Source organism: Mobula hypostoma, chromosome 12 (assembly GCF_963921235.1).
Source record: "Mobula hypostoma chromosome 12, sMobHyp1.1, whole genome shotgun sequence".
Lineage (NCBI taxonomy): Eukaryota > Metazoa > Chordata > Chondrichthyes > Myliobatiformes > Myliobatidae > Mobula > Mobula hypostoma.
Window position 1 is genome coordinate 111,091,363 of NC_086108.1, and position 72,089 is coordinate 111,163,451.

The 72,089-nt window shown below is 45.7% G+C and overlaps 1 protein-coding gene across 1 annotated transcript; it reads left to right on the forward strand.

Moving 5' to 3' along the window:
* The first annotated feature begins 16,326 nt into the window (after positions 1 to 16,326).
* LOC134355270 (lysophosphatidic acid receptor 3-like) lies at positions 16,327 to 57,752 on the forward strand. The gene is made up of 3 exons (XM_063065065.1): positions 16,327 to 16,545; positions 27,223 to 27,972; positions 55,935 to 57,752. The coding sequence occupies exons 1-3, from the start codon at positions 16,347 to 16,349 to the stop codon at positions 56,306 to 56,308; spliced, it is 1,323 nt and encodes a 440-aa protein (XP_062921135.1). The 5' UTR covers positions 16,327 to 16,346; the 3' UTR covers positions 56,309 to 57,752.
* Positions 57,753 to 72,089: the final 14,337 nt, after the last annotated feature.

Sequence of the window (72,089 nt, forward strand, 5' to 3'; positions counted from 1 at the left end):
AGCGTCTGTTGTGGCTGTAGAGGCCCACACAGGAGTGACAGTCTCGGCTGCAGCGACTGCACTTGAAGGCGCTGACCTCCAGTGTTGTCTTGGTGCTGTTTTTCTGACGAGTGCGCTTTTCTTCAGCAGCAAGCCTCAGCTTCTCTTCTCCTCTTTTTAGACCTCTGCGTAGTTCCAGCCTCCAGTGAGAGCGATCGCTTGCGATGTCCTCCCACCTCTCGACGTTCATTTTCAGTGACTTCATGTCTCTCTTGCAAACGTCTTTGAAATGAAGATGGGGCTGCCCTTGTGCTCTCTTGCCGGAGGCCAGTTCCCCGTACAGCAGGTCTTTCGGGATCCTCCCGTCTGACATGCGGTGTATGTGGCCCAGCCAACGGAGACGGCCTTGTTGGAGCAGGATGAAGAGGCTGGGTATCTGGGCGTGGGCCAGGATCTCATTGTTGGTGACTCAGTCAGTCCACGTGATGTCCAGGATGCGTCTCAGGCTGCGAAGGTGGAAGGCGTTGAGACGCCGCTCTTGTCTGTAGTAGAGGCTCCAGGTCTCGCTGCCGTAAAGCAGTGTGCTGATGACGCAGGCCCTGTAGACTGCAACTTTGGTGTGCGTCATCAGCTTTCTGTTCTCCCAGACTCTCTTTGTCAGTTGGTTCCAAGGTTGTCAACTGTCATATGGTTATAAGAAACGGAGTAGGGATAGCCCAAGAAATTATAGGCCAGTGAGTCTTAATTCAGTGGTTGGTAATTTGATGGATAAGATCATGGGAGGCAGGTTTATGAACATTTGGAGAGGTATGATGATTAGGAATAGTCAGCATGGCTTTGTCAAGGTCAGGTCGTGCCTTATGAGCCTGACTGGATTTTTTAAGGATGTGACTAAACACATTGATGAAGGTAGAGCAGTAGATGTAGTGTATATGGATTTCAGCAAGACACTTGATAAGGTACCCCATGCAAGGCTTACTGAGAAAGTAAGGAGGCATGGGATCCTAGGGGACATTGCTTTGTGGATCCAGAACTGGCTTGCCCACAGAAGGCAAAGAGTAGTTGTAGACAGGTCATATTCTGCACAGAGGCCAGTGACTAGTGGTGTGCCTCAGGGATCTGTTCTGGGACCCCTAATCTTTGTCATTTTTTATAAATGACCTGAATGAGGAAGTGGAGGGATGGGTTCATAAATTTGCTGATGACATAAAGGTTGGGGGTGTTGTTTTAGTGTGGAGGGCTGTTAGAGGTTACAACGGGACATCGTGTCACAATGGGGATGCTGGTAGCGGACCCAAGTGCAAGATACAGACACTGAAGTACAAGGAACAGGACTTGACCAGAGTAGGGACGTGACAGGATTCAGGCAAGGAGCAGGGACAAGAACACAGACTTGGGTTAGGATATGGACTAGACAGGGAACCCAGACAAGGATCTATGAACTAGGAGCCTGAGCTTGGGCTCTGAGCCAGAGACTGGACAAGGACCCAGAACTTGGGTCTTGCCTCGGGCTCAGGCCCCAGAACCAGGCAAGGACAGGACGTGGCTGGGGTCTTGGCACTTGAGATGCAGAGGTTGATAATTCAGAGGCTGGAACTCTGGGAACTGTACATCAACATAGAGCCAGGACTCTTCTTCAAAAAGCTGGGACTCATCTTTAACATGACACTAATACGAGACTGGACAGTACATAGACTAGCTGGGACTCATCCTTCAACAAGCAGGGACTCATCTTTATCTCCACACCAAGGTGAGACAGGTACACCTGTTGGGTAACAGCAGAACAGCCAGACTACCCAACAGAGGCAAAGACAAGACAGATCCCCCCACAGGACAGCAGCAGAACAACCTGACTTACCCCACAGAGGCAAGGACAAGACAAGACAGATCCCCCCACAGGGCAATAGCAGAATAGCCTGACTTACCCCACAGAGGCAAGGACAAGAAGAGACAAACATCAAGAACAACAGACAGTTCCATCTCTGCTTCAGGGTTGCTCCAAGTCATAGTTTAGCCAGCAACCTTGGCTGGCTACAGAAACAGCCAGATCCCTACAGCTGGATCCAGAAACCACACAGCAGCCACACAGCTGGCCTGGGAAACAGCCAAATCCAAACCGCACAGACAATTCCAACTACTGACAGCAAGGCTCCATGAGAGGATGGTTCCCCAACACAGCCTGAAGATGGCAAGTGGCCACTCTAGCCTTCCACCAGCAAGTTGTTCCCAGGGGATCTTGACAAGACAAACCAGCAGCCCACACTCACCCCCAAGACTACTTATATTCCAAGCCCCAAGATGGGAATCAGGTGCCAATGATTAACTCAACCAAAACAAGGGACAGCTGGAAGCCCTGGAGTCCTGAGTCCACGGACCGGACCGTGAACTGGAATGCGGACTTTACGGACCGGACCATGACACATTGATAGGATGCAAAACTGGGCTGAGAAGTGGCAGATGGAGTTCAACCCAGATAAGTGTGAGGTGGTTCATTTTGGTAAGTCAAATATGATGGCAGAATATGGCATTAATGGTAAGACTCTTGGCAGCGTGGAGGATCAGAGGGATCTTGGGGTCTGAGTCCATAGGACACTCAAAGCTGCTACGTAGGTTGACTCTGTTGTTAGGAAGGCATACGATGCATTGGCCTTCATCAATCGTGGGATTGAGTTTAAGAGCTGAGAGGTAATGTTGCAGCTATATAGGACCCTGGTCAGACCCCACTTGGAGTACTGTGCTCAGTCCTGGTTGCCTCACTACAGGAAGGACGTGGAAACCATAGAAAGGGTGCAGAGGAGATCTACGAGGATATTGCCTGGATTGGGGAGCATGCCTTATGAGAATAGGTTGAGTGAACTTGGCCTTATCTCCTTGGAGAGACGGAGGATGAGAGGTGACCTGTTAGAGGTGTACAAGATAATGAAAGGCATTGATTGTGTGGATACTTACAGGCTTTTTCCCAGGGCTGAAATGGCTAGCACAAGAGGACGTAGTTTTAAGGTGATTGGAAGTAGGTACAGAGGAGATGTCGGGGTAAGTTTTTTACGTAGAGAGTTGAGACTGTGTGGAATGGGCTGCCAGTGGCAGTGTTCGAAGCAGAAACGTTAGGGTCTTTTAAGAGACTCCTGGATGGCTACATGGAGCTTAGAAAAATAGAGGGCTATGGGTAAAGCCTAGGTAGTTCTAAGGTAGGGACATGTTCGGCACAGCTTTGTGGGCCGAAGGGCCTGTATTGTGCTGTAGGTTTTGCTATTTTTTTTCTTTGTACATATATGCCACCATGTACAATCCTGAGATTCATTTTCTTGTGGGCATTCACAGTAAATACAAAGAAACACAAGAGAATTAATGAACGATCTCACCCAATAGGATGGACAAACAACCAATGTGTGAAAGACAATGAACTGTGCAAATACAAAAATAATAACAATAATAAATACATAACTAATTAATAGAGAACATGAGATGAAGAGGCCTTGAAAGTGAGTTCATAGGCTGTGGGAGCAGTTCAGTGTTGGGGAGAGTGAAGTTGAGTGAAGTTATCCCTCTGCTCAACAGCCTGGTGGTTGAGGGTTCCTGAACCTTGTGATGTGGGTCCTAAGGCTCCTGTATCTCCTTTCTGATGGCAGCAGTGAGAAGAGAGCAGGTCCTGGGTGGTGGGATACCTGATGATAGATGCTGTTTCAAAAGTGAACAACATCCTCATTCTGCCCCAGAAATAACTGCAGGAAAAGTAAAACAAATTCAGTTGTTCATGAGTGCAAAATTAGGTTTATTTTCCTGCATTGAATAACATGCCCACAATATAGTTCCTTGAAGGATGAATTAGTTTCGTTGTCATTCAAAGTTCAAAGTAAATTTATTGTCTAAGTATGTACTGTATGTGTCACCATATACACCCCAGAGCTTCTGTTGGCATTTCTGAGGTTGGAGGCTATCCAGATGGAATATGAGTTGTTGCTCCTCCAACCAGACTGCAGTCTTGTCCTGCCAGTAGAGGAGACCATGAACAGTTAGCTAAGTTCACATATTGCTAAGGAAATAGGTCATATTTATCTGTACTTGTTACAGATTGGGTTGGGCTTCATCATTTAACCACCATGAAAGAGTACTATAATGTGCATCAAGGTGTTAATTTCTATGGTAGCTGTAAATATAAAAAATATGCGGGCCCTGGGATTTAAGGGTTCCACACTAGTTCTGTGGGTTCAAAGTTCAAAGTAAATTTATTATTCAAGTACATATACGTAACTAAAACACTGGTGAGATTCGGCGTATTGTGTGAAGTTTTGGTCATCTACCTACAGGAAAGATGTAAACAAGGTTGACAAAATACAGGGAAAATTTATAAGGATGTTGCTGGGTCCAGAGGTCCTGAGTTTAAGGAAAGATTGAGTAGGTTAGGACTGTATTCTTTAGAACATAGAAGATTGAGAGGAGATTTGATGAAGGTATACAGAATTATGAGGGTATAGATAGGGTAAATGCAAGCAGGCTTTTTCCACTGAGGTTGGATGGGACTGCAACCAGAGGTTATGTGTTAAGGGTGAAAGGTGAAAAGTTTAAGGGGAATATGAGGGGAAACCTCTTCACTCAGAGGGTCATAATAGTGTGGAACGAGCTGCCATCACAGGTCGTACAATGAGCTTAACTTCAGTGTTTAAGAGAAGTTTGGATAGGTACCTGGGTAGTAGGGGTATGGAGGGCCAGTCAGTACAGGTCTAGAACCATCAAACACTCCTCATATTTTAACCTTTACGTTCCTGGAATCATTCTGGTGAACCTCCTCTAGACCTTCTCCAGTGCCAGAACTGAACACAATACTCCTTTGTAATTGTCTCGGCTGCATTAAAGTCATTAGAATTCCCTCCTGAAGAGAGTTCTGAAGACTCAGTCACTGATCAAGATGGGGATTTGTTGACTCTGAGGGAATAGAGGGAGATGGGGTTAATGAAGGAATGTGGAGCAGGGGTTAAAGGTCAGCGATGAGCTTAATGAATGGCAGAGCAGGAGGAGAGGTGGAAAATGTGTTTCTGCTCCCTCTGCTGTTCAACATCATTATCACCATACTGTTGCACGGAGTGTATAGTTATTTTCAAGTTCAATTTATTGTCATTCAGCTCTATACACGTTTACCACCAAATGAAACAGCGTTCCTCCAGACCAAGGTGCACAACACAGTATATATACAGTATTGTGCAGAAGTCTTAGACGCATAGCTGGGCCGCCTAACACTTTTGTACAGGACTGTATTTATCAATGAGGAGCGGAGAGCAAGTTTGTAAATCTGGCAGGAGCAAAGGATGCTGGAAATGTTGAGGGTGAAATACCACAGGAGGGGTGTGGATCAGCCGGCAGAGAAGAAGTGCTGGGGCAGGGAGCGGGGGTGTGGTGCGGCTGCAGACATACCCAGCCCTGAGACACCAGGCAGGGTCACTTGTTTCTGAACAATTGGTTTATTGATCATTACCGGATGTCTCTCTGGTGCTTCCCACTCACTCCACTCCCCCTTCCCCTTTTCTCAACTGTGATTCCCCTCTCCCTGCCCCCTTCCCACTCTCAGCGCACAATAGAGACCCAGATCAGAATCAGGTTTATCATCACTCACATATATCATGAAATTAGTTTGTTTGTGTCTGGCAGCAATAGAGCTACTAGGACTTGATGTTTCAATCCCTATGGTAAGTCGGCACTCTCGATGTTGGCAATGGGTTTGGAGTGGTGACAAGGAGGAAGGGTAGGTATGTCATCGGGATCATCAGGTGGGCACCCTCCTTCTTTGATGTTTCGTTGATAAGCCCACGACGTCTCCAGAGAGCACAACAGTGCTACCTGGCGTCCCAGATACACCCCCTCAGTTCCATACCCTCCTGTCTTCATCTTGCAGCCCAGTTGTTGTCTTTCCTTTTAATCCAAATCCAATTGCTGCTTTCTTCTGCTGCATTTGACAAGGACTTGATTGCTTGTTGGAGGGAGTGACCCCTCACCCCCATCTTCTTCAATAGACTGGTCGTAGATGTAGCAACGAGTCCCCTGCATCCCACTTCTGCAGGGAAAATCTTGGTCTTCCAGCCATTCTGGGCAGCTTCAGTTGCCAGTTCAGAGTACTTGGTCTTTTTCCTCTCATAAGCTTCTTTGACACCATCTTCCCATGGTACTGTCAATTCCACAACGTACGCCAGCATACACCAGGACCATGCCTGGCCGGAGTGTTGTAACCACAAAGTCTGGGGGAAACACAGTACAGTGCAATACATAAAATTACTACAGTACTGTGCAAAAGTCTTAAGCCCCTTAGCTATATATATGTACCTCAGAGTTTTGCACTGTACTGTAACTCACCAATACAACACAGGAAGTAATATTACCACAAATAAATTAGCAAATAATAAGGTGCATTTATGAAACAAGTTAAAAAGTAAACAGTATAACTCTGCTGGTGCTTCATACCTGTACATGGTGAGACCTGAGTGGTTGTCAGGGAGCTCAGTAGTCTCACAGCCTGGGAGAAGAAGCTGCTTCTCATCCTAGTGGTCTTTGTTCTAACGCGACAGTACCTCCTGCCTGATGGTGGGGGGTGAAAGAGACTGTTGAACGGATGAGTGGAATCATTGAAAATGCTAAGCACCCTGTGCAAGCAGTGCTCCTGATAATTATCTCCGATGGGAGGAGGAAACACCCCAAGGATCCTCACCACCTTTTCTTGTAGCTTAACTCTAGAACGAGGGGTCACAGTTTGAGGATAGAGGGGAAGCCTTTTAGGACCGAGGTTAGGAAAAACTTCTTCACACAGAGAGTGGTGAATCTGTGGAATTCTCTGCCACAGCAAACTGTTGAGGCCAGTTCATTAGCTATGTTTAAAAGGAAGTTAGATATGGCCCTTGTGGCTACGGGGATCAGGGGGTATGGAGGGAAGGCTGGGTTCTGAGCTGGATGATCATCCATGATCATAATAAATGGCGGTGCAGGCTCGAAGGGCCGAATGGCCTACTCCTGCACCTATTTTCTATGTTTCTATGTTTCTATGTTTCTATAAACATCAAAGGTTCAAAGGTCGAATTTAATGTCAGAGAAATATACAATATACATCTTGAAGTGCTTTTTCTTTGCAAGCATCCAGCAGAAGAACTGCCGGGGCAGGAGGTGGGGGTGTGGTGCGGCTGCAGACATACCCAGCCCTGAGACACCAGGCAGGGTCATTTGTTTCAGACTGGTCAAAGAACACTGAGGCTGTCTACAAGAAGGGTCAGAGCCGTCTATTTCCTGAGGAGACTGAGGTCCTTTAACATCTGCCGGACGATGCTGAGGATGTTCTACGAGTCTGTGGTGGCCAGTGCTATCGTGTGCTGGGGCAGCAGGCTGAGGGTAGCAGACGCCAACAGAATCAACAAACTCATTCGTAAGGCCAGTGATGTGGGGATGGAACTGGACTTTCTGCGAATATCGCCACTTTCTGTTCAATCCCTGCCACCTTGATACCTTTTACGATTTTGCTCTGTCTTATTAGTTGGGCAAGCGGTTCAATATATAGCGCAAAAAGGAGAGGAGAAATTGGGCATCCCTGTCTAGTGCCTCTCTCTAAGATGAAGGAGTCAGAGAGGTCCCCATTTATCTTAATTCGGGCTGTAGGGCTGTCATATAGAGTCTGAATTACTTCAATAAAATTTTCTTGAAAGCCGACTCTTCCTAACACTCTGTATAGGATTGCCCAACTAACCGAATCAAAAGCTTTCTCAGCGTCCAATCCTACTACCATTGTCTCTGTCTCGTACTTATTAACCTGTTCTAATATGTGCAGAGTTCTCCTTATGTTGTCCTGTGTTTGTCTTTGTTGAATAAATCCAGTCTGGTCTAAATGGATTAGGCCAGGTAAAAGCTTTTCCAATCTGCCCGCTAATATAGATGTAAATAGTTTGTAATCTAAATTAAGAACACTAATTGGCCGATAATTGCCACATTCTAGTTTATCTTTACCCTCTTTAGGAATAACTGAAATAATCGCTTCTCTCCAGGAAGGTGGAGTTTCTCCTCTCTGCAAGATCCAATTAAAGGTGTTAAGTAGTAATGGGGCTAACTGAGTCTTCAGGGACTTGTACCACTCTGAGTGAATTCAAAAAGAAAAATTTTATCAAATCTGGAATAAATGGATTGAATATATAACCCCAATGCGAGCAGACTTTAGATGACTCTCCTAATGATTTATACTGCCCTTCTCATCAACACAGTAATATTGCTAACATAAGCACCCCTAGTCTAAATGTCTTTTTTTTTTGGTTTCTTTTGGAAAACAGAGAATTAACACAAGTAAAGGGAAAGATTTGGGAAAGGGAAAGATTTGGGAAAGGGATAAAAAATGAAAAAATTAAGTAAATAAGTACATGGGGATTGGATAATTATGTCTGGGGGTGGGAGCAAGCATGAACAAGTTGGGATATAAACACCTACAATGGTTGTTACATGGGCTTATATACAACATTTTGGACCAGTGGAAATGGTCCAGAAGAGTTATATGGAAACTATTATTACCATTTTTCTTAACAACTAATACCATTACTTAGCCTAATAGATTAGAATTACCACAGTACATAATTATCTATTTAAGTGTCTAATTTCCTTTTATATCATCTCAATGTGTACTTAAGAATGTGTAAATAATTATAGTTTTATACATATAAAAAATGGAAAAGGTTATATGTGTGAAAAAAGTACATGATATTTGTGAATTCCTTATCCAAATAAAAATAAAATGTAAAAAAAAAGGAACTGGACTCTCTGACGGTGGTGTCTGAAAAGAGGATACTGTCCAAGTTGCATGCCATCTTGGACAATGTTTCCCATCCACTATATAATGTACTGGGTGGGCACAGGAGTACATTCAGCCAGAGACTCATTCCACCGAGATGCAACACAGAGCGTCATAGGAAGTCATTCCTGCCTGTGGCCATCAAACTTTACAACTCCTCCCTTGGCGGGTCAGACACCTTGAGCCAATAGGCTGGTCCTGGACTTATTTCATAATTTACTGGCATAATTTACATATTACTATTTAACTATTTATGGTTCTATTACTATATTATTTATGGTGCAACTGTAACGAAAACCAATTTCCCCCGGGATCAATAAAGTATGACTATGACTATGAAAACAGAGAAGTGCCCCAAAGAATGAATGACAGTTAAACTTGAGAACCCCAAAGAAGTTTGTCAAAGTTTTAGATAACCTGTCAAATCTACACAACTTCTAAGAAAGTTGAGACACTATCATAGAAACATAGAAACATAGAAAATAGGTGCAGGAGTAGGCCATTCGGCCCTTCGAGCCTGCACCACTATTCAGTATGATCATGGCTGATCATCCAACTCAGAACCCTGTACCAGCCTTCCCTTCATACCCCAGATCCCTTTAGCCACAAGGGTCATATCTAACTCCCTCCTAAATATAGCTAATGAACTGGCCTCAACTGTTTCCTGTGGCAGAGAATTCCACAGATTCACCACTCTCTGTGTGAAGAAGTTTTTCCTAATGTCGGTCCTAAAAGGCTTCCCCTTTATCCTCAAACTGTGACCCCTCATTCTGGACTTCCCCAACATCGGGAACAATCTTCCTGCATCTAGCCTGTCCAATCCCTTTAGGATTTTATACGTTTCAATAAGATCCCCCCTCAATCTTCCAAATTCCAACAAGTATAAGCCTAGTTGATCCAGTCTTTCATCATATGAAAGTCCTGCCATCCCAGGAATCAATCTGGTAATGTATCATAAGGAATCAATTTGTCATGTCTTCTTTGTGCCACTTGCATGTTGGTCCCAGGACAGATCCTCTGATACGATAACGCCCAAAGAATTTAAGGTTACTGACCCTGTCCAGCTCCAATCCCCTAATGAGGAGTGGCTCATGGACCCCCAGCTTCTTCTTCCTGCCTTCAAGCTCTTTGCTTTTGCTGACGTTGAGTGAGAGGTTGTTGTTGTGGCATCATTCAACCCGATTTTCAATCTCCCTCCTATATGTCAATTCATCACAGACAAGTCCAAAGGAAATGGAGAGGATAAGAACTTTGTCTCTGATCCTTCCATGACATTTCTTCAGTGCTGGAGAAGAAAAGTGGACAATGGCCCACAGGTCCTGAAGGTGCTGCCTCTCAGATGTCACAATGTCAGTAAACATTAGAGTCAGCTTTTCATTGCAGGAAGATTCATCTCATGTTCTGCCTGAGCAGTCCACAACACAGCAGCGTTAACATTGAATTACAAAGTCATAAAACAGTACAGCATAGGTATAGGCCCTTTGGCCCATCCAGTCCATACTGACCACAGTGCCCACCCAGTTAGACCCAATTTCCCGAATTCAGCCCATATCTCCCTAAACCAGGAATTCCCAACCTTTTTATGCCATGGATCCCTGCCATTAACTGAGGGGCCTGTGGATTCCAGGTGCGGGAATCCTTGCTCTAAGCCATATACCTATCCAAGTGTTTCTTAAATGATATGATTGTACCTGCTTCAGCCACTTCCTCTGACAGCTTGCTCTGTATTCACACCACCCAGTGCATGGAAATGTTGCACCTCATGTCCCTTTTAAAATCTACCCCTCTTACCTAACACTCCCAAGTTTTGGTCTCCCCTACCCCAGGAAAAAGACTGTTATTGTCCACCTTATCTGTGCCTCTCATAATATTAGACACTTCTATAAAATTGCCCCCCATTTTCCCACATTCCAAGGAATAAAGGCCTAAACTAACCAACCTCTGCCAATAACTCAGGACCTTAAGTCCAGACAACATCCTCATAAACCTTTTCTACACTCTTTCCAGATTAACCAGGTCTTTCCTATAACAGGGCAATCAAAAGAGTACACAGTACTCCAAGTGCAATCTCAACTGTTGCATCATGTCCCTTCTCCTGTACTCACACTGATGGAGACCAGCATGTTAGTCACCTCTTTCATCACCCTGTCTATTTGTGACGCTGCTTCCAACAAACTATGTACCTATACTTCCAAGTCCCTCTGTTCCATCACACTCCCTATAGCCCTACCATTCACAATATGTCCTACACTGGTTTGATGCGATGGGCTAAACAGCCCAATTCTGCTCCTATATTTTATGGTCTTATGGCCTTATGGACTTCCAGCAGTGCATCGTCTCACATTTATTTTCCAATTTTCCAATTTCAGGTTGGCCAAACCCCCTCTGTTCCTTTCTTTCTCCTTCTGATCTATCCGGATCGTCCCACACACACCCATCTTTCCAAGTCCGCTCCCCCCAGCCCCATTACCCAGCTTCTCTGAGATTCATTACCTTGTCATGATGGAGAGGCTTGTGAGTTCCAAGAGTGAAGCTGTCTGGAATTTAGCTCCTGGTAGGGTCACCCATGGTGGCAAGGTCTAGGGGGATGTTTCAGACAAAGAACAATCCAACCAAGACCTCAACAGTGAAGCTGGTGGACGATGATGACACATCTCAACAGCAGCGAAGGGGGAGAAAGGCTGCAACAGTGAAGGGTCCCCAGTCATCTTCCATTCCATGTCACTGGACCCTGACCCTGATCTGTCCCATGCATCATACTCCTTTCATTAAACAATGTCACACACAAGCATTCTCTATTAAAGGAATCCACCCTAACATCCCAGTTATGTGGATCCCAGATCGGCCTCTCCAGCCACCTGAAGACCCAGCAATAGACAACCCCTCAGGAGAACAGCATGCATGACTTGAGTGATTGCACTATTCTGACCCAGCTTCCCCACGTGTTGCATCTACCATCTCCCCTACCTGTCACCCAGTCAGCCCATCGATCCCCTACCATCCCTCTCTCATTTAGTTTCATTCTCTACCTATCACCTCACAGCCTTTGTTACACCCCACCCCTCTATCTCCCACCTGACTCCATCCCCCAGTCAACACCTTCGCACCTGGATCCACCTATCAGCTGCCAGCTCCTACCCCACCCTCATGCTCTCTACACTCACTATCCTCCCTCTGTCTCTCAGGCCAGATGAAGTCCAAAGTTCAAAGTGAGTTTATTACCGAAGTGTGTAAATATATATCACCCTTGTTACATACCTCAAGGAGATCTTGTGACTTTCTTGTGAGAATGATGTAATGGTCTTTTGGAGGTCACCTGATGTAATTTTCCCGCTGATGTGAGGTCACGTGATGACATGTTCACCATGGGTATAAAAGGGAAGACCTCTGGTGATGCAGTTATTTTCCAGCTAGAAGTTCGTCAGTGTCTCCGTTCTGTTGCGTATTTGTTTTATGACGCAGTTTCATTTTTAAAACGGACTGTTACATTCTGTTGCAAGGTACAATAGTGCTGGACTGGCAACCTCTGCTAGATTTGTTGATGTACCATTTCAGTAGTATTGGAGAGTGAAGACTTTATCTAAGTACAGGACCTGAAGGATTAAGAAAAGTTGGTATCGTTCGGCAGTTTAATAAAGGATCGACCTTATTGAGTCTTCGTTGAAGAAGTGGCAACCTGCATCGGAGATAACTTCTTCCGAAAGAGCAAGGGAGTTCACGCAGGATTTGCTCTCTAGAAATTAAGATCAGTTTTTTAAGCCGTTTATTTCCTTCCTCGTGAATCCTTTGGACAGAACCAGCAGGGAAGTCGCGTCTATGAAGAAATCCTTCTCCAGAGAAGTCTCTCCCAATTGAACCTATAAATCTGTTGGACTTTCGAATTTACTATTTTAAGAACTGTATTTGACTTTACCGCTTTAAGAACTGTTTTCGCATTTATCGCTTTAAGAACCAGTACCGAGTGATTATTTGTTGAACGGCCGCATAGCGGTTAACTTCCAGTTAAGGTTTTCGTTTGTTTTTTATTGTTTATCCATGTTTAATAAATGTTTGGTTGTTTTTATATAACCTGACTCGATTGATATTCATTGTTGCTGGTTATGTAACACCCTATTCTACCTTGAGATTCATTTTTCTGCAGGTATTTACATGAAAATAAAGAAACATAATAGATTGTATGTAAGACTTTACATGAACAAGGAGTGACCAACAAGCAATGCACAAAGAGACAAACTTATCAAATACACAAATGTACTGAGGAGCGGGGAAACAGTTTCTTCCCTCAGGTCATTAGGTATCTGAACTCCTTCCCACATCACATTCAAAGTGTCACCGATTAATCTGTTCTGTACTATACAATATTTAATTTATGCACTTTACTTTGTTTATCAATTCATTTGTCGATTTAATTCATACTTTCCTAAGTTATTGCGTGTTATATGTCTGTTAGGTGTTCGACTGTACTTTACACCCTGGTGTACATGTATATAGTCAAGTGAATATAAACTTGACTTGAACATGACTCTGTATTCTGTTATTGCTATTTAAAAGGCCTGAACAGATTAGATATGGCAAAGTTATTTCCCATGGTAGGGGATCCTAGGACAAGAGGGCATGACTTCAGGATTGAAGGACGTCCTTTTAGAACTGAGATGCAGAGAAATTACTTCAGTCAGAGGATGGTAAATCTGTGGAATTTGTTGCCACGAGCGGCTGTGGAGCCCATGACATTGGGTGTATTTAAGGCAAAGCTAGATAGGTTCTTGATTAGCCAGGGTATCAAAGGGTATGGGGTGAAGGCAGGGGAGTTGGGATGACTGGAAGAATTGGATCAGCCCATAATTGAATGGTGGAACAGACTCGATGGGCTGAATGGCCTACTTCTGCTCCCTTATCTTATGGTCTTATGGTCTGTAACACTCTGTTTAATTCACTCTTTTTGTAAGTATGCTAAATCCTTGTAATTCCCAAGTGATGGGGGATGGTGGTACATGAACATCTCATTGGGTAACAGAAACTGTGGACTGAACAGTCTGATGGAGGAACTCAGCAGGTGTGGTGGCGAAGTGGGGGAAGGAACCAACAATGTTTTGGTTGAAACCTTGCTAACAACTCAATGACAGTCAGTGCCGACTCTCCACGGATGGAACAAATTTAATGTGCTGGCAGCTCCATCGTCTGCATTTGCCTGCCCGCCATCAAGGATATCTTCAAAGGGCCATGAATCAAGAAGGTGACATCCATCATTAAGGACCCATATCACCCGGGACATGCCCTCAGTTATTACCCCTCAACCATCAGGCTCTTGAACCAAAGGTGAAAACGTCACTCAGCTCTAGTTGCCCCATCACCGAATAGCACACACAAAATGCTGGAGGAACCTAGCAGGTCAGGCAGCATCTATGGGAAAAAGTACAGTCTACATTTTGGGCCAAAACCCTTCGGCAGGACTGGAGACAAAAAGCTGAGGAGTAGATTTTAAAGGTGTGTGTGGGGGGGGGGTGGGGGGAGAGAAACACCAGGAGGGGGAGGGATGAAGTAAAGATCTGGGAAGTTGATTAGTGAAAGAGACAGAAAGCCAGGCCATGGAACTGCCCCATCACTGAACTGCTCCCACACCTATGAACTCACTCTCAAGGGCTCTTCATCTCACGTTCTCAATATTTATTGCTTATTTATTTATTACTATTATTATTATTTCTTTTTTTCTCTTTCTTTTTGTATTTGAAAAGTTTGTTTTTTTTTGCACGTTGGAGATTGTCCACCATTTTGTAAATGGTCTTTCATTGATTCTACTGTGTTCCTTGTATTTACTATGAATGCCTGCAAGGAAACAAATCTCAAGGTTGTTTATGATGACATATATGTACTTAGATAATAATTTTACTTTGAACCTTGAAGTCTTCTCATTACTACCATCAGGGATGGTATTGTATTTATTTATTTTTAATATATTCTTGTTGTAATATATTGTATTTTTAATGTTTTATCCATATGCCAGTGATATTAAACCTGATTCTGACTCTGATCTTGGGCTCCATATCCACAGCCTCCTGAATGTGTCACAGTGAGCACTGGCAATGACTGATCCCAGGTGCGGAGGAACGACAATCTCCCATGTAGAGACGGAAACGAGTTTATTCATAGGAATTCAAACAGAACTCCAGTGGCTTGACTGAGCAACACTGTGAGAGGAATCATTCTCAAAGCACAAAGACCCCGTGATAAGTGCTAATCAGGAGTCCATTTTAAATAATCACAGTGCGCAGAAAATCCATGCCAGTCAAAATAAACTTGACAAGATTAAACAGAAACCATAAGGGCTGGATAAGATAACAATTAACAACCAGCCCCACAGGGCTCATGACAGATTGGGTCTGAAAATTTATTGCTGACAGTCAGCAGGCTGGTAAAGAAGGCATATCATACTTGTCTTCATCATTCAGGGCCATTGAGTATAAGACTAAGGTAATAATATTACAACTGAATAAAACTTTGGTTAGGCCACAGTTGGAATATTGTGTGCAGTTCTGGTCCCCCTCCCATTACTGGAAGGACGTGGAGGCTTTGGAGAGGGTGCAGAAGAGATTCACTAAGATGTTGCCTGGATTAGAGGAAATGAACTACAAGCACAAGAGATTGTTCAGAAGTCGGAAATCCAGAGTAACACAATGGAGGAACTCAGGAGTCAGACGTCCATGAAGAGGAATAAAGGGTCAACATTTCGAGCCAAGACCCTTCGGCAGGACTGGAAAGGAAGGGGGAGAAGCCAGGATTAGAATGTAGGGGGTTGGACAAACGAAAGTTGTTTTACCTGCGCGGAGACCTGAGAGAAGTTTATAACGTTATGACAGTCCTTTTCCCAGGGTGGATATGTCAAATACTGGAGAGCATGGCTTTAAAGCGGGGAAAAGGGAATGCTATCGAGCATTGATTTGAACAGAGAGGGGTGGATGCTTGGACCGTGCTGCCAGCTGGGCTGATGAAGCCAGATATAACAGCAACATTCTCAGAGTCATTCAGACAGACTTATAACAAAGACAGAGAAGCCAGGAGAAACATCATTTTAGGCATGGAGACGCCACGCCTCCGCTCAAAGAAAATTCAGCAACACCATGATCACAGATGACAGGGAGGAGGCTACATAGTATTGACGCCAGGACCACCAGACTAGAAAAAACAGTTACTTTCCCCAAGCAGTAAGGCGCATCAATATCCCCACCCACTAACCCACCCCCCACACCCCCGACCACCACTATCAGCCAGTCACCCCTGTGCCTACTGTCACTCCATGGACCTACGATCAATCTATGTATATACGCTATCATATGTATTTATATTTATTGTGTTTTATTATTATTACGCTATTCACCTTAGTGTGTGTCTCTGTGGTGCTGCATCGGATGCTGAGTAACAATGATTTCATTCTTTACACTTGTGCACTGGAAATGACATTAAACAATATCGAACTAACCGGTGTCAGAACTCGGTTTTTCACTGTACCCGCACCTCATCCTTAGTGCTCATGACGAACAAATTCTGACTTCATTGGCTTCCCGCACTGATGCAAGTTCGCGAGGGCGAGCCTTTTAATTCTGTTCCCGGCGCACATTTCCTCAAATGCGAGAACTCACCCTGTCTCGCCTTGGCACTGCGCCAGAGCACTTGTCTCCAGAGATCTCGCAGCACGGCCGTCGCGCTTCCCGCAGCCCTCGACCCGACCCAAGGTGAGCGGGAGAAGGAAGGAACTGCCCCGTCTCCAGGTGAGAAGTTCCCCTCACTTCACTTTGACCCTCAGTTGCTTCGCCCAGCGGGATCCGTAGCGTCCGCGCCTCTCAGCGAAGTGTCCTGGGAATTGCGAGTAAACCAAAGTCTTGTAAGTTGCAACGTCCCAACTGTAACTTCAACCTTGTATCTTGTACTCCCTCCTCTCCCCACTTTCTTATTCTGGCTCCCCCCGCCCCCCACCCCACCATCCTTTCCAGTCCTGGTGAAGGGTCTCGGCTAGGAACGCCGACTGTTTATTCATTTCCATAGATGCCGTCCGACCTGCTGAGTTCTTCCAGCATTTTGAGTGTGTTGCTCTGGATTTCCGGCATTAGCAGAATACCTTCAGTTTGTAACAATCACCTGATATGTAGTGATTCTTTGGACAGGAATCGTATCGTGTTTCTCCGCGGCAGGTGAGATTTATCCGGACTGTTCTGATAGTATTATCCATAGCTTCACAGCTGAGCCGGCTGAGGTCACTGTGAGTCCTATTCTGGGGCGAAGCAGAGAGGGTAGCAGGCAACTGATGCACAGCACAATCCCAGAGACATCTCGGGTCAAAGCAGAGAGGGGGTGAGCGGCGGGGGTGTGTGGGGTGTGGGAGAACAACGTTGCCTATCTTGGGCAACGTACTGGGAACACTCTATCTTGAGAAGTATTTGAAGATTAACTTGTCAGGTATAACACGCAATGAAATGTGTCTTTTGTGTCAACGACTAACACAGTGGGAGGATGTGCTGGGAACGGCCTGCAAGTGTTGCCTTGCTTCCTGCATCCAGATGGCACGCCCACAACTTACTGACCCTAACCCGTATGTCTTTGAAATGTGTGGGGAGACTAGAACAGCTGGAGAAAATCCACACAGTCAGGGGCAGAATGTACAGACTCCTTACAGACGGCAGCGGGAAGTGAACCTGGGTCATTAGAGCTGTAAAGGGCTACGCTAACCAGCACACTATCATGCTGCCTTCCAATGTCCCTCAGGAGGAAGGGAGCTCAGGTCGTCCAATTCACACCAGGGGTGCAGATGCTGGCATCTGGAGCACCTCACCATCCGCTGAAGGAACTCGGTGGGTCGAGCAGCATTTGTGTGTGTGTGGGGGAGAGATTAATCTCAAATCAATGTGGACAATGACTCTCCCCCATGAATGCTACCAGAGTTTTCACAGCAGATTGCTTTCTGTCGCTGTCGAGAAACTACAGAGTGTTATGGACACAGCTCAGTGCATTGTGGAAACCACGGACTCTGTCTACACCTTTCACTGCCTCGGTAAAACAGCCAGCATAATCAAAGACATCCCGCCCACCCCAGACAGTCTCCCTTCCCCACCCCCCCACCAGGCAGAAGATACAAAAACCTGAAAGCACACAACGCGACAAGGCCCAATAGTAGCCACCGCCCCTCTACTGTAAGGTTATTAAATAGTTCCCTGCAGAGCAGATGGACTCCTGGCCTCACAATCTACCTTATCACGTTCTTGGACCTTCTTGTTCCTGCACTGCCCTTTCTCTGTAGGTCCAACACTTTATTCTGCTCTCTGTTGTTATTTTACATGGTTCTACCTCAGTCCTCTATGTGTATGAACAGTAGGCAAGACAAGATTTCCTCTCCTGCCACAATGGGGTCACTCTCAGGTGGAGGATCAAAACCGAATATTTCTTCTTCTTAGCTTCCACCCTGACGGCATGAACAACAATTTCTCCAGCTTTCAGTTCTCCAACCCCCTTCCTCTTCCCTCTTCTTCCATTCCCCACCCTGACCTCTTATCACTTTTCCTCACCTGCCTATAATCTCCTCCTGGGTCCCCTCCTCCTTTCTTTCTCTCATGGTCCACTCTCCCCTCATATCAGATTCCTTCTTCTCCAGCGTTTCGCTTTTTCCACCCATCACCCCCCAGCTTTTTACTTCACCCTTCTTCCCTTATCTTCTTATTCTGGCAACTTCCCTCCTTCCTTTCCAGACCTGATGAAGGATCTTGACATGAAAAGTCGACTGTTTATGCATTTCTGTAGATGCTTCCTGACCTGCTGATTTTGTCCAGCATTTTGCGCATCTTCTGCTGGATTTCCAGCGTCTGCAGAATCTCTTGTGTTTATGATTTACAACACCTTGTGACCCTGCTGGTGCCAAGGCAGCTGCTGGAGAAAGGTGAATGGTCACAGCTTTTCCCCAAGGGTGAAGGTAAGAGGGGACCTGAGGGACATCTTTTTCACAGAGTGTGGTATCTATGTGGAATGACCTGAAAGATTATACATGAGCTGAAAGAGATACATTAATAACACTTAAAAAACCTTTGGATAAGTACACAAATAAGACAGGTTTAGAGGGATATGGGCAAAATGTGGTCAAATGGCTTTGTTGGATGTCTGAGTCAAAGTCAAAGTAAATTTATTATCAAAGTACATATATATCACCATGAGATTCATTTTCTTGCAGGCATTTATAGGAAGATTAAAAACCACAATAGAATTTATGAAAAACTATACATAAACTATACATTTTTACTCAGAGAGTGGTTGGTGTGTGGAATGCACTGCCTGAGTCAGTGGTGGAGGCAGATACACTAGTGAAGTTTAAGTGACTACTAGACAGGTATATGGAGGAATTTAAGGTGGGGGGGGGTTTATGGGAGGCAGAGTTTGAGGGTCGGCACAACATTGTGGGCTGAAGGGCCTGTACTGTGCTGTACTATTCTATGTTCTATGTAAATAAACACCAACAGTCAATGTGCAAAGACAAATTGTGCAAATACGAAAATAAAGCAATAAAAAACATGAGTTGTAGCATCCTCGAGAGTGAGTTTATAGGTTGTGGAAGTAGCTCAGAGTTGGGGTGAGTGAAGTTATCCACACTGGTTCAGGAGCCTGGTGGCTGAGGGGTTATAACTGTTCCTGAACCTGGCTGTGTGGGACCTAAGGCTCCTGTACCTCCTGCCGGAATAGTAGTAGTGAGAAGAGAGCATGGTCTGGATGGTGGGGTTCTGTCATGAGGGCTGCTGCTTTTCTTAGAGTCATGGAGCTATAGAAAAGTGCAGCACAGAAGCAGGCCCTTCAGCCCATCTAGCCCCTTGCTGAGCCATTTAAACAGCCTACTGCCATAGACCAGCACCCACAACATTGAACTTTGAGCTTGCATGCACCACTTGCGCTGGCAGCACGTTTCACCTTCTGAATGAAGAACTTTCCCTTCATGTTCCCCTTAAACCTTTCACCTTTCACCCTTAACCGATGACCTCAGTGAAATCCCACACAACCTCTGTGGAAACAGCCTACTTGCATTTACCCTATCTATATCCATCAAAATTCTGAATACCGCTGTCACATCTGCTCTCATTCTGAGGAGTAAAGTCCTAGCTCGTGGCAGCATACTTTATAGAGGTGCTCAATGGTGGGGAGGGCTTTTCCTGTGATGGGCTGGACTGCATCCACCATATCTGTAGTCTTTTCCATTCCTTGGCAAGGAAAGGGGCTGTTTTGCTGTCGTTGATGATGCTCGTGCTGTTCTGCTGAACACGGAGGGCCTGCTATGCAATGGTTGGTGCGGGCTGCCTCCAGCACATACTTGAGTTGTGTTGGGTGTTAAGGCAGATGACGCATTTCACTATGTTTCAATGTGCACGTGATCAATAAATGAATCTGAATCTGATCGGCCCTTTGAATGAAGAATTCTAATCTCCCACCCAGGATCTGATGTTTGTATAAGGGCAGTAAACGAGAGGGGGTCTCTCTCTCACACACACACACACACACACACACACACACACACACACCCCTCCCAGGACGGACCACCACCAGGCCTCCAACTGGACTTTCCTGACCTCTGGGTACTGACCCCAGGACTCGCTGATTACAGGCTTGACCTTTGCGCCTCAACTTTCGGACTTGCACGGACCTCTGACCCTGGTGGGTGGCTTTACAATTCCTTCGGACCTCTACCTCGGCACTCACTAACTCCGGCATTCGAACTTCAGGCCTCTCTCTCTGAACTCACCGAGCTTTGGAACTCCGATCTTCGGCTTGGCCCTTTGGACTTCACTGACATCTAGATTTTGACCCTAGGACCGCCAGTCGCAAGTTTCACCATCAGACCTTGACTCTGGGACTTCCCCGCTGGTCTAGCACTTTGTCCATTCCCTGTGGCAACCAGGGAATCACTTTTAAAGAAAAGTTCTTTTGTCAGTTAATATGTGGACTGTATTTTTCTCAACGTCACTGCGTGAGTCTGCGTAGTCTTTGGATTGTTTACCTTTCATGTCTAATTGATCGTCTTTGCGCTCGCTCTGAGTTTTCACTTTGTTTTGTAGGTGTCTCATTGGGGATCGTGGGGATTGTTAAACTCTTTATTCTTATCAATTTTATTCAATCTGGGATAATTTAATGAGCATGGTAATGACATTGACATTGAATTCCTACGTGCTCCAGATTGTATTTCGGGGGGCATGCCAACCTCTCTTTGTTGGGTCGTTGTGGTTCTCAGACTGAGATCTTCTGTGTATCGTCAGTGATTTCTGTTCATCAAGATTCTGTACAGTTTGCCTGAGCTCATATTAGTTTTTTTTTAGTTAATATATGTCACAAATCTTTGGCTTTGTTTGAACTGCCGAAGTCTCTGTGATTCCTGCACTTGAGTTCACTAAGCGATCGTTACATTCCCCTGCCCCAGTGCAAATTGGAGAACTGCCCCAAATCACCCCCGAACCTGCTACCCACTTCTGCTGGCCTGATACTTTTTCAATGTTCAATGTTGTCATAAGCTGATTAAAATTATAGATGGGAAAACAACACTTCATTGGGTCCCAGGGGGTATACTTCAAGTGGGAAAGTACAGTTACAATAGACCGACATTTCACGTGGGAAAATATAAATTCCAGGAACCCTGTTACCTTTGACGTACACCTGTTTCATACTGAGTGTTTGTTAGGATAGCCTGAGTTAATTGCTTTATTGTTATAGATGAAATGCTATTGTATAATAAACTTGTCCTTGCACAATAATGAATTTTTGAATAGAGCAATCCTCTGTTTATACATTGAAGTGTTGTAATGATTTTCAACCGGTTGGCATTTATGCAATCACAAAGAAGACATGCCAGGGGCTATGCTTCATTTGGAGTTTGAGGAGAATTGGAATGTCACCAAAGACTCTCACAAATTTCTACCAATGTACCATGGAGAGCATTCCAGCTGGTTGGATCGACATCTGGTATGGCGGCTCCAATGCAGGGGATCAAAAAAAGCTGCAGAGGATTGTAGACCCAGCTTGCTTCATCATAGACACCAGACACTAGTGTCTTGCTTCACCATAAGCACAAACCTCCCTCGCATCCAGGACATTTTTAAAAGCTGGTGCTTCCCCTCACCCCAACTTCTTATGCTGGTTTCCTCCCCCTTCCTTTCTAGTCCTGATATAGGGTCTCAGCCCAAAAAGTTGACTGTTTATTCCTTTCCATTGATGCTGCCTGACCTGCTGAGTTCCTCCAGCATTTTGTGTGTGTTACACTAAGAAATAACGTCCATTTTTGTGCAATGTGGTCAAATTGATCGTAGTGTTGCTAAATGGTAGTGATTAGGGTTGTGGCGGTTGGTTCAAGAACCAAATGGTTGAAGGGAAGTCACTGTTCTTGATCCTGGTGGTGTGGGACTTCAGGCTTCCGTACCTCCTGCCCGAAGGCAACTGTGAGAAGATGGCAAACACGAGGAATTCTGCAGATGCTGGAAATTCAAGCAACACACATCAAAGTTGCTGTTCACTAGCTCTTCCTTCAGTTAGTCCTGACGAAGGGTCTCGGCCCGAAACATCGACTGTACCTCTTCCTAGAGATGCTCCCTGGCCTGCTGCGTTCACCAGCAACTTTGATGTGTGTTGCTGTGAGAAGATGGCATAGCCCGGATAGTAGGGATCGTTGATGACAAACATCACTTTTTTGAGGTTGTGGATGTTGTATTACCAATAGTGGAGATGGATGCGCTGCTGGTGTATTGAGAGAAACTACTCTCTGCAGTTTCTGTCGTTCCTGCACATTCGAATTGTCACACCAGACCGCGATGCAACCAGTCAGGATACTTTCAATGTTACATCTGTAGAAGTTTGTTAGTGTGCTTGGGGGCAATCTGAACCTCCATAACCTCCTAAGGAAGTAAAATCGCTGGTGCACCTTCCTTGTGCTTGGATCTGTGCCAGACCAGGACCGGTAATCTGGTATGTTAACACCCAGGGATTTAAAGCTGCTGACCCTTTCCACCGCCGATTTCCCCCAGCATTGACCAACATAAGTTCGCCCACCTTGCCCTTTGCTGAAATCAATAATCATTACAAACATCTCTTTAGTTTTGCTAATATTGAGCGAGAGGTTGTTGTGGCGACATTGCTCAACCAGGCAGCCTATCTCACTCCGGTAAGCAGCATCACCGCTGGTGATTTGACCAGCAACAGTAGTGAGATCAGTGAATTTTTATATGACATTGTGACTGTGCTTGGCTATGTGTTTGTATAGGGAGTAGAGCAGGACTCTAAGCACACAACCTTGAGGTGTACCTGTGTTGCTAGACAGCAAGGAGGAAATGTTATTACCTATTCTCACTGCCACTATGATAATGGCATTTAAGAGCTTGCACACAGACTCATGAACACGTAGAGAATGAAGTGAGATAAATCACGAGCACTAGCCTTGCAGTATCCGGGAAATCTTCAAGGGGCGATGCCTCAGATAGGCAGGGTCCATCACGAAGGACCTCCATCACCCACGGCATGCCTTGTCTCATTGTTAACATCAGGAAGGAGGTACAGAAGCCTGAAGACACGCACTCAGCGATTCAGTAACGGCTTCTTCCCATTAGATTTCTGAATGGACATTGAACACATCAACACTACCTGACTACTTTTTTATTTCTATTTTTACAATGCTTATTTAAGTATTTAATTTACGTATATATACTTGCTATAACTCTCAGTTTTTTCTCTACTATTATGCATTGTTCTGCACTGTTGCCACAAAGTCACACATTTCATGACATATGCCGGTGATATTAAACCCAACATAATATTATCGTACTTTCCTAGTAGCATCTTATCATACTAGGAAACCATTCAATATCCTTATGACAGCAGGGCAGAAGCTGTCTTTGAGTCTGGTAGCATGTTGCCATGCATACCATGAGGCTGTTTATCATAAGTGGGGTATGATAACAGCCTCCACCATCATGGACCCCCACCACCCAGGACAGAATTGATTTATTTTAATTTAGCAACATGCTCAGCACAGACATTGTGGGACGAAGGGCCTGACCTGAACCTCTGAAGTTCTTTGATGTTCTATAGTATAAGTTCAATGTGGGTATTGCATCCAAGACTGTTCTGCACGTGACACCATGAGTTAGTTTGTATACGAGTACTATTAAGTAATCTTGTTGAAAACCACTGTGTCAGGGATTTCCTGTTGACTGTATTGGGGAACTTTATCAGATCCTCTCTGCAGGTGATGTCAAAGTTCAAAGTTCAAAATTTCAAATTAATTTATTATCAAAATACGTATATGTCATCATATACAACCCTGAGATTATTTTTCTTGCAGGCATACTCAACAATTCTATAGAATATTAACTATAATAGAATCAGTGAAAGACAGGCATTCAGCCAATGTGCAGAAGACAACAAACTGAGCCAAAACACAAAGAAGAAACAATAATAATAAATAAATAAGTAAACATTGAGGACATGAGATGACAAGTCCTTGAAAATGAATCTTTTGGTTGTGGGAACATTTGAGTGATGGAATGAGGTAAGTTGAGTGAGCCTGATGGTTGATGGTTCCTGAACCTGGTGGTGAGGCTCCTGTATCTCCTTCCTGGTAGCAGCAGTGAGAAGAGAGTCTGATCTGGGTGGTGGGGGTCCTTAATGCTGGACGCTGCTTTCATACCCCACTTATGATAAACGGTCTGATGGTATGCATGGCAATGCGCCACCAGCTTCTGCCCTGCTGTCGTAAGGATATTGAATGGTTTCCTAGTATGATAAGATGGATGCCTGACCTCACAATCTACGTGACTATGCACCTCATTGTCTCCCTGCACTGCACTTTCTCTGTAACTGTAACACTTTGTTCTGCATTGTTGTTGATTTGCTTCAATGCACTGTGTAATGATCTGACCTGTATCATCAGTGTGCAAGACAAGTATTTCACTGTGTCTCAGTACCTGTGCAATAATAAACCAGTTCCAATTTAATTTCAACAGCAGCCATTGAGATGTTCCCGCAATCCATGATCTCACTTGTTACTTCATGATCTCGTTATTTATTGTTTATTTATATTTGCACTTGAATGGTGTTGGGCACGTGGCCAAGTGGTTAAGGCGTTCGTCTAGTTATCTCAAGGTCTCTAGTTCGAGCCTCAGCTGTGGCAGCGTGTTTGTGCCCTTGAGCAAGGCACTTAATCACACATTGCTCTGGTCTGTGCGAGGAGTGGCGCCCCACACAGACTTCCAATCTGCGCCTTGTAAGGCATGAAAATGCCCGACGCAGACCTCTCATGGTCTGAGTCGACGTTCCCTCCCTCCCCCCTGAACGGTTGGTTGTCTTCTGCACTCTGGTTGATCTTTCATTGACCTTGTTGTAGTTACTATTCTATAGATTTATTGAGTATTCTTGCTGGAATATGAATCTCAGGGTCATATGTGGTGACATATATGGCCTTTGATAATAAAAACTTGACTATGAACTTGAAAGGCCATTCTGCAGTTGTACAGGGCCCTGGTGAGACCACACCTGGAGTATTGTGTGCAGTTTTGTTCTCCAAATTTGAGGAAGGATATTGAGGGGGTGCAGCGTAGGTTCATGAGGTTAATTCCCGGGATGGCGGGACTGTCATATGTTGAAAGATTGGAGTGTCTGGGCTTGTATACACTGGAATTTAGAAGGATGAGAGGGGATCTGATTGAAACATATAAGATTATTAAGGGATCGGACACGCTAGAGGCAGGAAACATGTTCCCGATGTTGGGGAATCCAGAACCAGAGGCCACAGTTTCAGAATAAGGAGTTCGCATTAGGTTTAGGGTTAGGGTGAGGGTTAACCCTAACCCTAAACCACTTAAAACGGAGTTGAGGAAAAACTTTTTCACCCAGAGAATTATGGATCTGTGGAATGCTCTGCCTCAGAAGGCAGTGGAGGCCATTTCTCTGGATGCTTTCAGTAAAGAGTTAGATAGAGCTCTTAAAGATAGTGGAGTCAAGGGATTTGGGGAGAAGGCAGGAACAGGGTACTGATTGTGGATGATCAGCCATGATCACAGTGAATGGCGGTGCTGGCTCGAAGGGCTGAATGGCCTACTCCTGCACCTATTGTCTATTGTCTGTTGAAACTTTGAGCCTCATTAAGTAGTCAATCTGGACCTTACACCAAACACGATCTGTGTTCCTCCATTCCCTGCATAATCATGCTTTGTGATGTAAGTACAACAATTTAATGTAATGGGGATCGCACGAAATTGGTTCCTTATACCAGTTTCTTCCAGCTCCTTAAGATTGTCATAGTGGGGAGGGTGGGGGGGTTGGGGTATTGGGGAGGGGTTATTGGGATAAGCTCTCACTACCTATTAAATGCTCCCAATAGCGTGTGTCTCAAATAGCCTCCGACAATCAAGTCCAGCTCCTGGCCTTCACGTGTGGTTTAATTACTAAGCCCGGCAGAACTGTTTCCACTGACAGGAGAAGGGAGAAAAGGCGGGTTACTGTCGCCTTAAAGACAATCAGTTCAGGTAGATGGGGCTCGTCAGATGTGGTTGCAGCTCATCTAGGAGAAGGAAAGCTCTGAACTCAAACCTCCACTGCCTTGTGGCTATACCCACTCACGGGGAAGGCTTCTGGAGCTGGAGTACCTAGGACAATCTCATGTTGAGTTCCATGTTGACTGGCAATTCCTGCGATGCCACTGGTTCACCGGTGCCAAACTGTATCAGTCTCTGCCGATTGTTTGGGTGGAGAGGGGGAGCCTGCTGCACGGGTAACCGTTCGCTCTCCGTATTGCACTGCCCCGGCTGGCGTGACTTCGACGTAAACAGGGGGGATGCAGCACCCGTGGTTGACCCCGTCCGATGGAAGGTCATTGTCCAGTTTCTCCCACAAAGTTCTTACTGGCTGCATCACCGGCTGGCATGGGGGGTGTGGGATGGCTACTGCACAGGATCGAAGGAAGCTGCAGAGAGTTGTAAACTTAGTCAGCTCCATCATAGTCATTAGCCTCCACAGCATCCAGGACATTATCCATAGGTGATGCCTCAAAATGGCGGCACCCATGATTAAGGACCACCCCATCACCCAGCTCATGCCCTCTTCTTATTGCTGCCATCTGGAAGGCAGTACTGAAGTGTGAAGGCACGCTCCCAACATTTCGGGAACAGCTTCTTCCTCTCTGCCATTCAATTTCTGAATGGACATTAAACCCATGAACTATTTTTTAATTTCTATTTTTGCACTACTTATTTAATTTAACTATTTAATATATAGACTTCATGTAATTCACAGTTTTTTTTCTATTATCATGTATTGCGTTGTACTGCTGCTGCAAAGTTAAATTTCACCACACACGCCAGCGATGTTAAACCTGATTCTGATTCTGAAAATCTTTCAGAAGTTGTGGAAAGATTTTTAACCTATTTGCAAATCTTTCTTTACAGGTTCGCACAGAAGGATGTCCAACTGTTACTATAACGAACCCATGAAGTTCTTCTATCATCTCAACCAGAATGATTCTCTCAAGAACAACTCGGACACAACCTATTACGTTGGGTTAGGAATCGGTGGCATTTGCATCCTGTTCATTTTCCTGTTCAATGTGATCATCATCTTGGTGATCCTGCTGAACAAGCAGTTCCACTTCCCCTACTACTACCTGCTCGCCAACCTGGCGGCGGCTGACATCTTCGCCAGCCTGGCCTACACCTTCCTCTTGCTGCACACCGGGAAGCTGGCCCGGATGTTGTCCGTGCAGATGTACTTCTTGCGACAGGCGCTGCTGGACGTCAGCATGAGCGCGTCCATCTACAACCTGCTGGTCATAGCGATCGAGCGCTACTACTCGGTCATAAAGATGCAACTGCACAGCACGCTATCCAAACGCCGCGTCTTCTGCCTCATCCTGGGCATCTGGGCCATGGCCGTCGTCATGACCACTATTCCCAACATGGGTTGGAACTGCATCTGCAACATCAGAACCTGCTCTGCGCTGGTGCCCATCTACAGCCGCAGCTTCCTAATCTTCTGGTCTCTGCTTAATCTCCTCACGCTCTGCATCACCACCGTCATGTATTTGCGCATCTACCTTTACGTAAGGAAGAAAACCTCGAAGATATCGTCCCACACCACCGGTTCCATCAAACGCAGGAAAATGCCGATGCGGCTGGTGAAGACCATCATAACCGTGCTTGGTAAGTCCACACCATAGGAGCAGAATTAGGCCACTCGGCCCATCAAGTCTACTCTGCCATTTCATCATGCCTGATTTATTATTCCTCCCAACCCCATTCTCCTCTTAGCCATAATTCAGTGGCTATTTTATTAGGTATACCTGCACACCGGCTTGTTAGTGCAAATATCTAATCAGCCAGTCATGCAGCAGCAACTCAGTTAGAAAAGCACTTAGATATGGTCAGGAGCTTCAGTTGCTGCTCAGAACAAACATCAAAATGGGGAATAAAAGTGATCTAAAGTGACTTTGACCGTGGAATGATTGTTGGTGTTTTCATGCACAACAGCCTCTGGAGTTTACAGAGAAAGGTGTGAAATGCAAAAAACGTCCAGTAAGCGGCAGTTCTTTAGATGTTAACACCTTGTTAATGAGAGAGGTCAGAGGAGAATGGCCAGACTGGTTTTAGCTGACGGTAACGCAAATAACCACACATTACAACGGTGGTGTGCAGAAGAGCATCTCTGAATGCACGGCACGTCGAACCTTCAAGTGATGGGCTACAGCAGCAGCAGACCGCAAACATACACCCGTGGCCACTTCATTAAGTGCAGGAGGTACTTAACAAAGTGGCCACTGAGGTATTTAAGAGCCTCTTAGATAGGCACTGGATGATAGAAAAATGGAGGGTTATGTGGGAGGGAGGGGTTAGACTGATTTTAGAATAAAGTAGATTAGATTAGATTAGATTAGGTTAGCAAGACAGTACAACATTGTGGGCCTAATGGCCTGTGCTGTTCTATGTTCTACAATTGAACAAGAGATAGATAAAGATTGAGGATTTGAAGGCCATAAGAAACTGGCGGAGAAGAGGAGTTTAGACCACTATAAATCACAATGACTGGTGGGGCAGGTTTAAGGGTTAGATTGATTTTAGAATAGGTTAGAAGGTCAGGACAACATTGTGGGCCGAAGGGCCTGGATTGTGTTGCACTGTTCTAAATTCTATGTTTGTTTCTCAGAATTCCAGCACCTGCAGCCTCTTGGGTCTCCACCGAAACGGAGACAGTTCAGAGGAGGGTCACTTGGCTGATTTTTGTGAACACAAGGATTGTCTGATGAAGAAGATTAGGTATTTTGGTTGGACTCATATACTCTGGAGATTAGTAAGAGAAAGGGAAGGAGAGGGAGCACCAGAGGGAGGTGATGGGCCTATGGGAAGAGAAGATGTAACAGCTGAACCAAAATGGGGAACGGAAAAAGGGAGAAGGGAGAGGTAAGAAATTACCAGAAATTTGAGAAATCGATGTTCATGCCATCAGGTTCAAGGCTACCCAGGCGGAATATAAGTTGTTGCTCCTCCAGTCTGAGTGTGGCAGGAGAATAGGCCATGGACAGACTTGCTGGAATGGGAATGGAAAGTCGAATTGAATCTAAAAACAAGGGAATCTGCAATGCTGGAAATCTTGAGCAACTCACACAAAATGATGGAGCAAGTCAGCAGGTCAGACAGCATGGGGAGCAGTCTTGAAGGAAAGGAGCCAAACCTGTTTTGTGGGTCTTTGGTGGAGAAAGAAGATTCGCTAACACAGGACTGAGAAGCCTAGAGGAGGAGGACAATGAGGAATCTGTTCTGTGAGCTCAGAGAACTTGCTGAGGCTTGTACCCACTGTGGGTGTGCCGGCCTAGAAACTGAGATGCGTTCTGACACCTCACCGGTGAGGTGTTGAGTCAGAGCAACAGGTCCGATGATATCTCTGTCTGTAGAAGGGTGCACTAATTCACTAGGGGCAAGCGGGGAACAGCTGGGAGGTGTTGCAAAGAAGCTATTCAAGAAAAATCAGAATCAGAGGTTTATTATCTCTGATATGTAACATGAAATTTGTTGTTTTGCAACAGCAGTACAGTACAATATATAAAATATAATAAATTACAATAAGAGTATTTTTGCTCTGCTGTCATTTTACACTACCTTAGTACACACATTATTACACATATATATAAGAATTAATAGTTTTTTAATTATGTATTACAATGTACACCTGTGGCAAAACAGCAAATTTTGCGACATATGCCAGTGATATTAAACCTGATTCTGATTCTGAAGAAATATACATATAAGAATAGAGAGGAAGTAGTGAGGTAGTGTTTGTGGGTTCGTTGTCCATTCAGAAATCTGATGGTGGAGGGGAAGAAGCTGTTCCTGAAACGTCGAATGTGTGTCTTCAGAATCCCGTGTGTCTGTCCTGATGGTAGCAATGAGAAGAGGGCATGTCCTGGGTGATGGAGTTCTTCACAATGGGTGCTGTCTTTCTGAAGGTTTCATGTCTTGAAGGTGCTTTGGAAGCTGGGGAGTCTAGTGCTCATGATGGACGTGGTTATTTACAACTTGCTGCAGCTTTTTCTGATCCTGTGCAGTGGCCCCTCCGTACGGCAATGTAGCCCCTCCACGGTCCATCTGTAGCAATATGGTGGCATTCCAAGTCTCCTCAGATTCCTACTGAAGTATAGTCACTGGTGTGCCTTCTTCGTGATCGTATCACTGTGTTGGTACCAATACAAACTGAAGCCTCTGATTCATGCAATGCACTAAATGCCGTCACGTGAGCTCTTGGACTGAGTCAGGTGGGAAACCTCTCCCAGGTCACAGAGAAACGAAAATTATAGGGTCATCACCTCACATTCTGCCTGGGCAGACTCCATTCTGCCGGCATGAACATCGAACTCTCAGACTTCCAGCCTAATCCAACTGGCCCCCATCACCTACATTCCCCTCTCCCCACCTTCTCCCTCAACATCTGTCTGTCAGCCACACACACCTCCCAATGCTCCCCTCCCCACCTCCCTGCCTTTTTCAATTCTCACCTTCTTCTCCTTTCTCTGAATCATTTGTTTACGGTACTATTTGTTTACTGATATTATTTGTGTACTTATTACTGTTTGCACGATTTGTTCTTTTACTGGATGTTTGTCACACTTCATTGTGTGGGGGGATTTTCATGGATTCTGTTGTGTTTCTTTGATTTGTGGCTGTTTGCAGGAAGATGTGTCTCAGTGTTGTATATAGAGCATAAGAGACAGGAATGTATGCGGGATGGTTTTTTGAACCAACATGTCGAGGAACCGACTAGAGAGCAGGCTATTCTGGACTGGGTTTTGAGCAATGAGGGAGGGTTAATTAGCGATCTTGTCGTGAGAGGCCCCTTGGGTAAGAGTGACCATAATATGGTGGAATTCTTCATTAACATGGAGAGTGACGTAGTTAATTCAGAAACAAAGGTTCTGAACTTAAAGAGGGGTAACTTTGAAGGTATGAGACATGAATTAGCTAAGATAGACTGGCAAATGACACTTCAAGGATTGACGGTGGATATGCAATGGCAGGCATTTAAAGGTTGCATGGATGAACTACAACAATTGTTCATCCCAGTTTGGCAAAAGAATAAATCAAGGAAGGTAGTGCACCCGTGGCTGACAAGAGAAATTAGGGATAGTATCAATTCCAAAGAAGTAGCATACAAATTAGCCAGAGAAAGTGGCTCACCTGAGGACTGGGAGAAATTCAGAGTTCAGCAGAGGAGGACAAAGGGCTTAATTAGGAAGGGGAAAAAAGATTATGAGAGAAAACTGGCAGAGAACATAAAAACGGACTGTAAAAGCTTTTATAGATATGTAAAAAGGAAAAGACTGATAAAGACAAATGTAGGTCCCCTGCAAACAGAAACAGGTGAATTGATTATGGGGAGCAAGGACATGGCAGACCAATTGAATAATTACTTTGGTTCTGTCTTCACTAAGGAGGACATAAATAATCTTCCAGAAATAGTAAGGGACAGAGGGTCCAGTGAGATGGAGGAACTGAGCGAAATACATGTTAGTAGGGAAGTGGTGTTAGGTAAATTGAAGGGATTGAAGGCAGATAAATCCCCAGGGCCAGATGGTCTGCATCCCAGAGTGCTTAAGGAAGTGGCCCAAGAAATAGTGGATGCATTAGTGATAATTTTTCAAAACTCGTTAGATTCTGGACTAGTTCCTGAGGATTGGAGGGTGGCTAATGTAACCCCACTTTTTAAAAAAGGAGGGAGAGAGAAACCGGGGAATTATAGGCCAGTTAGCCTAACGTCGGTGGTGGGGAAACTGCTGGAGTCAGTTATCAAGGATGTGATAACAGCACATTTGGAAAGCGGTGAAATGATCGGACAAAGTCAGCATGGATTTGTGAAAGGAAAATCATGTCTGACGAATCTCATAGAATTTTTTGAGGATGTAACTAGTAGAGTGGATAGGGGAGAACCAGTGGATGTGGTATATTTGGATTTTCAAAAGGCTTTTGACAAGGTCCCACATAGGAGATTAGTGTGCAAACTTAAAGCACACGGTATTGGGGGTAAGGTATTGGTGTGGGTGGAGAATTGGTTAGCAGACAGGAAGCAAAGAGTGGGAATAAACGGGACCTTTTCAGAATGGCAGGCGGTGACTAGTGGGGTACCGCAAGGCTCAGTGCTGGGACCCCAGTTGTTTACAATATATATTAATGACTTGGATGAGGGAATTAAATGCAGCATCTCCAAGTTTGCGGATGACACGAAGCTGGGTGGCAGTGTTAGCAGTGAGGAGGATGCTAAGAGGATGCAGGGTGACTTGGATAGGTTGGGTGAGTGGGCAAACTCATGGCAGATGCAATTTAATGTGGATAAATGTGAAGTTATCCACTTTGGTGGCAAAAATAGGAAAACAGATTATTATCTGAATGGTGGCCGATTAGGAAAAGGGGAGGTGCAACGAGACCTGGGTGTCATTATACACCAGTCATTGAAAGTGGGCATGCAGGTACAGCAGGCGGTGAAAAAGGCGAACGGTATGCTGGCATTTATAGCGAGAGGATTCGAGTACAGGAGCAGGGAGGTACTACTGCAGTTGTACAAGGCCTTGGTGAGACCACACCTGGAGTATTGTGTGCAGTTTTGGTCCCCTAATCTGAGGAAAGACATCTTTGCCATAGAGGGAGTACAAAGAAGGTTCACCAGATTGATTCCTGGGATGGCAGGTCTTTCATATGAAGAAAGACTGGATGAACTGGGCTTGTACTCGTTGGAATTTAGAAGATTGAGGGGGGATCTGATTGAAACGTATAAGATCCTAAAGGGATTGGACAGGCTAGATGCAGGAAGATTGTTCCCGATGTTGGGGAGGTCTAGAACGAGGGGTCACAGTTTGAGGATAGAGGGGAAGCCTTTTAGGACCGAGGTTAGGAAAAACTTCTTCACACAGAGAGTGGTGAATCTGTGGAATTCTCTGCCACAGCAAACTGTTGAGGCCAGTTCATTAGCTATGTTTAAAAGGAAGTTAGATATGGCCCTTGTGGCTACAGGGGTCAGGGGGTATGGAGGGAAGGCTGGGTTCTGAGTTGGATGATCAGCCATGATCATAATAAATGGCGGTGCAGGCTCGAAGGGCCGAATGGCCTACTCCTGCACCTATTTTCTATGTTTCTATGTTTCTATGAAAAGAATTAGGCCATTCAGCCCATGGAGTCTGCCCCACCATTTCATTGTGGCAGTTCCATTTTCCACTTCAACCCCATTCTCCTTGCATTCCCTCCGTAACCTTTCACACCCTGACTAATTGAGAACCTATCAACCTCCACCTTAAGTACACCCAATGACCTGGCCTCCGCTTTTCTTTCTCTTCCAACCCTTCTCTTCACCCCACTGCGCCCCTCACACACACACTGTCTCCCACTACTCCCCCCTGCTCTACCAGTCCCCCCGCCACCCCATTCCGCCGTGTCAGATAGTAGTCTACGTATTTTGACAATAAATGAGCTGGCCGGTGGTTTAGTGGCATCAGCACCAGGTTCCGAGGCAAGTGGAGAGGAACAACAGCAACAACTTTGATAATAAATGCACTTTCAACTTTGAACCTTCTCATTCCATCTTCTTCAGCCCCTTGTCAACTCCATCTGCCACTTTCAGCTTCTGCATCAACCCAGTCCTCATCTGCCTGCCGCTCTCCCTGACCTGGATCCGCCCATCATTCGCTGGCTTTTACTCCCTGCATTTCCCCTCTCCGTTTCCTGACCCCCACCCAACCTCTTTATGCCAGCTATCTCCCCCTTCCAGACCAAATTCGTTCATTCATTGGGAACTACTCCGATGTGATTCTAATTCCCTCAGCCCTCCCCAGCCCTGGGCACTGTTCCTCTGCAAACAGAGAGGTTGCTAAACCTCTCCCCCTGCATCTTCCTTCAACAACTAAATGGCCCCGACTGGGGGAGATGCAGGTGAGGTCGAGATTTTCTCTCACTAGGAGGAGATATACCTAGCTGGGGGAAAGATGTTAATAAGAATGGAAGAGTTCAGAGAAAATTTACAAGGATGTTGCTAGAAATTGAGGCCCTGAGTTATAAGAACTTCACACCCTGAAGCATAGGAGATTGAGAGATTTCATAGAGGCATTCAGAATTATGAGGGGTATAGAGAGGGTAAATACAAGCAGGCTTTCTTTCTTTGAGGTTGAGTGAGATTAGAACTGGAGGCCATAGGTTAAGGGTGAAAGGTGAAACATTTATTTATTTATTTAAATCTGACATCCGTCGCACAACATGAGGGAGTCAAAATCTTTGCATTATGACTCTGTCGCTGTAGTCAGACATGTGAATTTATAAATCTAATGGCTTGTAGAAAGAAGCTGTCCCGTAGCCTGCTGGCTTTAATGCTACGGTACTGTTTGCCAGACAAAAGCAGCTGAAACAGTTTACGGCCGGCGTGATTGGTGTCCCTGATGAACCTCTGGGCCTTTGTTCTGCACTCTGCTGCTGTAAATGTTCTCAATGGAGGGAAGTCATGTCCACAGATGTGCTGGGCTGTCCATACCACTCCCTGCAGTGCCCAGCGATCAAGGTTGGCGCAGTTCCCACACCACGCGGTGAGACAGCCAGTCAGGATACTCTCAGCGGTGCCCCTGTTGAAGATCTTGAGGACCTGGGGGCTAATGCCGAACTTCTTCAGTTGCCTGAGGTAGAAGATACACTGTTGTGCTTTTTTTTGCCACACAGCCGGCATGTACAGTCCAGGTGAGATCTTCAGTGAGGTGTATACCGAGGAATTTGAAACTACTCACACTCTCAACTGCAGACCCATTGATGGTGACCCACTGACGGAGACCCTGTCTCCGTTCCGCCTGTAATCCACAATATTTGAGGGTAACAAGGGGAACTTGACCTGAGGGTGGTTCAGGAATGGAATTGCTACTAGCAGGAGTACTGGGTGTATGTTTGAGTGCAACATTTAAAGGAAATTTGGATAGGTACAAGGATGGGAAGGGTATGGAGAGTTTTGGTGCAGGTCAATGGGACTAGGTAGAATAACCATTTGGCACGGACTGGTTGGGCCGAGGAGCTTGTTTCTGGACCCTCTCCAATGCCAGCACATCCATTCTTAGATATGGGTTCAATAGCTGCTCACCAGTGAGGCCTCACCAGTGCCTTATAATGCTCCAGCATTACATACTTGCTTTTGTATTCTAGTCCTCACCACCTTGCATTTGCCTTCCTCACCACCAACTCAATCTGCAAGCTAACCTTTAGGGAATCCTGCACTAGGACTCCCAAGTCTCTTTGCACCTCTGATTTCTGATTTTACTCCATTTAGAAAATAGTCTACGCTTTTATACCTTCTATCAAAAGTGCACCATCATACACCTCCCTGCACTGTATTCCATCTGCCACTTTTTTGTCCATTATCATAATCTATCTTCTTCTGCAGACTCATTGCTTCCCCAACACGACCTGCCCCTCCACCTATCTTTGTCTCATCTGCCAACTTGGCCACAAACTATCAATTCCATCATCCAAGTCATTCACGTATAATGTGAAAAAGAAGCGGTCCCAACACTGATCCTTGCGGGACACAACTAGTCACTGGCAGCCAACCAGAAAAGTGCCCCTTTATTCCCATTGTTTGCTTTTTGCCAGACAGCCAATTTTCTGTCCATGTTGGCACCTTTCCTGCAATGCCATGGCCCTTACCTTGGTTAGCAGCCTTATATGCAGCACCTTGTCAAAGGCCTCAATAGCCTTATGGAGATCCAAGTAAACAACATCCACTGACTCTCCTTTCTCTATCCTGCCTGGTATTTCCTCAAAGAATTCCATCAGTTTGTCAGTCAAAATTTCCTCTTAAGGAAACCATACTGACTTTGATGAATTTTATCACGTGCTTCCAAGTACCCTGAAACCACGTCCTTAACAATCGACTCCAGCATCTTCTCAACCACTGAAGTCCAGCTAACTGGCCTATTATTTCCTTTTTTTTTCCCCTCCCTCTCTTCTGAAAGCCTGGAATGACCTTCACAGTTTTCCAGTCCTCTGGAAACATTCCAGAATCCAGCAATTCTTGAACGATCATTACTAATGCCTCCATGATCTCTTTTAGCTACCTCTTTTGGAATCCTGTGGTGTAGTCTATCTGGTCCAAGTGACTTATCCACCCTCAGATCTTTTCACTGCCCAAGCACTTTCTCCCTAGTAATGGAGATTTCCTCAAAGAATTCAAACAGATTTGTCAGGCAAGACATGACTTAACCTTCCCCCTGCTCCCCACCCACTTCACCACCAGCGAGGACCACTGGGATTGAACGGGACATTTATTTATTTATTTTGAGATGCCACACAGAGCAGACTCTTCCAACTGAAGGAAGCCACACCACCCAGCAACCCACTAACCTGGTCAGAGGACAATTTACAATGACCGATTAGCCTACTGACCGGTATGTCTTTGGTCTAGAGCTCCAGGAGGAAACCCATGCGGCTCACGAGGAAGATGTACAAACTCCTTACAGACAGTGCCAGATGTAACAGCATCACGCTAACCACTGTGCTTACCATGACACATGACCAGCCATGGTTGTTGTGATGGGACCCCCATCTCCATCCAGCCACAGCTCTGCCTCCAAGGCTCGTTAGCCCAGGACCCTTGGTCCACAGCAGATCTGCAGAATTATCTTTTGTGGTGAATATCCCTGACAATTCCAATTTTACTCCTTAAACCGAGGAGTTTCTTAACCCCATCACCCTTACTGGGACATAGGCCGCTGACAGCAGCTCACCAGAGGCCTTTCTCCTGGGCCGAAGGTTGATCAGCTCTGTGATTTCCTCTTTACCACATGACTTGTAATGTCTTCCAGGTGAAGATCCTTGCTTTCCCAGGGATGAAGCCTTTGGAGCTTCTGTTGTCGTTTCTGTAGCTCAGGGTTTTAATGGAATGGGGCTGCTCGCCCTATGCCCCACCCTCATCCTTTCACAGCCGCGCTTGGTACCATCCATGGCGGAGTTAAGCCCAGAACGTGTTGACTTATTTATTCCACCCAAGTGAAGTCAGCCTCCACGCCTCACTTTCAAAATCTGGCCCACGTTCTTTTCACTAATTCCTCCCTAAAATCTCTTACCATGGTTGCCAATAGCAACAGTGGCCATAGAAACTAACTTGGAAGGCCCCAGATTGAGAAAGAAAAAGTGGGAGTGAGTTACATGTATTTCTCAAGGTTTACCAGCTGTGAGAGAAAAATAAGGAAAGAAATAATTTCTGGAAAATCCCCTTCCTTAAAGGTGGGGGCGGCCTGGCGGGGAGCAGAGACGGTTTCATGATAATTGAGGCAGTGAAAGATTACCTAGGATAGGTGTGAATGTGGACTTGAAATTACCATCAGATCAACCAAGGCCTTACTCAGCTATGCAGAGGCATCCAGAACATGCTCTCTTCTCACTTTTGCCATTAGGAAGGAGGTACAGGAGCTTCAGGACCCACACCATCAGGTTCAGGAACAGTTATTACCCCTCAACCATCAGGCTCCTGAACCAGAGGGGATAACTTCACTCGCCCCACCATTGAACTGATTCCACAACCTATGGACTCACTTTCAAGCACTCTTCATGACATGTTCTCAATATTTATTGCTTATTTATTTATTATTATCATTTTGTTTACTTTTTCCTTTATGTATTTGCATGGTTTGGTGTTTTCCGCACACTGCCTTTTTGTCTTTCTTTGTTGTGTGCGGGTTTTCATAGATTCCATTATGTTGCTTTGTATTAAGTTCAAAGTTCAAAGTAAATTTATTATCAAAGTACATATATGTCACCATATACAACCCTGAGATTCATTTTCTTGCAGGCATATTCAACAAATCCATAGAATAATAACCATAACAGAATCAATGAAAGACTGCACCAACTTGGGTGTTCAACCAGACAACAAACTTTGCAAATACAAAAAGAAAGAATCATAACAATAAATAAGCAATAAATACACATCGATAGAAATTTGCCAGAGCTTTCGATGTCATGCTGAATCTTCAGAAATCTGGTGCTGGAAAGGAAAAGCTTTTCCTAAAATATGGTGTCGTCAGGCTCGTCCCTGATGGTAGCAATGAGAACAGGGCATGTCCTCAGTGATGGATGCCACCTTCCTGAGGCGTTGCCTATTGAAGGTATCTTCGATGATGGGGAGCCCAGTGCCCCTGATGGAGCAGGCTGAGTGTCCACTGCTCTACAGCTGTTTCTGTGACTCGGAGCCCCCATACACCAGATGGTGTTGCAACCAGTCAAGTGCCCCACACAGTACTTTTTCCATTTTATTTTATTGAGATACAGCACAGAGTGGACTCTTCTGGCCCCATGAGCCACACCGCCCATAAACTCCTAATCACAGGACAATTTACAATGATCGCTTAGCCTACGAACTGGTATGTCTCTGCAAGGTGCGAGGGAAACCCACGCGGTCACGGGGAGAACGTACAAACTCCTTACAGGCAGCGGCGGAAATTGAACCTGGGTCACTGGTACTGTAAAGCATTGTGCTAACTGCTAGCTATCATAGTCCCTCCATGTCAGATGGTGCTGTAACTAGTTAGAATGCTCTCCACAGTACATCTATCTAAATTTGCTGGTCTTTGGTGATGTATACAAACTCCGAATGAAATATAGCCACTGTCATGCCTTCTTTGTAATTGCATCAATGTGTTAGACCCAGGGTAGATCTTCAGAGATTTTGACACCCAGGAACTTAAAGCTGCTCACCCTTTGTACTGGGGGCCCCTTGATGAAGACCAATGTGCGTATGGAGAAGATATGGGGGTTTTGGAGAGGCTGCAGACGAGATTCACCTGAATTAGAGGGCATGAACTATCAGGAGAGGTTGGAATGCACTGCTTGAGGCTGACATATTAGGGGTATGTAAGAAACCCTCAGATAGGAAAAAAGATGGAGGGATATGTGGGAAGGAAGGTTAGACTGATCTTAGATTAAAGGGTTGGCACAACATTGAGGGCCAAAGGGCCTTACTGTGCTGTACTGTTCTACGTTCTGTGTTCTGTGTATAGGTAGGGACAACTGTCAGAATCTTTCCCCAGGTTAAAATGTCAAATGTTAGAAGACTCAGTGGCTATTTTATTATGTACATCCTGGACCTGCCTGTAACTTGCTGGACCTGTAAGTTCATGGTCTTCTGCTGCTGTAGCCAGTCCACTTCAATGTTCGATGTGTTGTGCATTCAGAGATGCTCTTCTGCACACCGCTGTTGTAACGTGTGTTATTTGATTTACTGTCACCTTCCTGTCAGCTTGAACCAGTCTGGCCATTCTCTGACCTCTCTCATTAATAAGGCATTTTCCCCCACAGAACTGCCACACACTGGGTGCTTTTTGTTTGTTTTTCCCACCATTCTCTGTAAACTCTAGAGACTGTTGTGTGTGAAAATCCCAGATCAGCAGTTTCTGAGATACTCAAACCACCCCGTCTAGCACCAACAATCATTCTACAGTCAAAGTCACTTAGATCACATTTCTTCCCCATTCTGATGTTTGATCTGAACAACTGTCTGCATGCTTCTATGCTTTGAATTGCTGCCACGTGATTGGCTGATTGTTTTTTTTTGCATTATCGAGCAGGTGTACAGGTATACCTAATAAAGTGGCCACTGGGTGTAGCTTTAAGGTGAGGGGGGAAATTTTAAAGGAGATGTGCGAAGCAAGATTTTTTTTACACACGTAGAGTGGGTGCCTGGGTGGCGCTGGAAACAGTGAGAATATTGGCATGCAAGAGACGTTCAGGTAGGTACATGAACAGGTAGGAAATAGAGGGATGCAGATCATATGAAGGCAGAGGATTTGTTTAATTTGGCATTGTGGTCAGCACAGAAAATTTGGGCTGAAGGACCTAATCCTGTGCTGCGCTGTTCAAATTTCTATGCGCCAAACAGTTACAAGGATATTGCCAGGGCTGAGGGACCTGAGTTACAAGGAAAGATTGAATAGGTCAGGACTGTGTTCCCTAGGATGTAGAAGACAGAGGGGAGATTTGATAGAGGTATACAAAATTATGAGGGGTATAGGTAGGGTGAATGCAAGCAGACTTTCTCCACTGATGTTGGTTGGGACTACGACTAGAGGTCATGGGTTAAGAGTGAAAGGTGAAAGGTTTAAGGAAATCATGAGAACGTCTTCACTCAGAGGGTGGTGAGGCTGCCAGCACAAGTGGAGCATGCAAGCTCAATTTCAATGTTTACGGGAAGCTGGGATAGACACATGGATGGTAGGGGTATGGAGGGCTATGGTCTCGGTGCAGGCCAGTGGGAGGAGGCAGTTTAAATGGTTCAGCATGGACTAGTTGAGCTGAAAGGCCTTTTTCTGGGCTGTGTTTCTCTAAGACTCCGTCAAGTTTGCGGGGCCACACTGGCGCCCAGCGTGGTTGAAGGTGGGCGCGTTTTTAGGATCCTGATGTGACTTGATCACTTGCCGTGCTAGCCAGCAATGCAACAGGTTTGGGAAACACCGAAGGTGTGTCTGGCTGCTGTCGCTTCTGAGTCTTTGCCTGTCGGCCATTCGAACCCATTCACTGAGGAAGCAGGGCCTCAGCCTGTCCCACGCCTTGCCAGCAAGATACACTCCCTCGCACAAGCTGAAACAGGCTCAGAGGAAACTACTAAAACACTGTGAAGTTCACCACAGTCTGCACAGAGTGCACACAAGGGACCGTAGTCCGGTGTCGTCAGTAGTCAAAACTCCTCAGAGTCAGGATGTAACATGTTTACAAAGAAATTTATCTCCTGAGATCACATGAGATGGGTGGAGTACATGAATTCCAGGAAAATGCTCTGATTTGTGTTAAAAAGAAAACAACTTCATTTCAAATTCAAACCGATGATAAGAGTGAGATTTTTTTTTTAATAAGGACTTGTATTAAAAACTATAAAGTTCAAAAAGTTCTAAGTTCAAAGTAAATTTATTATCTAAGTACATATGAGATCCATTTCCTTGCGGGCATATTTCTGAACAAGGGCTTTTCTCTCAAAGATAAAGATAAGTTGTATTTGTCACATGTACATCGGAACGTACAGTTTAGTGAAAGGAGTTGTTTCTGTCAGTGAGGGTAGCTCTTGGGGCCGTCTGCAAGTGTTGCCACACTTGGGCACCAAAGCATGCCTGCAACTTGCCAGCCCTCGCCCATGTGCCTTAGAATGTGGGAGGACATCGGAGCACCCAGAGGAAATCCACGCGGAACAAACTCCTTACAGACTGCGGCAGGAATTGAGCCCGAGTTGCTGGCACTGGAAAGCATTACACCACCGGACCAACCTCATGGCATTTCATCTTCCATGTCAGCAGACGGCAGACATCAGGACTGTATGCTGAATTCAAAAATCTTAGAAGAAAGAGAGGGGAATCTCATTAAAACCTATCGAATATTGAAAGGCCCAGATAGAGTGGGTGTGGAGAGGATACTTCCTATAGTGGCGAAGTCTAGGACCAGGAGGCACAGCCTTAGAATGGACATCCCTTTAGAACAGAGATAAGGAAGGTTTTCTTTAGCTGCTCAATCTGTGGAATTCATTGCCAAACCATTGGGTATATTTAAATAAATAAAGGCATCCTCTTGCGAGACCATGGATCTGCACCTGGAAAGTCTTCACTCTCCAGGGTGCAGGCCTGGGCAAGGTTGTATGGAAGACCAGCAGTTGCCCATGCTGCAGGTCTCCCCTCTCCATGACACCAATGTTGTCCAAGGGAAGGGCATTAGGACCCATACAGCTTGGCACCAGTGTCGTCACAGAGCAATGTGTGATTAAGTGCCTTGCTCAAGGACACAACACGTTCCCTCGGCTGGGGCTCGAACTCACGACCTTCAGGTCGCTAGTCCAATGCCTTAACCACTTGGCCACGTGGGTATATTTAATGCGGTGGTTAACAGGTTCTTGATTAGTCAGGGCATCAAAGGTTACGAGGAGAAGGCAGGAGAATGGGGCTGAGAAGAGAGATAAATCAGCCATGATCAAATGACAGGGCCAGCTCGATGGGCTGAATGGCCTAAAGCTGCTCCTATGTCTTCTGTACTAAACGTCCTTATTTGTGAAAGCTAATGATCAAACCTACGACCTGTGATGCTACGTTCAGGTTGTTCTCTGGCAAAGATGTGATCGGTAGGTGGGAAGCCTTCAAAGGGGAAATTTTGAGAGTGCAGAGTTTGTATGTTCCTGTCAGGATTAAAGGCAAATTGAATAGGAATAAGGAACCTTGGTTCTCAAGGGATATTGCAACTCTGATAAAGAAGAAGAGGGAGTTGTATGAAATGTATAGGAAACAGGGGGTAAATCAGGTGCTTGAGGAGTATAAGAAGTGCAAGAAAATACTTAAGAAAGAAATCAGGAGGGCAAAAAGAAGACATGAGGTTGCCTTGGCAGTCAAAGTGAAGGATAATCCAAAGAGCTTTTACAAGTATATTAAGAGCAAAAGGATTGTAAGGGATAAAATTGGTCCTCTTGAAGATCAGAGTGGTCGGCTTTGCGCGGAACCAAAGGAAATGGGGGAGATCTTAAATAGGTTTTTTGCGTCTGTATTTACTAAGGAAGCTGGCATGAAATCTATGGAGTTGAGGGAATCAAGTCGTGAGACCATGGAAACTGTACAGATTGAAAAGGAGGAGGTGCTTGCTGTCTTGAGGAAAAATAAAGTGGATAAATCCCTGGGACCTGACAGAGTGTTCCCTTGGACCTTGAAGGAGACTAGTGTTGAAATTGCAGGGGCCCTGGCAGAAATATTTAAAATGTCGCTGTCTACGGGTGAAGTGCCGGAGGATTGGAGAGTGGCTCATGTTGTTCAATTGTTTAAAAAAGGATCGAAAAGTAATCCAGGAAATCATAGGCTGGTGAGTTTAATGTCAGTAGTAGGTAAGTTATTGGAGGGAGTACTAAGAGACAGAATCTACAAGCATTTGGATTGACAGGGGCTTATTAGGGAGAGTCAACATGGCTTTGTGCGTGGTAGGTCATGTTTGACCAATCTGTTGGAGTTTTTCGAGGAGGTTACCAGTAAAGTGGATGAAGGGAAGGCAGTGGATATTGTCTACATGGACTTCAGTAAGGCCTTTGACAAGGTCCCGCATGGGAGGTTAGTTAGGAAAATTCAGTCGCTAGGTATACATGGAGAGGTGGTAAATTGGATTAGACATTGGCTCGATGGAAGAAGCCAGAGAGTGGTGGTAGAGAATTGCTTCTCAGAGTGGAGGCCTGTGACTGGTGGTGTGCCACAGGGATCAGTGCTGGGTCCATTGTTATTTGTCATCTATATCAATGATCTGGATGATAATGTGGTAAATTGGATCAGCAAGTTTGCTGATGATACAAAGATTGGAGGTGTAGTAGACAGTGAGGAAGGTTTTCAGAGCCTGCAGAGGGACTTGGACCAGCTGGAAAAATGGGCTGAGAAATGGCAGATGGAGATTAATACTGACAAGTGTGAGGTATTGCACGTTGGAAGGACAAACCAACGTAGAACATACAGGGTTAATGGTAAGGCACTGAGGAGTGCAGTGGAACAGAGGGATCAGGGAATACAGATACAAAATTCCCTAAAAGTGTCGTCACAGGTAGATAGGGTCGTAAAGAGAACTTTTGGTACATTGTTCTTTAGTAATCGAAGTATTGAGTATAAGAGCTGGAATGTTATGATGAGGTTGTATAAGGCATTGGTGAGGCCGAATCTGGAGTATTGTGTTCAGTTTTGGTCATCAAATTACAGGAAGGATATAAATAAGGTTGAAAGAGTGCAGAGAAGGTTTACAAGGATGTTTCCGGGACTTGAGAAACTCAGTTACAGAGAAAGGTTGAATAGGTTAGGACTTTATTCCCTGGAGCGTAGAAGAATGAGGGGAGATTTGATAGAGGTATATAAAATTATGATGGGTATAGATAGAGTGAATGCAAGCAGGCTTTTTCCACTGAGGCAAGGGGAGAAAAAAACCAGAGGACATGGGTTAAGGGTGAGGGGGGAAAAGTTTAAAGGGAACATTAGCGGGGGCTTCTTCACAGAGAGTGGTGGGAGTATGGAATGAGCTGCCAGACGAAGTGGTAAATGCGGGTTGTTTTTTAACATTTAAGAATAAATTGGACAGATACATGGATGGGAGGTATATGGAGGGATATGGTCCGTGTGCAGGTCAGTGGGACTAGGCAGAAAATAGTTCGGCACAGCCAAGAAGGGCCAAAGGGCCTGTTTCTGTGCTGTAGTTTCTATGGTTCTATGGTTCGCAGAGTTATGGATCTGTATTCCCAGGTCCCTCAATTCTACCACATTCCTCAGTGCTCTACCATTCACCTGGAAAGTAGTACCCTGCTTTGTGTGTCTGGCCCTGGATTTCCAGCGTCTGCAGAATTTCATGTAATTATGATCACGAGGTTAATGTGCAGAATGAAAGAATTACCCTCAACTCTATCATATCCAAAGACAGCCTGTTCTGGGGTTGGAGGAACACAGCAGGTCAGGCAGCATCTATGAAGGGGGATAAACAGACGACATTTCAGGCTGAGATGCTTCATCAGGACCTCATGATCATTAAGCCATGATTCTAACCCAAGGACTGGTTGTGATCTGGAACCCACTGCCTGTAAGAAGGTGGAAGCCGATGCACTTGTGGTTTTGGTAGTTAAAAAACACAGGGTTATGGGAAAACAAGTGACTGGATGGCTGGCAAAGGGCCAGACAGCTTCCTTCCCTCTTATAGACACAAGACGTTCTGCAGATACTGGAGATCTTGAGCATCATGCACAAATTGGTGGAGGAACTCAGCAGGTCAGGCAGCACTTATGCAGGGAAATAAACAGTCACATGGTCAGCAGACAGCCATCATCAGGACTGGCCCAAAGTGCCGACGGTTTATTCCAAATGGTTCTAAATGGAGTAAATGGTTCAATTTAATATCAGAAAATATCTATTAGATTAGATTATGAGAACACTCAGTCCTCTTTTATTGTCATTTAGAAATGCATACATGCATTAAGAAATGATACAATGTTTCTCCGGAGTGATATCACAGAAAACAGGACAAACCAAAGACTAACACTGACAGAATCACATAATTATAACATATAGTTACAGCAGTGCAGAGCAATACCGTAATTTGATGAAGAACAGGCCATGGGCACGGTAAAAAAAAGTCTCAAAGTCCCGAGTCGATGGACTCCCAAGGCCCCGATAGCAGGCAGCAAAAGGGAGAAACTCCCTGCCATAAACCTCCAGGCACCGTCCACTTGCCGATACCTTGGAAGCAGCCGACCACAGCCGACCCTGAGTCCATCCTTCCGAAAACTCCGAGCTTCTGAGCAGCTTCCCGAGCGCCATCCTCTGCCGAGCGCCTTCGACCTCTCCCCGGCCGCTGAAACACATAAAGCCGAGGATTTCAGGGCCTTCTGCTCCGGAGATTCCGGTTACCACACAGTAGCAGCGGTGGCGAAGCGGGCGTTTCAGAAGTTTTCCAGATGTTCCTCCATGCTCTCACGTCTGTCTCCATCAAATCAGAATTCTGCACGGTTCCCTACTTGACCGATAACAGATATACAGTATAAAACCTGAAATTCTTACTCTTCATAGACAGCCACGAAACAAGAAACCCCAAAGAGTGAATGCTAGAAACATCGGAAGCCCAAAGCACCCCCCTCCCACACACAAGCAGCACCAGAAATATCGACCCTCCCCTTCTTCCTCCCCCCACTTGCACCACCCCCCCGGCACGCAAGCAATAGTAAAAGCCCCCTGAAAGAGACCTTGATCAAAACTATACAGTGCACTCTAGCAAATCCCTAATACATGTAAATACATATGGTGAATAAATTTGATCCATGATTAGGACTGAGTAATAAGGACCCAGAGCTGATGAAGAGTCTCAGCCCCAAATGTCGACTGTTTATTCCCCTCCATAGATGCTGCCTGAGCTGCTGAGTTCCTCCAGCATTTTGTGTGTTGCTCAATATTTCCAGCATCTGCAGAATCCTTTGTATTTGGTGTCTGGGTCTGAAGGCCTAACTGGAAAATAATTGTTTATTTTCCACTGATAATTCTCGGCATGATGCAGGATTTCAAAGTTCAAGGTTCAAAATTCGAAGTAAATGTTCTATCAAAGTACATTTATGTCACCATATACAACCCTGAGATGCCTTTTCTTGCGGGCAGTTAAAGAAACACAAATACAATGAAAAATTACATACAAGACAGACAAACAATGTGCAAAAGAAAACAAACCACGTAAACACAAAAATAAAAAAATAGCGATAATAAATAAGTAATACATATTGAGAACTTGAGATGAAGAGTCTTTGGAAGTAAATCCCTAGGTTGGGGGAAGAGTTCCATGATGGGGTGAGAGAAGTTGAGTGAAGTTATCCCCTCTGGTTCAGGATCCTGATGGTTGAGGGGTAATAACTGTTCCTGAATCTGGTGGTGTGGATCCTGAGGTTCCTGTACCTTCTTCCTGATGGCAGCAGCGAGAAGAGAGCATGGCCTGGTGGTGGGGTCCCTGACGATGGATGCTGCTTTCCTGTAACAATATGCCATGTAGATGTGCTCAATGGTGGGGAGGGCTTTACCTGTGATGGACTGGGCCATATCCGTTACTTTTAGTAGGCTTTTCTTTCAAGGGCATATCTTACAAATTTCTACAGATGCATCATGGAGAACATTCGAACTGGCTGCATCACAGTCTGGTATGGGGGTACGGGTGGTATCGTACAGGATTGAAATAAGCTGCATTGAGTTGTAAACTTAGCTCCATCATGGAAACTAGCCTCTGTAGTATCCAGGACATCTGCAAGGAGGGATGCATCCATCGTTAAGGACCCCCATCACCCAGGACAAGCCCTCTTCTCATTGCTACCATCAGGGAAGAGGTACAGAAGCCCGAAGGCACACACTCAATGATTCAGGAACAGCTTCCTCCCCTCTGATGTTTTTTTCTGTTATTATGAATTGCATTGTACTGCTGCCGCAAAGACAAGAAATCTGACGACACATGCCAGTGATATTAAACCTGTTTCTGATCGGTGTTTCCATAGCAGGCTGTGATACAGCCAGTCAATTTACTCTCCACCGCACATCAATAGAAGTTTGTTTTAAAAACGCAAACAACAGGAATTCTGCAGATGCTGGAAATTCAAGCAACACATATCAAAGTTGCTGGTGAACACAGCAGGCCAGGCAGCATCTCTAGGAAGAGGTGCAGTCGACGTTTCAGGCCAAGACCCTTCGTCAGGACTAACTGAAGGAAGAGTTAGTAAGAGATTTGAAAGTGGGAGGGGGAGGGGGAGATCCAAAATGATAGGAGAAGACAGGAGGGGGAGGGATAGAGCTAAGAGCTGGACAGGTGATTGGCAAAAGGGATATGAGAGGATCATGGGACAGGAGGCCTACGGAGAAAGACAAGGGTGGGGGGAAGCCCAGAGGATGGGCAAGGGGTATAGTCAGAGGGACAGAGGGAGAAAAAGGAGAGTGAGAGAAAGAATGTGTGTATAAAAATAAATAACGGATGGGGTACGAGGGGGAAGTGGGGCATTAGCGGAAGTTAGAGAAGTCGATGTTCATGCCATCAGGTTGGAGGCTACCCAGACGGAATATAAGGTGTTGTTCCTCCAACCTGAGTGTGGCTTCATCTTTACAGTACAGGAGGCCGTGGATAGACATATCAGAATGGGAATGGGATGTGGAATTAAAATGTGTGGCCACTGGGAGATCCTGCTTTCTCTGGCGGACAGAGTGTAGGTGTCCTCACAGCTATCTGGACTATTCCTCTTCTCACCCTGTCTCTTGCAAAAATGCCATCCCCTTCTTGCAATTCCTCCATCTCCGTCACATCTGCTCTCAGGATGAGGCTTTTCATTCCAGGATGAGAGCGATGTCCTCCTTTTTTAAAGAAAGGGGCTTCCCTTCCTCCACTATCAACTCTGCTCTCAAACGCATCTCCCCCATTTCACGTACCTCTGCTCTCACTCCATCCTCCCGCCACCCCACTAGGAATAGGGTCCCCCTGGCCCTCACCTACCACCCCACCAGCCTCCGGGTCCAACATATTATTCTCTGTAACTTCCACCACCTCCAACGGGATCCCACCACTAAGCACATCTTTCCCTCCCCACCTCTCTCTGCTTTCCGCAGGGATCGCTCCCTATGCGACTCCCTTGTCCATTCGTCCCCCCCATCCCTCCCCACTGATCTCCCTCCTGGCACTTATCCGTGTAAGCGGAACAAGGGCTGCACATGCCCTTACACTTCCTCCCTTACCACCATTCAGGGCCACAAACAGTCCTTCAGGTGAGGCGTCACTTCACCTGTGAGTCGACTGGGGTGATATACTGCGTCTGGTGCTCCCGATGTGGCCTTTTATATATTGGCGAGACCCAACGCAGACTGGGAGATCATTTTGCTGAACACCTATGCTCTGTCCGCCAGAGAAAGCAGGATCTCCCAGTGGCCACACATTTTAATTCCACATCCCATTCCCATTCTGACATGTCTATCCGCGGCCTCCTCTACTGTAAAGATGAAGCCACACTCAGGTTGGAGGAACAACACCTTATATTCCGTCTGGGTAGCCTCCAACCTGATGGCATGAACATCGACTTCTCTAACTTCCGCTAAGGCCCCACCTCCCCCTCGTACCCCATCTGTTACTCATTTTTATGCACACATTCTTTCTCTCACTCTCCTTTTTCTCCCTCTGTCCCTCTGAATATACCCCTTGCCCATCCTCTGGGTCCCCCGCCCCCCCCCCCGTCTTTCTCCCTGGACCTCCTGTCCCATGATCCTCTCGTATCCCTTTTGCCAATCACCTGTCCAGCTCTTGGCTCCATCCCTCCCCCTCCTGTCTTCTCCTATCATTTTGGATCTCCCCCTCCCCCTCCCACTTTCAAATCTCTTACTAACTCTTCCTTCAGTTAGTCCTGATGAAGGGTCTCGGCCTGAAACGTCGACTGTACCTCTTCCTAGAGATGCTGCCTGGCCTGCTGCATTCACCAGCAACTTTGATGTGTGTTAATAGAAGTTTGTCAAAGTTTTAGATGACGTGACGATTTAATATGCAATCATTCAAAAGCTCTCAGTATTGGTAAAGTGTGTTACCAGGAAATTAAATCTAGGGGGTGGGGAAAAAGTTTTCAGGCTGTTTGGGTGTAACTAAGGGAGTGTCCCTATGATCTGCTTTTGGCTTATAATTATTAACTACCTAGATTAATGACTTGTAGAAGAGAGAATGATGCTAAGGCCCACATTTGCTGATGGCAATAAAATGAATGGGAGGGCCCGGTATTGAGATGATGTGTGGACAGGTTGAATAAGTAGTGAAATCCTGGCAAAAGAAGTTCAAGTTCACTGTAGAGTAACACGCACACACAAAATGCTGGAGGAACACAGCAGGTCAGGCAGCAGCTATGGAAATGAATAAACTGCCAAAGTTTTGGGTCGAGACCCTTCATCTGGACTGGAAAAGAAGGGGACAGAAGCTAAGATAAGAAGGTGGAGGGAGGGGGAGGAGCACACCTGGCAGGTGGCAGGTGAGACCAGGTGAAGGGAAGGTGGGTTGGGGGTCATGCTGTGAGCAGCATGAAACAAGTTGTGTAAAAAGAGACCAAAAACAGTGAAGTAGTGTTCCTGGGTTCATTGTCCGTTCAGAAATCTGATGACAGAGGTGAAGAAGCTGGCCCTGAAATACTGAGAGTGTGAGTGTGACTCCTGTACTTCCTCGTTGATGGTAGCAATGAGGAAGAAGGCATGTCCTGGCTGATGGACACTGCTATTCTTTGAGGCATCACCTTTTAAAGATGTAATTCAAAATATATAAAATATAATAAGAAGGCAGTGTCCAAGATTTTTTAATGTCATTTCCAGTAGACAAATGGAAAGGGGAACGAAATAATTCCAGATCCGAGGCAGCACAAAAAAGTAGTAAGATAAAGAACACAATAACAATAAAAACACAATAAATATAAGTACATAAGATAGGTTCTACTTACTGAGTTGTGAGATAGATTTGGAGGAGATGAACTTACATACCAGACTGTGAGTTAATCAGTCATATTTGGATAAACACTCAGCCTTGGGATACAAAATCTGACCTACCCCGATCACTTAGTATGACTTAGAACGTCATTGTGTATTGTATTTGATTTTAGTCTGCTCATGTTTTATCGAGACTGTGTTAGACCATGAGACATAGGTGCAGAATTTGGGTTGGCACAGTAGCGTAGTGATTAGCACAGCGTCTTACAGTTCCAGCGACCCAGGTTCAATTCCTGCCACTGCCTGTTGGAGTTTGTACGGTCTCCCCGTGACTGCATGGGTTTCCTCCGGGTGCTCCGGTTTCCTCCCACAGTCCAAAGACCTACTAGTTGGTAGTTTAATTGGTCATTGTGAATTGTCAAGATGTACCCTCAGCGAGAGAGGAGATTGCTGAGCCTCTGGCGATGATCTTTGCATCATCAATGGGGATGAGAGAGGTTCTGGAGAATTGGAGGGTTGCTGATGTTGTTCCATTATTCAAGAAAGGGAGTAGAGATGGCCCAGGAAATTATAAACCAGTGAGTCTTACTGCAATGGTTGATAAGTTGATGGAGAAAATCCTGAGGGGCAGGATTTATAGAAACATAGAAACATAGAAAATAGGTGCAGGAGTAGGCCATTCGGCCCTTCGAGCCTGCACCACCATTTATTATGATCATGGCTGATCATCCAAATCAGAACCCCGCCCCAGCCTTCCCTCCATACCCCCTGACCCCCGTAGCCACAAGGGCCATATCTAACTCCCTCTTAAATATAGCCAATGAACTGGCCTCAACTGTTTCCTGTGGCAGAGAATTCCACAGATTCACCACTCTCTGTGTGAAGAAGTTTTTCCTAATCTCGGTCCTAAAAGGCTTCCCCTCTATCCTCAAACTGTGGCCCCTCGTTCTGGACTTCCCCAACATCGGGAACAATCTTCCTGCAGCTAGCCTGTCCAATCCCTTTAGGATCTTATACGTTTCAATCAGATCCCCCCTCAATCTTCTAAATTCCAACGAGTACAAGCCCAGTTCATCCAGTCTTTCTTCATATGAAAGTCCTGTCATCCCAGGAATCAATCTGGTGAACCTTCTTTGTACTCCCTCTATGGCAAAGATGTCTTTCCTCAGATTAGGGGACCAAAACTGCACACAATACTCCAGGTGTGGTCTCACCAAGGCCTTGTACAACTGCAGTAGTACCTCCCTGCTCCTGTACTCGAATCCTCTCGCTATAAATGCCAGCATACCATTCGCCTTTTTCACCGCCTGCTGTACCTGCATGCCCACTTTGAATGACTGGTGTATAATGACACCCAGGTCTCGTTGCACCTCCCCTTTTCCTAATTGGCCACCATTCAGATAATAATCTGTTTTCCTATTTTTGCCACCAAAGTGGATAACTTCACATTTATCCACATTAAATTGCATCTGCCATGAATTTGCCCACTCACCCAACCTATCCAAGTCACCCTGCATCCTCTTAGCATCCTCCTCACAGCTAACACTGCTACCCAGCTTTGTGTCATCCACAAACTTGGAGATGCTGCATTTAATTCCCTCATCCAAGTCATTAATATATATTTTAAACAACTGGGGTCCCAGCACTGAGCCTTGCGTACCCCACTAGTCACCGCCTGCCATTCTGAAAAGGTCCCGTTTATTCCCACTCTTTGCTTCCTGTCTGCTAACCAATTCTCCACCCACACCAATACCTTACCCCCAATACCGTGTGCTTTAAGTTTGCACACTAATCTCCTGTGTGGGACCTTGTCAAAAGCCTTTTGAAAATCCAAATGTACCACATCCACTGGTTCTCCCCTATCCACTCTACTAGTTACATCCTCAAAAAATTCTATGAGATTTGTCAGACATGATTTTCCTTTCACAAATCCATGCTGACTTTGTCCGATCATTTCACCGCTTTCCAAATGTGCTGTTATCACATCCTTGATAACTGACTCCAGCAGTTTCCCCACCACCGACGTTAGGCTAACTGGTCTATAATTCCCCGGTTTCTCTCTCCCTCCTTTTTTAAAAAGTGGGGTTACATTAGCCACCCTCCAATCCTCAAGAACTAGTCCAGAATCTAACGAGTTTTGAAAAATTATCACTAATTGGGCTACTTCCTTAAGCACTCTAGGATGCAGACCATCTGACCCTGGGGATTTATCTGCCTTCAATCGCTATGAACAGTTTATGAACAGTTGGAGAGGCATAATATGTTTAGGAATAGTCAGCAGGTTGTGCCTTACGAGCCTGATTGAACAATAGATGTAGTGTATATGGATTTCAGCAAGGCATTTGATAAGGTACCCCATGCAAGGCTTATTGAGAAAGTAAGGAGGCATGGGATCCAAGGGGACATTGCTTTGTGGATCCAGAACAGGCTTGCCCATAGAAGGCGACCCCACTTGGAGAACTGTGCTCAGTTCTGGTCGCCTCACTACAGGAAGGATGTGGAAACCATAGAAAGGGTGCAGAGGAGATTTACAAGGATATTACCTGGATTGGGGAGCGTGCCTCATGAGAATGGGTTGAGTGAATTTGGCCTTTTTTTCTTGGAGCGACGGAGGATGAGAGGTGACCTGATAGAGGTGTATAAGATGATGAGAGGCATTGATTGTGTGGATAGTCAGAGGCTTTTTCTAGGGCTGAAATAGCTAGCACGAGAGGGCACAGTTTTAAGGTGCTTGGAAGTAGGTACAGAGGAGATGTCAGGGGTAAGTATTTTACACAGAGAGTGGTGAGTGCGTGGAATAGGCTGCCGGCGACAGTGGTGAAGGCAGATACGATAGGGTCTTTTAAGAGACTCCTGGACAGGTAGAGTACCTTCCTCTACCACCACCCAAACATCCACCTCACTCTGAGTAAAAGATTTACTTCTGACATCCCCTCTATACTTTCCTCCAATCAACTTAAAAAAATATGCTCCCTTTCATTAGCCATTGATGCCCTAAGAAAAAGACTGGCTATCTACTCGGCCTATGGGTCTTATCGTGCACACCTCTGTCAAGTCATTTCTCATCCTCCTTTGCCAAAGCTTCCACGTCCCTCCTATAATAAGGTGACCAGAACTGAACATAAATCCCATTTCTTATTTTAACTTACAGTATTTTTTATTATGTATTGCACTGTACTGCTGCCACAGAGCAACGCATTTCATGATATATGTCAGTGACAGTAAACCAGATTCTGATTCTGAAAAAGGGGTGGGGTTGGGGAATATTGGAGAGATTTGCATGTCCCATCAAGGTCTTATTTGACCCGACAAGAGACATGAGATCTCCTTCCTTCACCATAGGAAAGTAGCTGATGAAACTCCGATCTTGCAAAGTCAAAGCAAATTTATTATCAAAGTACGTGTGAGGCCTCCGTTGGTCGGAGTTGATGATGGATATTGCGTCCTACCTCTCTAGATATGTAAGCTAGGGCAGTACAATATGGAGAGCGAGCTGTTGCCCATATAGCAAACTCCTCTTCTCCATGCATCTGATGAACCCAAAGGAACGGCAGAGACCGATACAGTTTGGCGCCAGCAGCATCGCAGGAGTTGCCAGTCAGCGTTGAACTCAATGTAGGACTGCCTTAGGGACTCCAATTCCAGATGTTTCCCTTGGGGTTTATGCCCAAGGCCTTCGCCACGAGTGGGTATAGCCGCAAAGTAGTGGAGGTTTAAGATCAGAGTATTTCTTCTCCTAGATGAGCTACCAATCATGGCTGACGAGCTCCCATCTACCCAAAGCGACTGGTTTTAAGGCGCCAGTGACCTGCCTTTGCCCCTTCTGTCAGTAAAAATGGTTCCGCAGGGCTTAGTAACTAAGTCACCCTTGAAGGCCAGGAACTGGACTTAATGGTCAGAGGCTTTTTGAGTTGCATGCCATTAATAGGTAGGAGCTTGTCCCCATTACACCTCCAGCTATAATAACCTTATGGAATCTATCAAATTACATATATGTCACCATATATCATCTTGAGATTTAACTTTATCAGAAAATGAAGAAATACAACAGAATTTATAAAAAAACAAAGACTAACGACTAATGCGCAAATGAAGACAAATTGTGTAAATAAATTTTTAAAAAGATGAGAAGATGAGTTATAGAGTCCTTGAGAGTGAGTCTGTAGGTTGTGGAATCAGTTCAGTGTTGAGGTGAGTGAGATTATTTACTCTGGTTTGGGGGTCTGTTGGTTGAGGGGTAATAACTGACCCTGAGCCTGGTGGTGTGGGTCCTGAGGCTCCTGTACCTTCTTTCCGATGGTAGTAGAGAGAAGAGAGCATGGCCTGGGTGGTAGCAGTCTTTGATGATAGATGCTGCTTTGTTAAGGCACTGCATTTTAAAGATATCCTCAATGGTGGGGAGGTTAATTACCATATACTACCTTGAGATTCACTTTAATGCGGTGTATGTATGGTGAGATGATGGTCTCCATCGGTCAGAATTGACCATGGGTATGCATTGTAGCTGTCTAGGACGGGGCAGTACAATATGAACAACAAGCTGTTCCCCATGTAGTTTTGCTCCCCCTCTCCATGCACCTGATGAACCCAAAGGAACAGCGGAGACCGATACAGTTTGGCACCAGCAACGTCATAGCAGTAACCAGTCAATACCGAACGCAGTGCAGGGCTGCCTTAGGGATTTCAGCTCTGGATTTTTCCATCAGGGTTGACTCCCGAACCCTTTCCCATGAGTGGGTATAACTGCAAGGCAGTGGAGGTTTGAGATCAGAGTTTTCCTTCTCCTGGATGAGCTGCCAACCATGGCTAATGACCCCCACCTGCCTGAGGCAACTGGTTTTAAGGTGCCAGTAACCTGCTTTTGCTCCTGCTGTCAGTAGAAACGGTTCTGCCAGGCTTTGTGGCTAAGCCGCACGTGAAGGCCAGGAGCTGGACTTGGTTGTCAGAGGCACACGCCATTGGGAGCATTTAATGGGTAGTGGGAGCTTGTCCCTATTACCACCCCCTGGCTGTAACAACCTTAAGGAACCATAAGTATGCAGGAAGATAAAATAAAACCTATCGAATTTATGAAAAGCTCGGCATAAACAGAGACTGACAAACAATGCCAAAGAAGACAAATTATGTAAACAAAAATAAATAATATGAAAACAATAATGAGTTGTAGAGACGTTGAAAGTGAGCACTGTCCCTCTCCCACCATCACTGGGGTGAGATGATGGATTAAGAATTGCAATCCGTTCCAGAAGAATGGAGGGGGGATTTCACTGAAACCTATCAAAAATTGAAAGGCCTGGATAGGGTGGATGTGGAGACGATGTTTCCTATAGTGGGGGAGTCTAGGGTCAGAGTGCACAGCCTTAGAATACAAGTTTGTCCCTTTAGAACAGAGATGAGAGAGAACTTCTTCAGCCAAAGGTTGGTGAATCTGTAGAATTCACCGTCACAGGCGGCTGCTGAGACTGTCATTGGGTGTATTTAAAGCAGAGGTTGATAGGTTCTTGATTAGTCAGGGTGTCAATTCTATGATGAAAAGATAGAGAATGGGTTGAGAGGGGTAATATATCAGCTGTGACAGGTTTGCAGAGTGGGCTCGATGGGCTGAATGGCCTCACTCAGCTCCTGAGTCTTATGGTGTTACGGTCTAACTCTCACCATGTCCTTATGCTTCAGGTACATTCATCATCTGCTGGACACCTGGGCTGGTCCTGGTCCTCCTCGATGGCCTCCACTGCACCAGCTGTAACCTGGAGGGCTTAAAGAAATGGTTCCTTATCCTGGCCCTGCTGAACTCTCTGGTCAACCCCCTCATTTACTCGTACAGGGATCGGGAGATCTGGAAAAGTATAAAGTGTTTGTTCTGCCTCGGTTGTGGTCGCAGCTGTGGGATGCAGCTAGAGGACCTGAATTCAGGATCTCACCGGCAGAGCACAGTATCTGAAATTAGTGGACCGATTAAAACCTACCAGCATCAGGTTACCATTGACGAGGCAGGCGAGTCCCCTGACCAGTCCTTGGATAGGATTCCGAAACTCTCAGTGAGCTAATGGAAGACAAACTTATGAAGTTCTACAAGGTTCTTACTGTGACCTCTTTGAAGCAACGTTTTCCATGGTAGTGTGCTCATGGTATGTGAACTGAACTTCTCATGCCTCCTGTTGCCTCCCTTCCACTCAGAGAGCAGGTTTTCCCCTTAAACAAGAGGCTTCTTGGCCTTGATCTCCATGTTGAGAATCGCTCATGCAATCTGCACACCGGGGGTTAAAACATGGTTGATATTGACGTTGGTGAGACGGACCGTGAAGAGCCACTGGATGATTTGCAAGTCAGAATCAGAATAGATTTATTATCCCTGACATACTGTATGTCATGAAATCTGTTGTTTTATGGAAGCTCTACAGTACAATACATAAAAAATTACGGTGAGTTATACAACAAAAATAAAACAGAGCAAAATAGCAAGGTAATATTCACAGATTCATGGTCCATCCAGAAATCTGATGGAGGAAGGGAAGAAGCTGTTCCTAAAACATTGATTGTGTGTCTTTAGGCTCCTGTACCTCCTCCCTGACGGTAGCAATAAGAAGAGGGCATGTCCTGGGTGATGGGGGTTCTTAGTGATGGATGCTGCCTTTTTGAAGCATTGCCTTTTGACGATGTCCTTGATGCTGAGGAGGCTGGTGCCCATGATGGAGCTGGCTGAGACTACTGCAGCCTTTTCCGATCCTGTGCAGCGGCCCCTCCACACCAGATGGTGATGCAACTAGTTAGAAAGTTCTCTACCATACGTCTGTAGAAACTTGCGACCGTCTTTGGTGACGTACCAAGTCTTCTCCAACTCCTAATGAAGTATAGGAGTGTCTTGGATAAACCTAGTCCAGAAGAACTGTGCTCCAGGGCTGCTCTTTGAGCTAGTGCCTGAGCAAGTGCAGCCCGTGGGGAAAACATTCCCATGGCTGTTAGAGCATCAATTATCCCAGCCCACTGTCTGAGATTCTCTGGCCCGCTTATCTTCAGCTGTTTCATCAATGACTTCCCTTTGAACTCAGATTCAGTTTTATTTCTCCCACGCGAAATCTGTTGTTTGTGTCAACAAACAACACAACCTAAGGATGTGCTGGGGGCAGCCTGCAAGTGTCACTTCATATTTCAATGCCAACATAGCATGTCCACTATGTCAGCAGCACACACAAAACACAACAAGCAGCAGTAACAGCAAACGCACCCTGTTACTGACACAGTAACAGCAAACGCACCCTGTTACTGACACAGTAACAGCAAACGCACCCTGTTAGTAACACATACACACCCTGTTACTGACACAGTAACAGCAAACGCACCCTGTTACTGACACAGTAACAGCAAACGCACCCTGTTACTGACACAGTAACAGCAAACGCACCCTGTTACTGACACAGTAACAGCAAACGCACCCTGTTAGTAACACATACACACCCTGTTCCTAACATACACACACCCTGTTACTGACACACACACATACACCCTGTTACTGACACACAAACACACACACACACACACACATATACCCTGTTACTGACACACACACACACATACCCTGTTACTCTCACACACACACACACACACACACACGCACACATATACCCTGTTACTGACACACACACATACACCCACACACACACACATACACCCTGTTACTGACACACACACACACACACACACCCTGTTACTGACACATACACCCTGTTACTCACACACACACACACACACACACACACCCTGTTACTGACACATACACCCTGTTACTCACACACACACACACACACACACACACCCTGTTACTGACAACACACCCACACACACACACATATACCCTGTTACTGACACACACACATACACCCACACACACACATACACCCTGTTACTGACACACACACACACACACCCTGTTACTGACACATACACCCTGTTACTCACACACACACACACACACACCCTGTTACTGACACATACACCCTGTTACTCACACACACACACATACACGCCCTGTTACTAACAAACACTCACACACATACACACGCTGTTACTAACACATACACTCATACACACACACACACACACACTTCTTAACACACACACACCCCGTTCCAAACACACACACACACACACACACATACACACACACACACACCCTGTTACTGACACACAAACACACACACACACACACACACACACACACACCCTGTTACTAACACATACACTCATACACACACACACACACACACACACACACACACACACATACACACACACACACCCTGTTCCCAACACACAAACGCACTCACTCACTCTCCTCCCACCCCAGGACAGACTATCACCGGACTCCAGCCTCCAGCAGGTTCACAGATTTGAAGACATTGGGATCCAATTTCCTCAGTAGACACACAGACCCAGGCTTTGATATTGACTTCTGGTCTTTCAATTGACTTTTGGGTTTTGGGCTTCGACCTTTGGTTTTGAGCCCAGGACTTGCTGATGACGATGGATGAGGACCCTGACCACTAGGCCTTGAACGCCAGGCTTTCCAATGACGGAACCCTGGTAACTAGGCCTTGAAGTCCAGTCTCACTGATGGATGTCACCATCACTCGTGCCCCCTGTTCCAGGAACCCCGATCCTGGAACACGGCAACAACTCATGACCAGGGTGGACGCCAGCCATCATTCTCGCCAGTCTGTTGGTTCGACATCCAACCGTAAATGATGTACATTCATCATGGCTGATTTATTATCCCTCAGTCCCTTACTCCTGCCTTCTCCCTGTAACATTTGACTCCCTGATTAATCAAGAACCTTTCAATCTCTGGTTTAGATATACTCAATGACTTGGCCTCCACAACCATCTGTGAAAATGAATTTCACAGATTCACCACCCTTTGGCCAAGGAAATTCCTCCTCATCTCTGCTCTGAAGGGAAGTCATTGTGTTCCGAGTCTGTGCCGTTTGGTCCTAGGCACAGCCTGAATTTTGTGCAAATTCATTGCTGTTAAATCACCTGGATATCTCCAACAGCTCAGCATAAAGGGCATGGACACCTGGTGCAGGGGAGGCCACGACCGCCTACAGGTTGCCCTCCATCCTGACTTGGAAATACATTAATGCACTTTTGTCACTCGTGGGCTTCAATTCTAGATCACCGTTTCCCCAGCAGCACAACTTTCACCAGAGGAACTGTTGTGGACAAGCTAGAAGGTGATTGGTGGGAGAGAGGGTTGGTGCCAGAGGGTGCTGAAGTAAGAAACTAGGAGGTGATATGTAGAAAAGGTAAAGGGTTGAAGAAGAAGGAATCTGATAGGAGAGGAGAGTAGACCATGGGAGAAAGGGAAGTGCTATGACATTTGACTGGATTGAGAGGTGGAGATAAATTATGTTCTGACCAAGGGTTCTGACCAAGTGTCTTAGGGAGATTAAGTGTCTTAAAGAGATTAGATTTATTTATCAAGTACATCAAACCATACAGTGAAAAGTGCTATTTGTGTTAATGACCAACACAGCTGAGGATGTGCTGGGAGCAGCCGGCAGATGTCGCCATGCTCCCAGCACCCACAACTTACTACCGTTAAACTTTGGACTGTGGGAGGAAGCCAGAGCACCAGGAGGAAACCCACACGGTCACGGGAGAACGTAGAAACTCCTTATGGAAAGCATGAGAAGTCGAGCCCTGATTGGTGATTGCTGGTGCTACAAAGTGATTGTACTAACTGCTACACTATCATGCCACCCCCCCCCCACCCCAGGGTGCCACGCTGTCCTATTGACACTGCCATCAGTCCGGTTAAAACAAAAACTGGAATATAAAAGAATGAAGGGCGGTCTTATTGAAACCTATCCAAGTGTCCAAAGGCCTAGATAGAACAGACACCGGGAGGATGTCTCCTCTAATGGGGGATCTTAGGACCAGAGGACACTGCTGATGACACCCAGTCCCAGTGTCTGGCGACATCGCTGACCTGGGCCGTACAGTTTACTTTTCCTCGCTGTGGCCACATTTTGTCCTCTCTGCCTACTCTGCCTTCCATCAGTAATATGTTAAATGGTATGAAATTAGATGGGCTGAATGGCCTATGATGGGAATATGATGGTGAAATGCGTATTTGTTTATCTTTTGTACTGTATATTAGTGAAATGTACATAATGCACATTTACTGTATATGTTCAATTAAATGGTGTATTTAACCCTATAACACGATGGAATTCCATTGCACTTCAAAGAAACGTGTGTGTGTGTGTGTGTGTGTGTGTGTGTGTGTGTGTGTGTGCAAGCACGTGTGAATATGTGTATTGTTACGTACCCCGTAACTGGGTTGCCAAACCAGCAGAAATGGATCACTCAGTTGGAGTCTGGATTACTAGAACTAAGAAAGTTTTATTAAAGAAACAAGCAACACAGCACTCTAATCAAAAGGATAATGAATGCAACAGTTCAGCAATGATAAACACACATGTACACAGAATTAAGATAACAGGATCAATCAAGCTCTATCGTTGTCTAGGGGTAAATGACCAGTTTCAAAGTGACGCAAAGTTCAGTTCAATTTAGTTCAGTTCAGTTCGCAGTAATCGCTGCCGTGGCAATGGACAGTGGGGGGAAGGAGAGAGAGAGCAAAAACGAATGAATATTCAAGGCTTCCACACAGACCTTCGCAGTCAGCTTTCGGGCGAGCCCTTTGTGACATCATCTGAGGTCACCGACCGTGATCCCTCCGTTTCCAGATACGATTGTTTCTCTGCACTGAACCCGACACCCAGGCAAGGGTGGACACACACCAGGTTCCCGCCGATCGTGCCTTTCCACCCTGTGCGTCTATGGCTTGTCCTGCGACCAGCCGTCCAAAACTTCCCACCGACTTGTGAGAGACGCACCGCTTCCAGGATCTCGTTACCTCGGATGTTGTGTGTGTGTTGCCTTAGCGAACCTGTCCCTTTTTATCCCCCTGCTGGGGTATCGCCTGTCCATCACTTCAAACAGTTCAGGGTTCAAAGGGGGAGCCGATCTTGACAGCTCTCTCCTTCTGTTACTCTCTCTCCCGTCCCTTCATTACACATCTCCAAATGCTGCTCCATTGTTTTCCTTATCTCTCTCTCTCCTGAAGACAGGTGGCAACTGCTGATTCCACTGGTGCCAGCACAGGACAGCTACATCTTAATCTATGTGTATTCTTGTCACAGTATGGACATGTGTATGTATATGTTTGTGTGTGAATATATGTATGAATATGTGTATAATTATGTGTAGACATGTATCTGTGTGTGAGCATGTGTATGAATGTGTCTTTGTGTGTGTGTGCGCGTGTATATATCTATCTGTGTGAGTGTGTGCATGTATGAATTTGTGTATGTTAATGCATGGGTGAATGTGTATGAATATGTCTGTGTCTGTCAAGTTCAAGTTTATTGTCATCTAACTGTACATCTATACGACCAAAAGAAACAATGGTTCCTCCAGACCACAGTGCACCCACTTATCGCATACAGCACATTAACCAAAATATTTCTATAAGTAAGTTAATACCATATAGCTCAGAGTCATAAAACACTATAGCAACAAAAACAAGGCCTTTAACCCATCTAGAGCATACCAAACTATTATTCTGTCTAGTCCGATCAATTCCTTCTTGGACCAAAACCCTCCAAACCCCTCCCATCCATGTGCCTATCCAAACTACTCTTCAATGTTGAAATCAAACCTGCATGGACCACTTCTGCTGGTAGCTTGTTCCACACTCTCACTGCCCTCTGAGTGAAGATAGTTGCCCTCAAAGTTCAAAGTTCAAAGTACATTTATTATCAAAGTATGTATACATTATACAGCCTTCAGATTTGCCTCCTAACAGGCAGCCACAAAACACAGAAACCCACTAAAAAAAGACTGTTGAATATCCAATGTGTAGAAAAAAAACTCAAATCATGCAAACAGTAACTGCAAGCAAATGGCATTCTGAACTGAAGACCACGAAGAGTCCAAGGCTCATCGCTCAGTCCTGAGCTGAGTGAATGTCGTGGATTAGTAAGCTGAACCAGCCGTCCCTCGCTTCGGGCCCTGACACCTTGACCTTTTCAATCTGGCCCGGTGATAAGTAACGGCCGAACATTGGGTTCAATTGCCCCGATCGATCTGGTGCTCAGATCTCGTTGCCTCAGTTCAGCCTGTACCCGGCACAGCACTTAAATCATCGTCTGAACATTCTTCAGCTTCCCTTAGACGTTTCACCTTTCAGCCTTGACCGATGACACCCAGTTCTAGTCTCACCCAACCTTAAACAAAACAATACACAGTACATGGGATATCTCTCCATCCTCTCCATGAGGAGCTGTAGGCCAGTGACAATGGGCATTGCTTACACACTAATATGCAAAGGGCTCTGACTGTAATGTGAGCAATATAGAAAGACCATGGGAAACCTGTTCTGAATGTGTGTGTGTATGTGTGTGTGACTGTGTGTGTGTGTGTGTGTGTGTGTGTGTGTGTCTGTGTGCGTGTGTCTGTGTCTGCGTGTATGTGTGTCTGTGTGTGTGTGTGTGTGTGTATCTGTGTGTGTGTCAGTGTGTGTGTGTGTGTCTGTGTGTGTCTGTGTGTGTGTGCCTGTGTGTGTGTGACTGTGTACGTGTCTGTGTGTATCTGTGTGTGTGTCAGTGTGTGTGTGTGTGTGTGTGTGTGTCTGTGTGTGTGTGCCTGTGTGTGTGAGTGTGTGTGTGTGACTGTGTACGTGTCTGTGTTTATCTGTGTGTGTGTGTCAGTGTGTGTGTGTGTGTGTGTGTGTCTGTGTGTCTGTGAGTGTGTGTGTGAGACTGTGTGTGTGTGAGTGTGTGTGTGTATGCATGTGTGACTGTGTGTGTATGTGTGTGTGTGTGCGTGTGTGTGAGTGTGTGTGAGTGTGTGTCTGTGTGTCTGTGAGTGTGTGTGTGAGTGTGTGTGTGAGACTGTGTGTGTGAGTGTGTGTGTATGCATGTGTGACTGTGTGTGTATGTGTGTGTGTGTGCGTGTGTGTGAGTGTGTGTGAGTGTGTGTCTGTGTGCGTGTGTGTCTGTGTCTGTGTGCGTGTCTGTGTGTGTGTGACTGTGTGTGTGTGTGTGTGAGTGTGTGTGAATGTGTCTGTGTGTGTGAGTGTGAGTGTGTGTGTGTGTGTGGTGTGTGTGTGTGAGTGTGCGTGTGTGTGGGAGTGTGTGTGTATGTGTGTGTGTATGTGTGTGTGTCTGTGTGTATGTGTGTGTGTGTGAGAGTGTGTGTGAGTGTGTGTGTGTGTGAGTGTGCATCTGTGTGTGTGTATGTCTGTGTGTATGTGTGTGTGAGTGTGTGTGTCTGTGTGCGTGTGTGTCTGTGTCTGTGTGCATGTCTGTGTGTGTGTGACTGTGTGTGTGTGTGTGTGAGTGTGTGTGAATGTGTCTGTGTGTGTGAGTGTGAGTGTGTGTGTGTGTGTGGTGTGTGTGTGTGAGTGTGCGTGTGTGTGGGAGTGTGTGTGTATGTGTGTGTGTATGTGTGTGTGTATGTGTGTGTATGTGTGTGTGTCTGTGTGTATGTGTGTGTGTGTGAGAGTGTGTGTGTGAGTGTGTGTGTGTGAGTGTGTGTGTGTGTGAGTGTGCATCTGTGTGTGTGTATGTCTGTGTGTATGTGTGTGTGAGTGTGTGTGTATGTGTGTGAGTGTGTGTGTATGTGTGTGTGTGAGTGTGAGTGAGTGTGTATGTGTGTGTGTGAGAGTGTGTGTGTGAGTGTGTGTGTTACTGAGTGTGTGTGTGTGTGTGTGTGTGTGTGTGTGTTTGTGTGTGTGTGTGTGTGTGTGTGTGTGTGTGTGTGTGTGTGTGTGTGACTGTGTGTGTGTACACCTAGTGGTTGTCACTGATTTTGCTTTGTATTGATCATCTTGTCTTTCTAAACATTTGGTCTGAGAGATACCTTTCCACCAAGGTTTTCTTTCCACCATTATGCCATTTGAATACATCTTTGTTTTCAGTAAACCTGTTGCCTTTTTAGAACATAGAACACAGAACATCGAGCTTTGACCAGCTATCAATCCGGACGTCGGAAGTTTGAGGAGAGGGGATTTCCCTCAGGCCCATTGCCCGAGTAGAAAAGGGAGCAGCAAGAGGGTCACAGCAGAGGAACAGAGCTTTGACCAGTGAGCAATCCACGTTTGAGATTGATTAGCAAGAGCAAGTTAACGGAAGGCAGCAGTCACCATCACCTGCGTGGGCAGAGTTGGGGGAGTGATCTTGAGGGTTTAGCTCTTCCAGAGTTCAGCCATAGAAAACAAAATAAAATAAAAGCTCCAGGTTAAGTTTTTCCCTTTTTTTCCCTTATATTTAAGAGGGAGTTAGATATGGCCTTTGTGGCTAAAGGGATCAGGGGGTATGGAGGGAAGGCTGGTGCAGGGTTCTGAGTTGGATGGTCAGCCATGATCATACTGAATGGCGGTGCAGGCTCGAAGGGCCGAATGGCCTACTCCTGCACCTGTTTTCTATGTTCCTATCTGCTCTGCTCAGTTAGGACAGTAGAGATGACAGGCAGGATAGTTGCCTGCTCCCCTTGTGGGATGTGGGAAGGCAGGGAGATCTCCAGTGTCCCTGACAACGTCAACTGCGAGGTACATCCAGCTGCAGCTTCCAACAAACCACGTTAATGAGCTGGAGTTGGAACTGGATGATCTCCGGATCATTCAGGAGGCCAAGGGGGTGACAGATAGGGCATACAGGAAGGTAGTTACACCCAAGATGCAGGACACAGGAGACTGAGTGACAGTCAGGAAGGGGAAAGGGGTTAAGGAACTAGTGCAGGGTACCCCTGTAGCCATCCCCCTCAACAACAGGTCTATCACAGAGGGTTGTCTCTTAGATTGACACCTGTGACTAGGGGGGTGCCTTAGGGATCGGTGCTGGGTCCATTGTAGTTGTTACTGGGGAAGGCTTGGAACATGGACGGTTAATAGCTATATGGACGAACTCTATGACTCGAATAATTCGACCATATGTCCATGAATACAACACAAAGAAGAACTGGTGTTAAGATATAAGACATAAAACATAGAAGCAGAATTAGGCTATTTGGCCCATCAAGTCTGCTCTGCCATTCCATCATGGCTGATTTATTCGTCTCACCCCTGTTCGCTCAGCTTCTCCATGTAAGCTTTGACACCCTGACTGATCAAGAATGAATCAACCTCCACTTTAAATATATCCAGTAACTTGGTCTCTACAGCTGTTTGTGACAGCCTCACTCCTCAAAATCCAGCGAGTACAGACCCAGGGCCATCGGGTACTCCTCATACATTAGCCCTTCCATCTCCAGAATCATCCTCGTGAACCTGCTCTGGGTCCTCTTCAATGCCGGCACAGTGCTGGTGCAGAGGAGATTTACAAGGATGTTACCTGGATTGGGGAGCATGCCTTATGAGAATAGGTTGAGTGAACTCGGCCTTTTCTCCTTGGAGCGACGGAGGATGAGAGGTGACCTGATAGAGGTGTATAAGATGATGAGAGACATTGATTGTGTGGATAGTCAGAGGCTTTTTCCCAGGGCTGAAATGGCTGGGACGAGTTGGCATAGTTTTAAGATGCTTGGAAGTAGGCACAGAGGAGATATCAGGGGTAAGTTTTTTACGCAGAGAGTGGTGAGTGTGTGGAATGGGCTGCCGGCGACAGTGGTGGAGGCGGATACAATAGGGTCTTTTAAGAGACTCCTGGATGGCTTCATGGAGCTTAGAAAAATAGAGGGCCATAGGTAAAGCCTAGGTAGTTCTAAGGTAGAACATAGAACATAGAATAGTACAACACAATACAGGCCCTTCGGCCCACAATGTTGTGCCGACCCTCAAACCCTGCCTCTCATATAAGCCCCCCACCTTAAATTCCTCCATATACCTGTCTAGTAGTCTCTTAACTTCACTAGTGTATCTGCCTTCACCACTGACTCAGGCTTAGGGACATGTTCGGCACAGCTTTGTGGGCCAAAGCGCCTGTATTGTGCTGTAGGTTTTCTATGTTTCTATTCCTTCTTAGTTAAGGGGCCCAAAACTACTCACAATATTCCAAGTACAGGCTGACCAATGCATTACAAAGCCTCAACATTACATCCTCACTTTTATATTCTCGTCCTCTAGAAATGAATGCCATTTGTCTTAATATTCCATTTGTCTTAATTTTGGAAGCAGCAGTATAAGTCCCAGGCTTTTTTCCATTGAGGGTGGATGTGACTAGAGCTAGGTGTCATAGTTTAAGGGTGAAAGGTGAAATATTTAATTAATTATTGAGATACAGCATACAGTAGGCCTTTCCGGCCCTCCAAGCCGCACCACCCAGCAGCCCCCAATTTAACCCAAACTGAATCACAGGAAAATTTACAGTGACCAGTTAATCTAGCAGCCAGTGGGTTTTTGGAACGTGGGTGGAAACCGGAGCACCCGGAGGAAACCCACACGGTTATAGGGAGAACATACAAACTCTTTCCAGACAGCAGTGGGAACTAAACCTGGGTCACTGGAACTGTAAAACATTGTGCTAACTACTGCACTACTGTGCCACCCTGCTGATTTAAGGGGAACCTGAGGGTATACTCATTCAATCAGAGTGTGGTGCCAGTGTGGAATGAACTGGTGGATGTGGGTTTGGTTGTAACATTGAGGAGAAGTTTCAAGAGGTACATGGCTAAGAGGGGTTGGGATAGCTATGGTCCAGGTGTGGGTCGATGGGACAAGGCAGAATGACAGTTTGACATGGCTTATATAGGCTGAAGGCCTGTCTCTGGCCTTGCTGTAGCGTTGTACTGCTCTGTGACTCTCTATTCTAGCCCTCTGGAAATGAAGGCTAACATTGGATTTGCCTTCCTCACCACTGACTCAACTTGCAAGCTAACCTTTAGGGAAAGACATCTTTGCCATACAGGGAGTACAAAGAAGGTTCACCAGATTGATTCCTGGGATGGCAGGACTTTCATATGAAGAAAGACTGGATGAACTGGGCTTGTACTCGTTGGAGTTTAGAAGATTGAGGGGGGATCTGATTGAAACGTATAAAATCCTAAAGGGATTGGACAGGCTAGATGCAGGAAGATTGTTCCCGATGTTGGGGAAGTCCAGAACAAGGGGCCACAGTTTGAGGATAAAGGGGAAGCCTTTTAGGACCGAGATTAGGAAAAACTTCTTCACACAGAGAGTGGTGAATCTGTGGAATTCTCTGCTGCAGGAAACAGTCGAGGCCAGTTCATTGGCTATATTTAAGAGGGAGTTAGATATGGCCCTTGTGGCTACGGGGATCAGGGGGTATGGAGGGAAGGCTGGGGTGGGGTTCTGAGTTGGATGATCAGCCATGATCATAATAAATGGCGGTGCAGGCTCGAAGGGCTGAATGGCCTACTCTTGCACCTATTTTCTATGTTTCTATGTTTCTATGAACCCTGCACTAGGACCCCTTCTGATTTCTGAGATGGCTTCCCATTTATACAATAGTCTAAGCCTTTGTTTTTCCCACCAAAGTTCATAATGCTACACATCCCTACACTGTATTCCACCAGTATGTCCTTTGTCCACTCTCCCAATCGATCCAAATCCTTCTACAGACTCCCTGCTTCCTTAACACTACCTGCTCCTTCATCCATCCCGAAACGTCAACTGTTTATTCCCCACCATAGACGGTGCCTGACCTGCTGGGCTCTTCCAGCATTTTGTGTGTGTTGCTCTGGATTTCCAGCATCTGCAGAATCTCTTTTGTCTCCATTTACTTGTCCCTCTACCCATCTTTGTCCACAAGCTTGGCCCTAAAGCCATCAATTCTGTCATCCAGATCAGATTTTTCGATCATAGGTACATTGAAACATACATGGATAGAACTGGACAGAATAACAGCTCAGCACAGACTAGACGGTCAGAGAGTATGTTCCTGTGCTGTAGCATTCCGTGACTCTGTAATTAGTCATATTTTCACAATTTGACAGTAAATTGCAATTGTAACCAATTTTAGTAATTTAAACTATAAATCTCCAATACCAATCAATTGTTACAGATGTTTTTTATTGAAATCAAAGTCAAAGTAAATTTATTATCAGAGCATGTAGACATCCATAAGACCACAAGTTCTAGGAGCAGAATTAGGCCATTTGGTCAATCATCTCTGCTCCACCAGTTCATCATGGCTGATTATTCTCACTCTCGGCCTCAATCTCCTGCCTTCTCCCCATATCCCTCCATGTCCTGACCAATCAAGAATCTATCAACTGTTGTCTTAAATACACCCAAAGACCTGGCCTTAAATCACCTGCAGCACTGAATTCCACAGATTCACCATTTTCTGGTTTAAGAAATTTCTTCTCGTCTCTGTTCTAAAAGGACGTCCCTCTCTCTATTTTGAGGCTGTGTCCTCTGGCCTTAGATTCACCCACTATATCCTCACCATCCTCTCCGTATTCACTCTGCTGAGGCCCTTCAACATTCGATAGGTTTCAATCAGGTATCCCTCTATTCTTCTGAATTCCAGTGAGCAGTGTCACCAGATACTAGATTGAGAGTGAAGCGAACAAGAGATACAGGGATATAGTATGGAACAGGTCATTCCAGCCCTTCAGACTGTGCTGTCCAGCAACCCTAACCTCATCACAGGAGAATTTACAGTGTACAATTAACCTACTAACCGATACGTCTTTGGACTGCAAGAAGAAACCAAATCACCCAGAGGAATCCCATGGACACACAGAAAGAATGTACAAACCTTCTTACAGAGGATGCTGGAATTGAAGACCAGACTCTGCCCTGATCTGTAACAGCATCGCATTAACTGCGATGCCGTCGGATCCAGACCACGGTTTTTACATTCATGTTTGATGGCTAAGTTTATATAGTAGGATAGTACCTCACTGGCAACAATGACTGGTCAGATTATATGAAGGTTAAATGGCTGAAGTGTTTCCCCTCAGGAGGGCACAGAGAAATCCACATTCCTCTGTCTACACTGAGTTTCACTGCAGTAGTTAAGGAAGTTTGCAGCCCACTTGCCAGTGCCGCTGAGTTTTAGCTGGGGTCATCTATTGCATCCGGTGCTCCCGGTGCGGCCTCCTCTACATCGGTGAAACCCGACGCAGATTGGAACCTCCGCTCCGTCCGCCACAACAGACAGGATCTCCCGGTAGCCACCCACTTCAACTCTGCTTCCCATTCCCATTCAGATATGTCCATACGTGGCCTCCTCTACTGCCATGATGAGGCTAAACTCAGGTTGGAGAAGCAACACCTCATATACCGTCTAGGTAGTCTCCAGCCCCTTGGTATGAACATAGAATTCTCCAACTTCCAGTAATTCCCTCCCCCTCCCTTCTCCTATCCCTATTTCACTCTGCCCCTCCCCCAGCTACCTATCACCTCCCTCATGGTTCCGCTTCCTTCTACTACCCATTGTGTTTTCCCCTATTCCTTCTTCACCTTTCCTGCCTATCACCTCCCTGCTCCCCTCCCCTACCCCTTTATCTTTCCCCTTACTGGTTTTTCACCTGGAACCTACCAGCCTTCTCCTCCCCACCCTCCCCCAACCTTCTTTATAGGGCCTCTGCCCCTTCTCTCTACAGTCCTGACGAAGGGTTCTGGCCTGAAATGTCGACCGATCTTTTCCACGGATGCTGCCCGACCTGCTGAGTTCCTCCAGCGTGTTGTGAGTGAGTTTTAGTTTCTTCAAGAAAGTTTATTTCGATGAAATACTCTGTTGGAAATGACATTTTAAAAATAATATTTTTATATGATTTGTACTTATTAACAAACTCATAGCAGCTAAACTAACAATTTATTACCTTTCTCATTTTTCATCGGCTAAATATTAGCACATTTCCCATGTGATGTAATCGTTTGAATTATGTCACCTATTAATTCATCACTATCTAAGGAATTTTCTCCATCTCATCTATAAAAGCCGTGGAATTTTCAGAAGTGCCATCTTCTTTTTTTTGTATTTCTTTTGTTCCTTTGTCTTACACCCTTTTTTATTTCCCCTCTTTTCTCAGCTCTTCGTTTAGTTTGCTTAGTATTTGTATGTTTGTTTGCACTCGAAAATAATCTGGAATCTTGGAATTAAAACTGCTTGTCATTCTTGACTCCAGGAGTACCCTAGAGATCAGAAATTAAACAGAGATCCACCAGCCCTCTGGATCATCACACTAGACTTGGTGTACAGTATATTGCACCATCCTGTCGGAGAAGCTGAGGGAGTCACACAGTTAGGATTGTGTCCATGCATGGTTCTGGATGTAGTACCGTAAATCCTCTGCAGAACCTTTCAACACATGTTAAGGACACCTTTAAAGGCTATGCCTCAAAAAGGGGCATTAATCATTAATAACCCCCAGGACACGCCCTCTTCCCTTTGCTACTACCAAGGAGGAGGTACAGGACCCTGAAGATACACACTCAACAATTCAGGAACAGTTTCTTACCCGCAAACAGGAATTCTGCAGATGCTGGAAATTCAAGCAACACACATCAAAGTTGCTGGTGAACGCAGCAGGCCAGGCAGCATCTGTAGGAGGAGGTACAGTCGACGTTTCAGGCTGAGACCCTTCGTCAGGACTAACTGAAGGAAGAGTGAGTAAGAGATTTGAAAGTTGGATGGGGAGGGGGAGGAAGGAAGAGTGAGTAAGGGATTTGAAAGTTGGAGGGGGAGGGGGAGGAAGGAAGAGTGAGTAAGGGATTTGAAAGTGGGAGGGGGAGGAAGGAAGAGTGAGTAAGGGATTTGAAAGTTGGAGGGGGAGGGGGAGGAAGGAAGAGTGAGTAAGGGATTTGAAAGTTGGAGGGGGAGGGGGAGGAAGGAAGAGTGAGTAAGGGATTTGAAAGTTGGAGGGGGAGGGGGAGGAAGGAAGAGTGAGTAAGGGATTTGAAAGTTGGAGGGGGAGGGGGAGGAAGGAAGAGTGAGTAAGGGATTTGAAAGTTGGAGGGGGAGGGGGAGGAAGGAAGAGTGAGTAAGGGATTTGAAAGTTGGAGGGGGAGGGGGAGGAAGGAAGAGTGAGTAAGGGATTTGAAAGTTGGAGGGGGAGGGGGAGGAAGGACGAGTGAGTAAGGGATTTGAAAGTTGGAGGGGGAGGGGGAGGAAGGAAGAGTGAGTAAGGGATTTGAAAGTTGGAGGGGGAGGGGGAGGAAGGAAGAGTGAGTAAGGGATTTGAAAGTTGGAGGGGGAGGGGGAGGAAGGAAGAGTGAGTAAGGGATTTGAAAGTTGGAGGGGGAGGGGGAGGAAGGAAGAGTGAGTAAGGAATTTGAAAGTTGGAGGGGGAGGGGGAGGAAGGAAGAGTGAGTAAGGAATTTGAAAGTTGGAGGGGGAGGGGGAGGAAGGACGAGTGAGTAGGGGATTTGAAAGTTGGAGGGGGAGGAAGGAAGAGTGAGTAAGGGATTTGAAAGTTGGAGGGGGAGGGGGAGGAAGGACGAGTGAGTAGGGGATTTGAAAGTTGGAGGGGGAGGGGGAGGAAGGAAGAGTGAGTAAGGGATTTGAAAGTTGGAGGGGGAGGGGGAGGAAGGAAGAGTGAGTAAGGAATTTGAAAGTTGGAGGGGGAGGGGGAGGAAGGAAGAGTGAGTAGGGGATTTGAAAGTTGGAGGGGGAGGGGGAGGAAGGAAGAGTGAGTAAGGGATTTGAAAGTTGGAGGGGGAGGGGGAGGAAGGAAGAGTGAGTAAGGAATTTGAAAGTTGGAGGGGGAGGGGGAGGAAGGAAGAGTGAGTAAGGGATTTGAAAGTTGGAGGGGGAGGGGGAGGAAGGAAGAGTGAGTAAGGGATTTGAAAGTTGGAGGGGGAGGGGGAGGAAGGAAGAGTGAGTAAGGGATTTGAAAGTTGGAGGGGGAGGG

What these genes read in the sequence shown, in the direction of transcription:
- LOC134355270 (XM_063065065.1), top strand. Translation starts at nt 16,347, where the DNA reads ATGCAAGTTCGCGAGGGCGAGCCTTTTAATTCTGTTCCCGGCGCACAT. An exon ending in AGGAACTGCCCCGTCTCCAG is followed by an intron (nt 16,546 to 27,222) that starts GTGAGAAGTTCC and finishes CTTTCTTTACAG; the next exon opens with GTTCGCACAGAAGGATGTCC. An exon ending in GACCATCATAACCGTGCTTG is followed by an intron (nt 27,973 to 55,934) that starts GTAAGTCCACAC and finishes CTTATGCTTCAG; the next exon opens with GTACATTCATCATCTGCTGG.